Source organism: Carlito syrichta, unplaced genomic scaffold (genome assembly GCF_000164805.1).
Source record: "Carlito syrichta isolate Samal-C Ts95f unplaced genomic scaffold, Tarsius_syrichta-2.0.1 Scaffold314727, whole genome shotgun sequence".
Lineage (NCBI taxonomy): Eukaryota > Metazoa > Chordata > Mammalia > Primates > Tarsiidae > Carlito > Carlito syrichta.
In genome coordinates, this window is record NW_007258823.1 from 38,104 (window position 1) to 102,306 (window position 64,203).

The 64,203-nt window shown below is 41.6% G+C and overlaps 1 protein-coding gene across 3 annotated transcripts; it reads right to left on the minus strand.

Annotated features, from left to right (window-relative positions):
- Nucleotides 1–1,195: 1,195 nt before the first annotated feature.
- Nucleotides 1,196–47,973, minus strand: LOC103274344 (rho GTPase-activating protein 20-like). Of its 3 annotated transcripts, XM_008071808.2 has the most exons (13): nucleotides 47,940–47,973; nucleotides 47,321–47,489; nucleotides 46,682–46,870; nucleotides 43,446–43,533; nucleotides 29,750–29,922; nucleotides 22,690–22,839; nucleotides 20,796–20,837; nucleotides 20,056–20,140; nucleotides 14,945–15,022; nucleotides 14,345–14,482; nucleotides 12,301–12,367; nucleotides 4,578–4,751; nucleotides 1,196–1,399 (listed from the first exon to the last, which is right to left on the minus strand). In XM_008071808.2, exons 4-10 carry the CDS (start codon nucleotides 43,458–43,460, stop codon nucleotides 14,441–14,443), a joined length of 585 nt encoding a protein of 194 aa, XP_008069999.1. In that variant the 5' UTR covers nucleotides 43,461–43,533; nucleotides 46,682–46,870; nucleotides 47,321–47,489; nucleotides 47,940–47,973; the 3' UTR covers nucleotides 1,196–1,399; nucleotides 4,578–4,751; nucleotides 12,301–12,367; nucleotides 14,345–14,440. The 3 variants fall into 3 exon arrangements, with proteins under 3 accessions (XP_008069999.1, XP_008069997.1, XP_008069998.1); XM_008071806.2 differs by lacking the exons at nucleotides 29,750–29,922; nucleotides 43,446–43,533; nucleotides 46,682–46,870; nucleotides 47,321–47,489; nucleotides 47,940–47,973 and having other exon boundaries at nucleotides 22,690–23,601; XM_008071807.1 differs by lacking the exons at nucleotides 1,196–1,399; nucleotides 4,578–4,751; nucleotides 12,301–12,367; ... (3 more) ...; nucleotides 47,321–47,489; nucleotides 47,940–47,973 and having other exon boundaries at nucleotides 14,437–14,524; nucleotides 22,690–23,601.
- Between the last annotated feature and the right edge of the window lie 16,230 nt (nucleotides 47,974–64,203).

The window sequence follows — 64,203 nt, forward strand, 5'->3', positions numbered from 1 at the left end:
AAAAAAAAAAAAAAAAAAGATAGTGTTCAGACATTCTACTGCAGAACAAGCAGCCTATCCCATCCCATCCCCCCTCAACAAATCTCCTTCAGATGCAAGACCAGGACAGTCCAACCATTCATGGCTTAGCATAATAATCTCTAGTAAACTTTTGGGCTTCTAGTCAAGGTTTTTAGCCATACACTATACATCAGACACAACAACCGCATTCTCCTCCGTAACACACATCTGCCGAGACGTAAACTACGGATGAATTATCCGGTACTTACATGCAAACGGAGCATCTATATTTTTCCTCTGCTTATTTATACATGTAGGCCGAGGTCTATACTATGGCTCTTTCACTTTCCTAGAGACATGAAATATTGGAATCCTCCTATTATTTGCAGTCATAGCAACAGCATTTATAGGTTATGTCCTCCCATGAGGACAGATATCATTTTGAGGCGCCACCGTCATCACCAACCTCTTATCCGCCATTCCCTATATTGGTACCAACCTAGTTGAATGAATCTGAGGGGGTTTCTCAGTCGATAAAGCCACCCTCACACGATTTTTCGCCTTTCATTTTATCCTCCCATTCGTAGTAACAGCCCTCGTAATTGTTCATCTCCTATTTCTTCATGAAACCGGGTCTAACAATCCCTCAGGAATATCATCCGATACCGACAAAATCCCATTCCACCCATACTTTACAATCAAAGATATCCTAGGCTTAATAATCCTAATAATACTCCTTATGATCCTAGTCCTATTTATACCAGATCTCCTAGGAGACCCAGACAATTATACCCCAGCCAATCCTCTAAACACTCCACCCCATATTAAACCAGAGTGATATTTCTTATTCGCATATGCTATCCTACGATCTATTCCCAACAAACTAGGAGGTGTTTTAGCCCTAGTATTATCAATCCTAATTCTAGCCATCATCCCCATATTACACATATCTAAACAACGAAGTATGTGAGTCTCTGCTGAAACCAGAGTAGTTTTCTCTCTTGTGTGTGTCTTATGATCTTGCAGTACCTAAATCAGATTTTCATTACCCGAAGTTTCATTGACAAATTTCTGCCCAACTAGGATTGTCTAATGATTTCTCCCTTTAGTGATGAGATTTGGAGGAGACCACTCAACTCCCCAGAATTCTGTCTCCTTAAGAGGACTATGGAAGCCCAAGCAAAACCTACCTGAACAGGGGTTGGCAGGATGTCATTTTTGCAAACGTCACTGAGAGGAACACCAAAGAGCTGTTCAGGCTTTGGGGCTGGTGAAGCCTCTTCACCCTGGAGGCTGAGATGCCCAGTGCCCAGTTCATCATCCGCCAACCTCTTGCTAGTATTGGATTGCTGATGAAAGGCCCAGTTCAATACCGACCACCTCCTCACCGTCTTCTGATCTGATTGTGTAAAAATTGAGATTATTTCATGTGTCATTCAATTGACCTAACTTTATTTCCACTTCAATAAGTCTCTAAAAATGAATGCATTCTGTTCTGAGAGCACATTGGGAGTCCAAAGGTGCATAAAGGTAAAGGTAGCTTAGGTACCCAACTAACATAATCAGCTATTTAGTACTGTAAGGCAATAAATTATGGAACTTTTCACACAAAAAATACATAAAGCACTATCAAAAACACTATCATACAAAAGCACTGTCACTTGGAGAGGATTAATTTGCATGACCATGTACATCAGACACGTCAACTAACTTACAGGATTGGACATGTGAACACATATTTGCATCCTTGAAAGTCTGCAACTTGAAGGTTCATATGTAGGGGACTTACTGTATTTTCTTTTTATAGTATGTTTGTTGCAATGGCCAGGAGAGAGAGATATGGAATCATGTGTTGTGCAGAATTGCCCACATTATGACACTTGCTAATTGCATTCTTGTGGTATTCATGTGTTCTTGCCCATGTCCTGCAGACTGAAGCTAAACCTGGAGGTTTGGACCAACACATATTCCATTTTTCCAGTATAAATCTTTCCTCAACACTGGTGTTTACCACCTGTTCTATTCTACCATGAGGCACTTAACATCTAGCTGTATAAATTTCCTGATGCTAAGTACGATAGTGGATTCAGGAGTCATATAACATTTTAAGAGCTAAAAATATTCAAGTGTGGTGGTGCACATCAGTAATTCTAGATAGTTAGGAGCCTGAGGTGGGGAGACCCATTGAGATCAGGAGTTCTGGGATTTCAGTAAGCTAAATCAAACAGATTTTGGTAATTATCCAATTTTATAGTAAGTCTCCTGCCACTCAGATTTCCTGTTTGTCTTTCAAAGTGCCTAACCACGGTCAGCTTTCTCCCATCAAAGGAACCTTCAGCCTACAGTCCATCTGGCTTTACTTTTCAGTCAACCTTGGGCCTCTTTTTTCTGAAGGATGCAACTCTCAGGTAGCTCTGTGGATGATATGACTCCACTTTCTCTAGTCAGGCCTTGGTAGTATGGTAAGACCCCAGGTCGTTTTGTTCCTTGTGACACCCTGCCAACCTTCCCAGATTTGGTTTTTATCTATGCAACATCCTTGTCAAAGGAATGCTAAAGAAGAGCTTTTCACAGAATAACTAATCATCAATAAAAACTGAGCTCCCAGTTCCAGCTGTTCTGCTGTATTTTAATATTTCCTTTAAAAACCTACTTCTACTAAATTCTGAAAAATTCAATAATGGAACTGAGTTTAGAAATATAAACAGGTGCACAACATTAATCCACCTGGCTTCTCTGAGATGTTGAATGCATCTCCAAGTACACTCACATAGGGCCGATGCTCACTGTGCTGGATCAGAGAAGATTAATGGGCTCCTGGTTCTCCCTCTCGTTTGAACAAGTTACTCAAAACTCTGTGAGCGGGTTTGAGACCTGCGTGGGCAGCGAGACCTCATCTCTACAATAAATCAAAAAATCAGCCGGGCGTGGTAGCACATGCCTGTAATTCCGGTTACTCGGAAGGCTGAGGCGGAAGGGTCGCCGGAGCCCAGCAGGCGAGGCTGCGGTGGCCGGGAGTGGCCACTGCACTCCAGTCTGGGTGACCAAGTGAGACTCCAACTCAAAAAAACAAAACAAAACAAAACTCTGTGAGCTTCACTTTGCTCCACTCTGATGACTACTCATTAATGTGAGTAATATAATGTGCTATTCAGCAAAAAGAATTGTTGATAGGAGTACTGATAAAGTAATTATCCCTCACTCAGATGACCTAAGGTAGCCTAGATGTCAGTCTCATTCCCTCAGAACAGATCCTACTCCCCTCCAACAATGGTTTGGCATCCTCCAGGAGGTATGCAGTTCTTTCACCTATTTGAAAGGAGATAAGGAAGAAAGCAAATACATTCCTAAATCCAGCAGGACACTCTGTATGTCAGCATATACACATTAACAGATAAGTTGAGTCACCATACATTGCCTGATATCCCTACTCTTAACATGATTTTGTTTCTAACCTATCCAAATACATTCAGTTCTTTATCTTTAATAAGAGCATATAATTAAGAAGAATGGTCTATCCGTTTATATAAAGCTATACACCTAATAACAAAGTCAAATAGCAAAGTAGACATTGAGTCTTGTAGTTTCTTAAAAATAGTTTCATGCTTAGCTGCACATTTTGTCATGTGCATTATTTGTATGCGGTCGTGCTGCTTCTCTAAACAATAAAAACATATCTATTGTCATAAAAAATAGGGGGTGATGAAGCAAACTAACTTTATTGGAATCAAGCCTTTCTTAAACAGCTCTGAAATGATCTGTCGTGGTTTTCTTATGCTCAAATAAGGGCATGAACATTAAAAATAAAAATTTTGAAACTTTGCACTTATGAGACAGCATCATAACAATAAAAATAGTTTAAGTAGAAATTCCATTCTTGCCAAATCTTTCCCAAATTACAATAGTACATTTTCTTCGATGAAAGTAAAATTAATGGGAGAGTACAATAATGGTATTAGGAAATATAGTAAAGAAGGAAGATTCAAAACCTCTACCAAAAATGTTCAGTCCAGTTCTAGTCTAGACCCAGCTCTGAAGCAGACATGGAAAGAAAGCTTGGTGGGGGAATGAGTAGGATTGAGAGTTCAATCCAGGCTAGAACCCATGGGTGCTTCAGCCCCAGTCCAGAACAGATTTCAGCTCAATGCTATAACTCTGGTCTTCGCTAGATCTTTCATCCTGGTGTGTCTAAGTCATGCAGTCATTGGATCACTCTCTGCTTGATCCCAGATACTGAGCAAAGCCCTGGGAGAAGAAAGACAAGAGTTCCCAGGCCTTCAGAAGTCATAATCGAATGAGACACACAGAGTGCAAACACATAATTATATGTGTACAGTGTTCTGGGGATACAGAAAAGGGAGCATCTTCCAACTTCGAGGAATGCAAAAAATCTTCCTAAGACTGAGTTTGGTCTTGACTATGACCTTGAGGTTTCTCTGAAGCTGATTCTGGGCAGGCAGAGAATCCCTGTCTATACTGTCTGCCTCCCCACAGGTGAAAATCTCTCTGTCATGTATTTGTTCTTAGAAATGGAGACAAGTTGAGACAAGACACTTGCAGGAAGGAAAGGGACTCACCACTTTCCTGCTGGCCTTTAGGCAGGTGCCTGGGCTTCAGGTTGAACCGGCCTTGCATGTCTAGGGATGGCTGCTCCGGGATGGGCTCCTGGAGGGTAGGAGAGGTGGAGTTCTCTGGCAGAAGCCCAGGGGCTTGAAGGAGGCTCATGTGAATTTTATAGGGTTGTTCATGTCCTATGTGGAGAAAAATGTAAATATAGATTTAGGCTGATGGTGAGGCATGTGATCCAACCCACCTTACTATGAGTGAGCACACGCCACTGATTCATGCTGTAGTTCTTGGGGGCTTCTGGAATAAAGAAGGCTGTGTCTTCTTGAGTGAGGAACACGTGCACTCTCACTGGGGAGACCCCACATAAAACAAGCATTCAAGCAGAGACTTTAAACAGGAGAAAAAAACCGCAAACACGTTGCCTTGCTTGGAACGTACATACCCATTTTTGCATTGCACAATGGTGACTTTTGCTATGTTTCCCATCTGACAATATTTAAGATCTTCTCATTTATGTTTCACTAAAGTAGATTTTTACATATTAGGTAAATTACTTGGCCTCTCTAGCCTTACATTCCTCATTTTAAATACTCTTCCTAACACATAGACTTATTACAAGGATAAAGGTAAATACATTAATAAAAATTGGTAGTGATTGCTTGTTTTTCTTTATTTTTGGCTTCTTTTAAAATTTAATTTTTTAATCAATATTTTTTATTATAATGGTGTGGGGTACAGCTAAGGGTTAAGTATACAAATACGTTTCATTCAGGAACCCTGTTGATAAGAGGTGTTTCCCCGTCCCCAGACAGATATTTGCTACCGTTAATCCCATCTCCCTTCCCCTCCCTGCCATAGTTTCCCACCAATGTCAGTCATTTTCTTAGAGTATTACATTGGAAGTTCAAGGTCCATTATATGAGTGAGAACATGTGATACTTGGATCTTTATTTTTGTGAGAGGTCACTCAGTATTATAGACTCTAGTTCCATCCAGGTTGCTGCAAAATTCATGATTTTGTTCTATTTTATGGCTGCGTAGTATTCCATCGTGTATATGTACCATGTTTTTAAAATCCATTCCTCTTTTGATGGGCGGCATGGTTGCTTCCAGGTTCTTGCTATTGTGAACAACGCTGCGATAAAAATACATGTGCAGGTATCTTTTTTATAGAGTGATTTGAGTTCTTCAGTGTATATTTCCAGTAGGGGGATTGTGGGGTCATATGGGAGGTTGATATTTAGAGCTTTTAGGAATCACCACACTGCTTTCCACAGAGGTTGTACTAGTTTACACTCCCACCAACAGTGTAGAAGTGTTCCCTTTTCGCCACACCCTCTCCAGCAGCTGTTATTTTTTGAGTTGTTGATAATTGCCATTCTGACTGGAGTTTGGTGGTATCTCACTGTGGTTTTGATTTGCATCTCCCTGATGATTAGTGAGGTTGAACATTTCTTCATGTGTCTGTTGGTTGCTCAGATGTCTTCCTTTGTGAAGTGTCTGTTCATATCTTTTGCCCATTTTATAATGGGGTTGTTTGTTTTTTTCTTTTCAGCACGTTCGTGTTCCTTGTAGATCCAAGATGTTAAGCCTTTGTCAGACCTGGTGTTGGCAAAATACTTCTTCCCAATCTGTAGGCTATCTCCCTGCTCTCTTGATGGTTTCTCTGGCTTTGTAGAAGCTTGTCAGTTTAATAAGGTCCCACCTGTCTATCTTCTCTCTTATGACCTGTGGGTTTCGGGTTTTGTTCAGGAATTGGATGCCAGTTCCGATTTCCATGAGGGTATGTCCTTCATTTTCTAAGGTTCTTATGGTTTGAGGTTTTACATTTAGGTCTCTGATCCATTTGGAGTTAACCTTTGTGCTTGGGGATAGATAGAGGTCCTGTTTCAATCTTCTACATGTGGGCAGTCAGTTTTCCCAGCACCATTTACTGAATAGGTTCTCTTCTCCCCAGTGGTAGGTAGTGGAGGCTTTGTCAAAGATGAGTTGGTTGAGAAATTGAGGTTTTGCCTCTGGAATCTCAATTCTATTCCATTGATCTATATGCCTGTTCCTGTACCAATACCAAGCTGTTTTGATGATTGTAGCTTTATAGTAAAGTTGGAAGTCTGGTAATGTGATAGCACCTGCTTTGTTTTTTTTTGCTGAGGATTGTTCTGGCTATTCTTGGACTTTGTGTTTCCATATGAATTCCTGTGTTGCTTTTTTCTAGGTCTGAGAAGAATATTGCTGGTAATTTGATGGGTATTGCATTGAATTTGTAGATTGCCTTAGGTAAGATGGACATCTTCACAATGTTGATTCTTCCAATCCATGAGCATGAGATATTTCTCCACTTGTTTGTGCCATCTTTGATTTCTTTGAGCAGTGTTTTGTAGTTTTCATTGTGAGGGTCTTTCACGTCTCTGGTTAGGAAGATGCCAAGGCATTTCATTTTTTTGTGGCTATTGTGAATGGCATTGTGGTTTTTATTTGGGTTTCTGTGTGTTTATTATTGGTGTAAAGAAATGCGATTGTCTTTTGCACATTGATTTTGTATGCTGAGACTTTGCCAAAGGCCTTTATCAGTGTAAGGAGTTTTTGACAGATTCTCTTGGGTTTTCAAGGTACACAATCATATCATCTGCAAAGAGAGTTAACTTGACTTCCCTTTTCCTATTTGGATACCCCTGATTGCCTTCTCTTCTCTGATTGCTTGAGCCAGGACTTCCAATACTATGTTGAACAGGAGGGGTGAGAGTAGGCATCCTTGTCTTGTTACAGTTTTCAGGGGAAATGGTTCCAATTTTTGTCCGTTCAGGAGTATGCTGGCTATGGGGTTCTCGTAGATGGTTTTTATTATTTTGAGATATGTTCCCCGTATGCCTAGATGATTGAGGGTGTTTATCAAGAAGGGGTGCTGGATTTTATTAAAAGGTTTTTCTGTATCTAATGATATAATCATGTGGTTTTTGTTTTGACATGTGTTGATGTATTTAATTACATTTATGGTTTTGCGAATGTTGAACCAGCCTGGCATCCCAGGAATGAAGCTTACTTGGTCATGATGGATGATTTTCGAGAAATTTTGTTGAATCCGGTTTGCTAGGATCTTGTTGAGAATTTTAGCATCTATGTTCATCAAAGATATTGGCCTGTAGTTCTCTTTCTTTGTTGGATCTTTCACTGGCTTGGGTACCAATGTGATGTTGGCTTTGTAAAATGATTTGGGGAGAGTTCCATCTTTTTCAATCGCCTGGAATACCTTCAGTAGGACTGGTAGACATCTCCTCCTTAGATGTCTTGCAGAATTCTGCTGGAAAGTCATCTGAACCAGGGCTTTTTTTGTAAGTAGTTTTCTTATTATGTAGTTGATTTCCTTGATTGTTATTGGTCTATTTAGGGTCTAGATTTCGTCTTGTTCCAACCTAGGTAGGCTGTGTATGTCAGAAAGTCCTCCATTTCCTTAAGGTTTTCAAGTTTGTTTCCATACAAGTGTACGTAGTAGTCTCTAATGATCTTTTGTATTTCTTCAAGGTCAGAAGTGACTTCAACTTTTGTGTTTCTGATTGTGCTTATTTGGGTTTTTTCTCATTTTTTCTTGGGTCAGTGTAGCTAGGGACCATTGATCTTGTTTATCCTTTCGAAGAACCAGCTTTTTGTTTCATTGATTTTTTTGTATTATCTTTTTGTCTTCTATGTCCTGGATTTGGGCTTTTATTTTGGTGATCTGGATTCTTCTGCTGAAATTAGGATTTTTGAGTCTTGCTTTTCCAGTTTCCTTAGATGGCTTGTTAGGCTGTTAATTTGTGTTCCTTCCATTTTTTTCATGTGTGTTTGTAGGGATATAAATTCCCCTCATACTACAGCTTTTAAGGTGTCCCAGAGATTTTGGTAAGATGTTTCTTCATTTTCATTTGTTTCCAGGTATCTTTTGATCTCTGTTTTGATTTCATCATTGACCCAGGAGTTGTTTAGCATCATGCTGTTTAGTGTCCATGTTTTTGTGGGTTTTGGGGGGGACCTTGTTGGTGTCAATGTTTATTTTTATTCCACTGTGGTCCGAGAAAGTGCATGGTAGAATTTTGGTCCTTTTAAATTTGCTTATGCTTGATTTATGGCCAATTATGTGGTCGATCCTAGAATACGTTCCATGCGGTGATGAGTAGAATGTGTATTCTGTGGTCTTTGTTTAGAGTGTTCTGTAGGTATCAGTTAAGTCCATTCAGTCCAGAGTCACAGTGAGGCTCCGGATCTCCTTGCTGATTTTTTGTCCTGATGAACTGTCTAGGGTTGTGAGTGGGGTATTAAAGTCCCCAGTTATGGTGGTGTTAGAGTCAATATCTTTCTTTAGTTTTCCTAGAAGTTGCTTTATGAAAGTTGGCACACCTATGTTGGGTGCATATATGTTTAGGATAGATATTTCTTGTTGATGGAGTGAACCTTTTATCATTATGCAGTGGCCCTCTGTATCTTTTTTAATTTTTGATAGCTTAAATGGTATTTTGTCTGAAATTAGGGTCGCACCTCCTCCTTTCTTTGGTGTTCCATTCATCTGAAAATTTATTTCCCATCCTCTTACTTTGAGTCTGTTTATGTCCTTTCTAGTGAGATAGGTCTCTTGAAGGCAGTATATTGTTGCCTGGTGATGTTTTATCCATTTTGCAATTCTATGTCTTTTCAGTGGTGCGTTTAGTCCATTCACATTCAGGCTAATTATTGAAATTTGAGAGTTCGTCCCTATCATAGAGTTCTTATAGAGTTATTGTTCTTCCACTTGGGTTTTTTTTTTTTTTTTTTGTCTTTCTTTTGGTTTTGGGGTTGGTTCATGTATGTTTTATTCTTTCCCCTGTACTCTTGTGAAGACCGTTGTTCTTTTTTCCTTTTCTTCTGTGTTTAGTACTTTCTTAAGTGTTTCACATAGAGGTGGTTTGGTGGCAGCATTAAGTTCTTAGGGACTGGATATCTGGGAAAGATTTTAATTCGCTCTCACTGATGAAGCTTAGCTGAGCTGGGTATGTTATTCTTGGTTGAAATTGTTTATCTTTTAGAACTTTGAAGACAGGGCTCCAAACTCTCCTAGACTGCAGGGTTTCTGTAGATAAATCTGCTGCTATTCTGATAGATCTTCCATGGTAGGCGATCTGGCCTTTTTCTCTCACTGCCTTTAGGATTTTTTCTTTTATGCCTACTTTGTTTATGCGAACTATGTGTGTCTAGGAGTTGGTCTTCTTATTTGTTGTCTTGCGGGGGTTCTCTGAATCTCTTGTGTTTGAATTTTTGCATCACTGATTAGATAAGGGAAGTTTTCTTGAATGATCTCATGGAAAGTTTGTTCCAGTGTGGTCTCTGTCTCTCTTTCTGCCTCAGGAATGCCAATTACTCTTAGGTTTGGTCTCTTGAAGTAATCGCTCTTCTCTTGAAGGTTTTGTTCTGTCTTTGTGAGATTATTTTCTGTGTTTTTTTAAGAGTTTGGGTAGGTTCTATATTTTGGTCCTCAAGCTCTGAGATTCTTTCTTCTGCTTGGGTAATTCTGCTTTCCATGCTTATTAGTTTGTTATTTATTTCATTCACAGTATTCTTTATTACTGTTATCTCAGATATCAGTTCCTTCCGAGTTTCTTCTTGTGTCTCCTCAATTCTTTTTAATCTCTCCATTAATGTCTTGATATCTAGGTGTGTAGTTTGAGACCCTTCATTCTGGGGGCTCTTCATTGCTTGCATTCCAAAGTCAGTTTTCTCAGTGTCTGCCCTTCTAGGGTTCTTGCTTTTCCAGCTTCTTTTGGTTTTTCTTGGTTTTTGTGTAGATTTTTCTCTCTCTCCCCCTTTCCCTCCCCTTTCTAATTCGGTTTTTTAGGCAAGGTGAGGTTGCTTTTATTTCTCTTCTGCAATTTCCTGTTCTTCCTTAGGAGGGTCTTCTGGCTTTGTTCACTTTTCAGGTTAGAGTGTAGGCTGCAATCTGTACTTTTTGCAATTTTGAGGTTTACTTGAGAGGGAAGCTGTGGTTCAGAATGTATATGCTGATTCTAGCATCCACAAACAGGTGTATGAGCACACTGGAACCTATTTCCCTCTGCCTTACAATCTGTCTGTTCAGCAGTATGTAGTCTTGGTCCCTAGATTAAAAAGGGGGGTATAAAAGAGGAAAATAATGGAGGAAGGAGGGGTCAATAGGAAGTTAGAAAGAGAGAACAGCGAGAGGGAAAACAAGCATACATACAAACTATCAGGTGACAGAGAGACACAAGGCCGGAAAGAAGTGAAAAAAGACACATACGAAAGATTCCCTAAAGAATACTGATAGCTACACAGAGACAGACCAATAAAATCAAGAAACAGTGTAAGTCAGATCAAAACAAACAGTCCAAATGATAAAATCAGAAGTCAAAATAAGTGATCAGACTAACATCACTGCAGCTGTGATCTCTGACCTCTCCCCTTTGTTTTTCATTGCAGGCAGCTAGATTTACTTGCAGTTTGGGTTTGTATTTTTTGGTTTTTTTTTTTTTAGTCGGCTGCCTGGGTGTTGCTTTTGCCTGATTCAGCGTAGGGGTGGGGCTTTGTCTCCTGTTTCACGACGTTACCTTAGGAACTGAGGTAGGGTTTGTTGATAGGTGGGTGGGGCAATGGAAGTCTCTGCCTGGAGAATGGCTGAGACAGTTTTTGCAGATTCGTTTCTCTCCGCTTGTCTGGGATCCCCAACTTGGGGTCACATGCTGAGTACCTCAGCCAGGGTGGGCCCAGAGCTCCAGCGCTCCAAAGCTCCAAAGGGCAGGCACTGAGCGGCAAGATTGGCCCTGGGCCGCCCCCAGGGTACTTTAGCCAGTAATGGGACTGGTGTTTCTGAGGGGCAGGCGCCCGGAGTCTCCCTGAGTGACCAGCGGCTTGGTGCTGGGGGCCAGGCAGGAGACGATGCAGCCAGGGAGGGAGCTGGGACCCGAGACTCCCAAGTATGTGGTGGAACAGCAGCAGCAGGGGGCCGCAATATCCAGCCCTGCGTGTGACCGAAGGTCCCTGGGCCTCGGACCGGCACGACTGGTGGTAGGCAGAAAGCACCACCATCACTGTGCCACATGGTCTGCTATAGATCCTATCCCCTCCTCTTATTTTAATCACTCTGTCTCTATTAACCACATTGAGCAAAATTGCTGATCCAATAATTATTGTTACTTAGCTAAAATTGTTCTAATAATTATTTTAGGAGAAGTATAACCTATCAATAACCTCAAGAACAAATGCTAGAAAACTGTATCTAAGAAGTGACAAAGCATGTGTTGATCAGTCAGGGAAGACTTCAGGAGTCTGAATGTGATTATCTCATGATCTATCTTATGATCTTGAGAAAAATTCCTTAAGCAGGTGTTAAAATAATATTTAAACTTAGATTCAGAAGCATGACTGAATTTTAGAAGATCGTCACAAAATAAAGGTTGCCTAGTAGTTAGAAAATGGCACCGAAGCCTTCAAACTGAAATCACAATGCATTTTTTTCAAGAAAGCTGTTTGTCAAGGAAGAAATTCAACAGGAAAAATTCCTTTTGTTTTCCAAACTAGATCATGTCAGAGATAGTATAAGGTACCTGAGATACAGTGAGGACTTGGCAATTATTTATTAAGTATATGAATAAATATTGCATAAAATTTTAACTTTTAAGAGTGTTTAAGCTTAAAAACAGTCAATACTTTGAGACTTAAGAGGTAAAATTGTGAACCAAATCAATCCCACTTTGCAATTTTCTTGAGACTTACCAATGATAGGGAACGGGGCCTCTTTCTTGCCAGAACTGACCCACAGCTGGTAATATTTCTCAGAGCCCTTGGAAATAAAATAACTAAGTATTACAACCGATCTTTCACAGTAAATACTTTTAAGAATACATATCCTCAGTGTTTCTATGTTTTCAAAAGAATAAACAAAAGCATTAGGATCAATGGAAATGCTTTTTAATCCACTGTGGTCACCATTTTTGCATGGACAGTGCTAATTTCAGTAATCCCTGTTCTCCACCCAGCATCCAAGACTACCTCAGATCATGCCTTGTCCCTTCTGATAGGTCACAGATCTATGAAGCCACAGTGCAATCAGTCCCTTACTTCTGAATGACCCATGCAATAAGAAATCACACTTATGCTCCTTCACTAAAAAAGAAAAATCTAATCTATATAGTCCTGCTTCTGCTCTCTCCAGACATTTTGGAAAATAACCTTTGCTTTCACATGTCCCTACCCAGATGAGTCTGTTCTCCAGAGGGCCATATACCTGCATGACTATGCTTGAACAAAGGAAAACACTGTATGCTCGGCAACCCTGAGGAAAAGGACACAAGTGCCCAAGAGGCCTTGAGGTGATGCCAGAGTCGAGTCAGCCCACAGGCTTTCACTCAGAAAAACCCCACTGTGGGGAGAGAAGGGACAAGGCCTCGAACCTGGAGAACAGGCCAGATGCAGGAAATAATCATCTCTAGTTGAATTATTGCCCTGCAATACTGGGACTCCCACTTGAAACAAATCTAAATTTATATATAGACTCTGCTAAACTAGTTTTAAAAGTCCTTCAGCTCAGGCAAAAGCAAAAATATGTCTTAAATGGAGTTTTTGGTGACAAGTAATATGATTGCCCTTCATTCTTGATTAAAATCATGGCCTTGTCTTAATGGAGTTTCTCAGGTGTGAATACTGTCACTGTCACACATAGAGCTAATCAGTTCAAAATTGTATTTCAAATAGGAAGCAAGACCTAATTTAAAAAATGGTAAGATAAATGTTGAAAACTTATTTTGGAACCACCTAAATCACATATATATATAGCCAAATCACCTTAATTCTTCATTAAAATAGAAATTTGTTGTTGTCTGGTGAGACTAATCAACTTTTAAAAATTACAGATTTGAAATAAAAGTTGCTGCATTTTATTTCAATCACTCTCCCCATCCTATTAGTAAAATTACTCTCTCTCCTCCAATATTTAATTTTTATTCGGGGCAGTATATAGCTTTTTCTTTCTTAGTGTCTGCTTTTTTTAGTTCATTTCAATAAAATTTTTTTTTTAATGTTATTAAATTCCACTAATATAAAAATAATGGATTCCTTGTGCCAAATTCTGGTTGTGCTGAATTTTTAAAGGACTTTAATTGATTATTCAGTCAAACAACATTTAAATACAAAGCTTGGATGCCATGTCATAACAGCAAGAAAGTTTCACATTATTGGGAGTTTTAAGTTAAGGAGCCATGCTACACAAGTGATTCCCTTCCTTCAGGTGCTGTCCATCTGAATGTTACTTTCTTTTTTTTTTTTGAGTTGGAGTCTCACTCTGTCACCCACACTGGAGTGCAGTGGCCGCTCCCGGCCACCGCAGCCTCGACCTGCTGGGCTCCGGCAATCCTTCCGCCTCAGCCTTCCGAGTAGCCAGAATTACAAGCATGCGCTACCACGCCCGGCTGATTTTTTTTATTTATTGTAGAGATGAGGTCTCGCTGCTCAGGTGGGTCTCAAACCCGCGGGCTCAGGCAATCCACTCACCTCAGCCTCCCAAAGGTGCGGGATTACAGGCTGAGCCACTGAGCCCAGTTTGAATGTTACTTTAATAAAATTCTCACTTAAGTGGACTTCCCTCTTTTCTCTTATGCAACCCTCATCCTTATCCTCAAATATACCCACTTACTCCACCAAAAAAATAAACTCAACAATGTATTCAGCTCCTCCAAAACTTAAAGGAACAGATACTTAAAAGCAAATCAGGAAGAAAGCAATGTGCACACAAATGCCCCCCAATCCACTGACTCATTCAAACCTTGTCTTTTTCTTTACCAATTCATTAGATGCATGAGCTGTCTCGTTCCAGGGACCTTCATCAGGGGTAATGGCTTCGAGCCAGATGTTTTTTATGTCAAAATTTTTGAAAGATGTCCTTCAGGACTAAGATCGAGTCCTTGGTTGATCATCAGGGTAAGAACATATGAGAGGTGAGAAACTAGGAGATAAGATGTTTAAAGAACAGTGCAGTAGAAGAGATTGGAACTTTCTTGTTAGGAATTTTTCAAAACTGTTATTGTATATGTATATAATATATACAATGAAAATTCATGTTGTTATCAGTATTCTATAATGATAACCCACTTTTATTATGCTATCATTTTCACTTCACACAAAATGCGACGCGAGAATACAAGAAAGCACCTGCATATAAACTCATAACCCAAGTGTGGGGGGTAAATTATGAGTTTGATGTATCTCTGAACCAGCTTCTAACGATGGAAGGTGCAAGATACAAAACACGTGTGTGTGTACACCTGCGTATATCTGAATATACTGAATGAAAAAATTCAAGTTTTTTTTGTTTATTTTTTTCCCAAGTTAGTTTTTAACTGAAATTGGCTTGTAGGGAACTTACGGTTATTCCTAGCATTGATAATGCCTTGTGGATTATGTCATTTGCTGTGTCCGAATTTGATATGGTCACAGTTACAGACTAAAAGAGAAAAAAGAAATTTTGCTATAAATTAACAATTCCAATGCATATGATTACACAATTATTGTCAAATTATTATCCATCGTCTAAAGGCAAAGCTTGCTTCTAGGTCATGGCAAAGTAAAGCACAGATAGAACATGAATCCTTAATTCATTTTCATTCCTTTGTATTACATAAACCCAGTAAAAAGAACTTCAGTAAAACATATTTCTCTTAAAATAAAGGATTTCTGGTACTCAAAATTTAACTACTGAGGCAAGAAGAGAAAACCTGGGAATTCAGAGAGGGCACAGGACTGGCCAGTACTCAGCACCATGAGGCTAACTGCCGAAGAGGGGAACATAACATCAATAAGGGTACCCGATCTCAAACTGGGCAGAGTTGAGACCAAAGGGAGGCCCAAACTTTATCTGTACAGTGACCACATATGCACCTAATCCTGAATAGAAACACATTTTTTTAAAAAAGAAGTAGTTTTAAAAGGAGGAGATGGAGCCTTTCCCTTATTTCCTGGCTTTGTTTTTATCACATGGCTTTATTTTTTTGAAAATCACACACTCACTTCTAGTAAAATAAAAATAGAAACCGACTATGAAAAACATTTTTTCCTTTTTTTTGAGTTGGAGTCTCACTCTGTCGTCCAGACTGGAGTCAGTGGCCGCTCCCAGCCACTGCAGCCACGACCTGCTGGGCTCCGGTGATCCTTCCACCTCAGTCTTCCAAGTAACCAGAATTATAGGCATGTACTACCACGCCTGGCTGATTTTTGATTTACTGTAGAGATGAGGTCTCGCTGCCCAGGTGGGTCTCAAACCCTCGGGCTCAGGCAATCCACTCACCTCAGCCTCCCAAAGGTGCGGGATTACAGGCTGAGCCACCGAGCCCGGCTGAAAGACATTTTTTAAACCACTATGTAGTGAGTACTTCATGTCAGGCATCATGGCTACTAAGATCTATATTGTTGAAATCGATTGAGAGAATTAAATTAAAATGTTAGAAATTTAAATTTAATTCCCAACTCTTCCACTGAATAGGGTTTCTGTGATAGCTCTTTATACATCTCAGATTGAGAAACTGCAGTATAAAATTAGGAGGCAATTTTCAGAAAATAAACTGAAAGAACTAATAGAATACTGAGATGATAGCTATTAACTCTGAATTTCAAAAGACATTATTTTAAAATCAGACAATTTGTAACAAGAAGATTTGTGTTCTTTATGCTATGCATATAGGTCTTGTAATAAATCTACAGTGAGGGCTGTGTCTGCTGATAAACCTGCTTCAAAAGGACAAATAAACAGCACAAGTCAATACCCATGGACCTTAAAGATGAAGCAAAAAAACCTCTTAAAATGTATTACTTTCCCTTTCACTGTATTCTTTTTCTTGTTGACTGATTAGCATGACTCATGGCCCTGGAAGTTAATTTTATTTTTATAAATAAAGACAACTGAAATTTATTTCAAACTGTGCTGCTTGTAGCCCCAAGAATTGTGAAAAAGTTTCTCAGAACACAACAGTAGGGCTCAGAACAAACATACTCAGCATTGTTAGAGGCTTCTCATGTTCAAGCGTCTAGAAGGGTGCAAACACTGGGCTTTAACTAGGGATTTAATTAGAAGTCAGGATTCTGCTATTTTTAGAAAATCTCTGAAGGTCCTCCCATATAATTTAAAAACTCTACCATAAAGTCTTTTGTAAAGTTAAAAAAAAAAAATCTTTTGAAAGAATAGTATTCCTGCTTTTCTTTATGTGGTTTATAGGACAGTGGGGTTTCACTTAATATGTTCATGTATAAAGAACATATTAAGTTCAAAATAATAATTAAAAGGATATGTGTATTTCTCCCTGATGTTGTTCTCCTTGTAGACAAAACAGATAAACTTCTGTACATAGAGCTCTTTGTAAACAAGAAATTCTAAAATATAAAATTATCAAATAATTTTAAAAATGGAAATGTTACTTTTTTATGAGCCAAAGTGTTTCTTGATACATGAAGAACTAGGAAAATGTGACCAATTATCAGGTGCCAACTTTAAGACGCATCATCTAGATGTTCAAATTATGAGAAAAAAAGCAACTATTATAATTAGGTTCAATTATGTAAAGGAAAATAAGCTCCTAGGAAGCACACTCTCAGCATAGACATCAAAATATTTAAAATGTAAATTTTAGATCTGAGAAATAGCTGGAAAAAATTTGCTGGATGGGAAAAGTAGCATAATTGAGATGAAAAATGAAACAGTGAATTTGACTATAAGTTAATAGAAAGTATCCTGTCTGAACAAGAAGGAAAAAAAATGATTGAAAAAAGTAACACAACCCGAGGGACCCGTGAACAACATCAGGAAGTTTAATAACTGCATCTTATCACTCATATTTGGAAGCTAAAAAAAAAAAGTTAATCTTGCACAGGTAAAAAGGAGATCAGAGTTTGCTGGAGGCTGGTAAGGGTGAGAGGAATGGAGGGATAGGGAAAGATTTGTAAAAGAACACCAAATTACAGGTAGACAGGAGAAGTAAGTCCTGGTGCTTTATAGCACTGCAGAAGAACTATAGGTAGCAAAAACGTACATTTCCAAATAACTAAAAGTGAGGATGCTGAGTGTCCCCAGCACTGTTCAAGATGATGAATATGCTAATTACACTGATCTGATCATTATGGACTGTAGGTAACAAAACATTAGCGTGCACCCCATAAATATGTGCAATTATGTGCCAATTAAAAATAAACTTTAATAAGTTTGAAGGTACGTGTAACTGGAATCCTAGAATGTGAGAAAAGAGAAATGGGGATAAAAAGAAGTCTTGGATGGCTAAAATGTTCCCAAGTTTGACAAAAGAGAAAAATTTACAAATTCAAGAAGTTCAGAAAATGTCAAACAGAATAGATTCAATGAAAATCATGCTTTGACACATCATAGGCAAACTGCTAAAAGTCAAACATAAAGAGACAATCTCGGAAGCAGTCAAAATAAAAAATCACAGAGAGAGGATCAAGGTTGATTATCACAGACTACTCATCACAAAGTGCAGAGACAAAAACAAAAATAAAAAACAGTGAAATATCTTTGAAATGCTGAAAAGAAAACACTGTTAAACAAAATTCTATATTTGGTGATAATGTCTTTCAAGAGTATAGGTGAGATTAAAACATGTTTAGATAAAAGAGACTAAGAAAATGTGTTGATACCAGATCTACACTATAAGAAATAGTAAGAAAAGTTTCCATAGGATGAAATGAAACAGCATTTGAGGAAAACTTGGAGCATTCACAATATTAAGCAAGTGTCTTTCTTGTACACTATATCTAAGTAAAGTTGTTTCTTTAAATTTGGGGGAGGTCTGGGTGCTCATACCTGTAATCCCATTACCTTATGAGGATGAGGTGGGAGGAATGCTTGAGCCCAGCACCTCAAGACCAGTCTAGGAAATATAGTGAGAACTTGTCTCAACACCAAGTTCACTAGGCATGGTGGTGTGTGCCTGTGGTTCCAGCTACTCTGGAGCCTGAGGTGGAAGGATGGTTGCACCAAGGAGGTTGAGACTGCAGTGAGCCATGATTGTGATGCTGCGTTCCAGCCTGAGTGTCAGAGTGAGACCCTGACTCAAAAATAAATAACATTTCAGGAAAATTGCCCACGAAAAATTTGGAATGTAAGCCTTTGCCATAACTGAACTCAAAGCAGGCAGACAAGAGTGTGCTCTCCTACAGGAGAACTCTCTAGTCTTATCCTCCTCAAGAAATGAATACTTCCAGTACCTGAAAATACGTCGGAATATTTGCCTGACTTTGGCTATTGAACACGATTTCACTTTTAGAACTCTCCCCCCTTTTTTTTTAACTTTCTACAAATACTATTGTGTTTGACCTAGAACTGCTTTAAAAACAAGGTGCCATAAAAAAATATGTAGAATACATAGGTAGAATACATATGTAGAATACATATGTAGAATATGTTCACCATTATGAACACATGGCAACTGCACTACAATTCAGATATCAGTATTTGCACAATGAAAGCTGAAGGTTTGGGTTTTTTTCTCCAAAAGAAGCAATAAAGTAAACACATCACTTAAAAGTGTTATCCCTCTTAGCTCAATTCAATCCCAATATTCCTCAGAATGAAAAACCTTCAAAACTGCTCTGTATTTGATATGACAACTAAATGCAATATCTGACCCCAGAGTGAATCCTGTGCTGCAAAGGAAACATACTTGGGATCAACTGACAAAACTGGATCATGAATAGATTAAAATATGATATCAATGTTAAATTTACTTACGTTGATAACCAAGTGGTGGTTATAAAGAGAATAACTTGATTCTTAGGAAATGTGTGTTTAAAATAAAAAGCCATGGTGTATATAACTTCAAAAGTAGGTATATACATAACACATTCATAGAGGAAGAAAGACACAGAGCAGAATAAAAATAACTGATAAAGCAATGTGGTAATCTGTTATTGGGCAGGTAAATCTGGAAAATGGTATATAGTTGTGTTAATATTTTGTACTTTCTGTATGTTTGCAATTTTTTCCAAATAAATGAAAACATTTTAAAATAAAATAAATGAGCTTTCAAAAAAAACATTAGAAACCACCATAATCACTTTGTATGTAAGTAGCGGCAACTGGAAAAAAATAGTTTAATTCTAATGAGAAATACCAGCTTGTGCAAACCACTTTATTACAACAAATCACTAGAGTTGATGGACACTGAACATGCAATAGTCCCTTCAAGCTTAAGCACTGTAATTAACATGGATTCTTCTTTCTTCACATTGCCTAGAATATACTTTTATACTTACAAACACACACATACACATACATAAGCATACACTTTTCCACAGGATACTTTATTTTTTAAATTTTACACAGTACTTTCTAAATGCTCTTTCTCTCTCTTCTCCCTTATCTCTGCTACCCTCCCCCATCTCTATCATCTCTCCCTCTATTTCTATCTCTATATCTCTTTCTTTCTGCCTAAGTCAGAAACTCATAATTTAATTTTTGGTCTTAAAAACACTTACATAGGAACTTTTCTTGCAGTCCTTAGTGGAGATCTGAAGGGGAATGCTCTTTGAATGATCCTTTTCCACGGCTAAAGTGATGTACCTAATCAAATTCAGTAATAACCCAAAATGAAGTAGAAATAATTAGCCAGTGGCTTATTTTCACATGAATCTATGTTGCTAATATTTTAATATACTTTATATTATTTTAAAATATATATAGAGAGAGACCCAGCAAGATCAAATTTGGGGTTGGAAAAATATCCAAATTATTTCAGAAAAATAAGGCATGAACCAGAAAATAAGAGGTTTTTTGTAATGTAAGATTTGGATCACAGATCTGGTCCTCAAGCACTCCTGCCTGGATTGGAAGATGCAGCACATTCCTGGGTTTAAGAGTAGAAAGTAGCAGCTGCTTTGAGAATTGTTCGATAGAGCACAGTGGTTTGACCAGAGCTCACTGCAGCCTCTATAGTCTTGAACTCCTGGCTTCAAATAATCCTCCTTCCTCAGCCTTCCAAGTAGCTAGGATTACAGGTATGAGCTACCATGCTTGGCTTGGAAATTTTAATACACATCTCAAGAATAACGTTAGCTCCAATCCAAATGGTGGGGGTGGGAGAAGATGAATGGTTCTCAGAGCTTTCTCAAAAATAAACAAAGCATGCAAAAGAGAAATAGTTTGGAGGCACTGCTTTGCAAAGATTCGCATTCTTTTATCATAAATCAAATATTTCAATATGTATTCTGAAGAATACCTCTGAAGGGAAGAGCGCCATTGTTCCTTTACTTCTGAAGAACTGCAATTTTAAAAATGGGAGAAAAATTAAACTACACATAAAATATCTATACTAATGTTTTAAGACTGCTATTCCAGATCAAAATATCAGCAGTTAGCTGGTACTGATGGGGATGCGTGAGCCAACTGTCCCCTCTCCCTCCCCCAGACAAGGCCTTAAGGATGGGACCTGCTCTTTCACAGGCAGTATTACAACAATGGGAAGAAGATCTCAGAGTGGAAGAGGCTCGTTTAAAACCTAAACACTCGATCGCAACTGTGATACAAGCTATGTGATCACAGGCAACTCAAATCACTGCTCCAAGCTTCAGTTTCTACAACTGAAAAGGGTGTTACTTGCAGCTTGAAGTGCTATGCAAATGTAAAAAATATTATTGTTCAGACTGAAACATACTTAATAAATCTTACATTTGATGGAAATTTCCTGGTCCCCAAACAAGAATTTTCTTAGAGGAAAAAAACCCATGATATTTTATTTCATTATACAGATAGCAATATTACAATACACTAAATTAGTTCCTAGAAAACATATTCTTCATTGTTATAATCCTCTGATCAAAATAAATTCACCTACTGTATACTGATGAGTACTATTTTCTCCCCTATCTCAATGCAGCATTTAATATCCAAATTGAGAATGTCCTAAGGATCATTCACATATAAACTTATCACTGACTAGTTTTTTTTATGTAGCAAGTTACATGTAACATAAAATTGACCCTAGTAACAGTTTCATTACTTCCAATGCAAACCCTATGTCCGTTAAGCAAGACACCCCCTCCCCTCTCAACTCATCCCCAGCACTTAGACCGCATTTTGTTTATCTAGTCATCAGTTAAGAAAAATGGGAATTGCTTCCACTTCTCAGCTATTATAAACAATGCTGCCATAAACATCTGTGCAGCACACATGTGTGTGGCTGCATAGCTTTCTTTCCTTGGGTCTATACCTAGGAATGCAATTTCTGAGTCAAATGGTAATTCTTTGTTGAACTTATGAACCACCAAGTTTTCTGCAGGGGCTGCCACACTTTATAAATCTACCAGTAACATCTTCCTCACTCCCCAAGTCTACACCACCTCGGGATCTGAAGAGTGGGCCACCTGCTGGCCCCCAACCTGGATTGGAACATGGACACCAAGTCTGATGACTCATGCCAGTTTATAGAAGAGTAAGAGCAGCAAATAGCAAGAGAACTAAGTGTCAGGCATTCTCGCCAATCAAATCTTTGTTCTGGATTGTCACCTCCCTATAGATACAAAGTATGATAATCTGCTAGACAACAATTCAAGCAACCCAGTATGGGATGGTGTGATTGACCTCATTTGGATAATTAAACACTATTTATCGAGGTAATTAACTTGGGAGTATGAAAACAATTGTTTTCAAACTTACTTGGACTAGTGAGTAATACTAGCTGCAGTAAAGTCGTGTAAAGTCCAGGCGAGTCCTGGGCCCAGGGGTGGGTGCTGCCAAGGAGGTCTAGAGCCTTGCTCCCTCAGCCCCCAGGCACAGGCCCGAAACACCCACTCCCCAGTAGCTCCAAAAGCCCTGTTGAAAACCACTGCTCAAACCCAGAGGAAATGACTGCAGTCATCCCCAGGATTAATTATCCATTTGCACATATTTGCACACAAAAACCTATTTGGGGAAGGTACAAGGCATCCAATTGCCACCAGGGAGGACAAAAGGTGAGTTAATGGCTTCACAGACAACAAATGAAAACGTTTGCCTTTTCAAGAAAGTTCAGGGAAAAATTTAATTACATTTTTCAGTGTCCTAGAGAATTTGAGGTTAACTATGTCCTTTCATAGTTAACCTACATAAACAGAGGAACAAGCTGTAGATCTTACCAGAAGGTGGCCACAAAGTTCACCATGGGCCAGCCCAGGAGAAAGGACTTCCTGGCAGAGGTCTGAGGTTCTCCCTTCTTGTCCACACAGTCGGCTACCCACAAGTTGGTCAGTGGTATTTCATTTTTGATCTTAAATATTTTTTTATAACTGGAAAGATAATCAAGTAAGATCTCTGTTAGTCTCTGAAATATGAGAGCGACTGCGTTTACGGTAAGACACCAGTTCTCCCAGAGTGAAGCCTGCCTCATTCCTCTCCGTTGCCTGGAAGCACAGCACAGGGGACAGTCAGATGGGCCTTTATAGAGTGTGGCTGGGAAAAGCATGGCCCAGGAAGGCCCTGCGACACACTTTAGTGACAGCAGCAAATAGCTCCGGACTGACTGGTCTATTGAGTATGGACCAGATTGTATATTTTTAAAATATTGCTTTTTTAGAGAATTGTTAATCCATCTATTATCCATGTCTTGTTTACTTCAGATACTTTTTGAGGGACTGAACAAAGATTTAAAAGGGCATGATTTACCAAAAATGTTCCTAAAATTGTTACTTAAGAGAGACTAAAGAAAATCACCTTTGATTAGAGGGATGTAAATACATTTTAATTTTACTTTTTGTAAGATTTTGTAGCCTCTAATACATACACTATTTTAAGATTTTTCTTTATAAGATTTCTTTTTAAGATTTTCTTTTCTTTTAAGATTTTCTTTATGCCATCTTCCTATAGATTGCGGCTGAAACTGAAAAACTCTAGCCTTCAGATTGAACTCAACTTAGAAAACAAAACAAAGCACATCCAGAGCCAACAGGCCTTATACTTAAGGGATGCAAACTCTTCCCATTTATCTCGAGAGAGTCAGAGGGTAAATTATTTTCTGACCGTTTCTGCCTAGTCCCCCTTGGACCACTAACATACAAACCACCACCTTTCTTGGCTTAACTTACACATTTCGTGCTTAGGTGCACTGAGTTTTAGATAGCTGAAGGCCTTATGAAGGATTCTGAAGGAACTGGGGCACAATACTTATGGACTTCCTACTAGTCAGAACTACTTGTGGAAACACATAGATACTTCAGATGGAAATATCCTTCTGACTTCACTGATTCATGTGACAGTTAATGCGAAAACTCTTCAATGGTTTCAGTTTCAAGAGTTTGAAGGGAATAATTAAAATGAAAAAATTTCAGGAAGAACACAAGAAGAATAATGAGGATGCAGAGCTTAGGACACACAAGGTATAAATACAGTGAGAGAAAAGTGCCTTGTGATAGAGGATGGCTTCTTTGTACAATTTTTCAACTTATTTTAACCTGTGTCTGTGTATCTGAAGATTTTAATAAAATACAATCAATTATCAGATAAAATAACTTTCTAGATGGTAACTCTAAAACATTATCAAAGAAAAAATCATATGGCCTATTGAAAATATGAACACATTTTTTTTTAATAGGTTGTTAACTTTTCAAACATGGGCATCTGTGTGTACAAATACCTAAGATTCTGTATGGAAAGTTCCACAAACATTGAACAGGAAAATGTTACTTCAATAATGTTCTCCTTAGTTCAATAAAATGCTAAGATGATCCACTTCCATGAAACCAAACCAAGGAGTTGTCTAAAAGCCCAGAACATACTTTCCATTCTCTTGCAACATTTGTTGAGCACTTATCATGGGCAAAGCATTCTCTTAGATATTTTATGCACACTATTTTATTTAATCCTCAAATAACTACATCAGGTAGTCTTTATTTGCCCCATTTTATAGATGAGGAAATTCACAAACTCACAGAGTTAAATATTAAGTAAATTGCCCAAGCAACAAAGGCAAGATATTAACCCAGAAAGCCTAACTTGCAAACCTATGCTCAAAACCACTTGGCATGTACAGATATTGATCAACCGCCTAAAGCCCTTACATGGAAGAAAAGTTTTATGATTTACGCTCATCTTTCCTACCCTCAGCAGCCTTCTTACTTTCCCCAGAGCCATTAAGCACACTGATGATATTGGTGTTTTACCTTGTGAGTGAGGGGAGAAACCTCAGGACATTATATTAACACAGCTAGATGCCTCCTTGAAAATATTTAAAATGTATTGCCACCCGGCTTTATGCCTCATGGATTCTCCTGGGGATCTTCTGTGTTTTTTCACTATCAATACTGACACTATTTGACTATTTCGCAGAAGGGAGAAACTATGAATCTGATATAAACTGGCTCCTAGGAGGAGGGCCAGCAGAAGAGAGGAGGGAGAAGAAGGAGGAGCAGAAGAAGGAAGGACAGAGGAGGAAAAAGAGGAAGATGATATATACTTGTTTTTACACTGAAGAAAAACCCCAGTAAACAGTGGGAATTTACAGAATTTTAGGAATATTTCCCCAAGTCTAAGATAGAGACGTTCCTTTAGGCCCTGGGGAGTGGGGGTCACGGTTTATTCCACAAGCATCGGTTTGTAATTCCACTGATAATGACTTAACAGTCATCTTCATCTTTTGACAAACAAAATTCATTTGTGTTTCTCTAGTCTTTAGTAACTGAATATGGTGGCTGTCATGGCTGAAGTGGGTGGGAGCTACGTACAGCTTCGTCCTTTTTGTAAATTCTTCACGGGTCTGCACTAGTATTACTACCTTAAATCTATAATGAAGATTCTGTCTTAAAAAACAAAAGTAATGATTACTTGAAAAAATGCCGTATTTAGCATTCTAATGAACGTCAAGAGTAATCATGAAGGCTTCATCTAACTTTAATTCTTGAGAACAGAAGTTTCTAATGTAGTATAAAACATATGACTAGAACCTCAAAACAATGCTTACTATTCATATCCAGCAAAACTGGAGCAAATATAATGTCTCTGTGATGAAACAAACACTTGAATCCCCTTTATTATTATACATAACCTAAAATTCCCTATTCTGACAAACACAAATACGGCAATTGGTCGACTATTTACTCCACTTGAGCTGATTACTGCAGCATCAACCTACAAAGTGAGAGTTTCCAGCTGGAGCCTTAAGGTGAGCTGAGGCAAAATGGAAGCTGTCACCCTACTCCCTTTTAAGGTTAATAGCTGGAAAAACTAAGCACTCAATTCAGCATACTAATTTGAACAGGATAATTGACTCAAGGCATAACACAATGATCCATCTAATAGTAAGATGTGACAGGGAAGAAATAAGTTTGTTATGCAAAGGGCTATATATTTTTAGTAGGTGATCTTTATAGTTAAAAAAAAAACTCTCATATCTGATCAGGAACATACTCAAATGTTTACTATGGAAATGTCTGGTTTGACATGACGGCTCATGCCTGTAATTCTAGCACTTTGGAAGTCCAAAGTGGGAGGACTGCTTGAGTCCAGTTGTTCAAAACCAGCCTAAGCAACATAGCAAAAGTTGTCTCTACAAAAAATGAAAAAATTCAAGGGGCATGGTGACATGCACCTATAATCACAGCTACTCTGGAGTCTGAGGTGGGAGGATCGCCTGAGCCTAGGAGGTAGAGGCTGCAGAGAGCTGGGATTGTGCCATTGCACACTCCAGCCTGGGTGACAGAGTGAGACTCTGACTAAAAAAAAAAACAAACCCAAAAAACTACAGATGTAGTTTTTATGTTTATAGCCGATTTCCTAAAAACTGCTTATAGCTGATTTCCTAAAAATTATGGTGAAAACTTCTGCAAGGTGGCAGCACTCAGTATTGCTAGCCACCTTCTCAAAAAAAAAATCTATGTTTTCTTTATCTCAAGGGGCTTAAGATTATAAACACAAATATCTTAGATCACTTACACTTTCTAATATTCCCAATGGGCATAGATTTATATAAAGATAATCTTTCAGAAATGGAGTATCTTGGAAAAGGTCATTATTAAATAAATTGATATAAATTTTGTCACATCATAAAAACCCCCGTAAGTGAAGGCAAAGAACTACCTCCAAAGCAATATGCACCTAACTAACTAAATAAATAAAACCAAACCAAAAAACAAGTTGAACATCTCTTGTGATAATGGGCCAAGCAAAATAATAAAAATTCATCTCTTAAGTAGGCGCAGCTTTGTAGCAGAAAGGGAACATTTTCTTCAGACAAAGTGTTATTAGTAGAATTCTATAAAATCCACTAGGAGGTTAGCAGTATCCAGGACAGTCAATGGCTTCAGGGAGGAAAATAATGGTCTACCCTTCCTAAATACTGTCATAATTGCGAGAGATAAGTGAAAAAGAAGGGAAAGAACAATGTTCCCCTTATAAACCGAAAGTGAGTCTGCAAGGTCCCAAGAAGCAGAGAATGAGCACTGCTGCTTGTTTACTTCCCGGTGGGAGCACAACTGGGTACACTGAGGTGTGGGAGCAAGAGCACAGCCTTGGGATGAAGCCTGGCCTGGACTCAAGCCTCTCCCTGCAACTTCCCGGCGTGTGACCTTGAGTCGCTCACTGGGCCTTTATCTGCCTCCAGGTCTCAAATCTGGAGATGACGAAAATACCTGTCTTGAAGGCAACTGGGAAAATTGCATTGACAACTGTGATGTTCTTAGCGTGGTTCTGAGAATCTCTCCAATGAATTTAATTTCCTATATGTACTTACCTTGGTTAAGTGACTAGTCTAATTTTTTTAAAAAATGACTTGTCCTTTATCAGTGACCCTTTCAGGGCACTTTGCGTGGACCTCATACCAATGCCTAGAAAGGCCTCTTTCTGTTCTCTTTTTAACATCACCGCCCCTACAGCTACATTTGTAGGCAATTTCTACCATTCAAAACATCTTTAGTCAGCTTTCTTTCTCTCTTTTCTTTCTTTCTTTCTTCCTTCTTTACCTTCCTACTTTCCTTCTTTCTTTCTCTTTCTTTCTGAGTCAGGACCTCACTCTGTCACCCAGACTGGACTGCAATGGCCTGACCACAGTGATCACAGCTCACGGCAGCTTCCACCTCCTGGGTTCAGACAATTCTTTTCCTCAGTCTTTTTGTGAGAGATGATGCTTCATTATGTTCACCAGGCTGGTCTCAACCTCCTGGGTTCAAGCAATCCACCCACCTCAGCCTCCAAAAGTTCTGGGACTACAGGCATGAGTCACTGCACCTGGCCTGTGTGATCTTTTATCTTTGTCTCCGAGTTGTTTTTGGGGGATGGGAAGGATAGTTGGACTTCTCATTTACTTCTCTGTTCACCAAGGATTCGGTTTCATTTTTTTCTACTAGATACCAATCAGATGGGTGTTGATCTTTTACTTACCACCAAGGAAAGGTTGATTTTAGTCACAAGAGAAAAATGGTTGTGGTATCGTCTATGAAACTCAAAAGAAAAGAAACAAAGAATAGAGGCAGCAATACCACATGTTGGGTATTATCCTGTGTTTTGAAATAAACAAGTTGAGTTTTAAATATGAACTCCACTAACTACTAATATGGTGACCTGGGGAAGTCATTAGATTTCTGAGCACCAAGGCCCTCTGTAAAAGGAGGAAAATAATCCCAGCTCCATCTTGCCAGAGCCGTTGTAAAGGTAAGACAAAATTCGGTACATGAAGTCCTTAGCGTAAGACCTGACACATAGTACGCCCCTGATAAATCATACCTGCTATTGTCACTCAGATTGAATATAGCATTGTAAAAAATGAATATTCAGCCTTGCAAGTCTTATCTGTGTGACATGACATAGCTGGACACCAGGATGAGGACAGCGGAGAAGTTTTATTTTTCTCTAGCGAATAAAAAGCTCCTTGATAAGATTCTGTTTGGTAGAATAGTCTTTGTCTTTCATGATATTTCATAAATAATGAAAAGAGATATGTCGTGTGGCAGTCAAAGCGATGCCACACAAATAGATGCCACAGATACCAAAGAGTCAACTCCTCCCATCTCCCTGCCTTCAGACATTTATTAAGCAATCACCATTTTCTAGACTTGCTGTTGCCTTTGTTTCTGTGTGGAGAGGAACATGCACCCAGTTGTTCCATCTCCAAAATCTGTCTCTGCATTTTTGTCTCGATTGCCACTCCCAAGATGAAACCCTTACCATCCATCAGTTGTCAGGATTACTGCCTGCCCTAAGTAATGTCCCTGCTTCAGCTTTTCCCTGTCCTCCAATCGATGATCTACCAACAGCCACAGCAATATAGTAAAAATATTTACTGGATTCAGTCACTCCCCACCGACCCTGCAGGATAATATCCCAACCCTTACTGTGGCCTGAGTGACCAGGCCTCTGGCCATGTCTCCAGTCTCATAGCTGACATCACATCCCCATGCGTTTGTCTCCAGCACATCAGCCTTCCCGAAACCCCTTTCTCCAAAGAGTCAAGTTGCACATACAGCCTGTTTTTCTCTCAGCCTAGGCAGTGCTGCCACCTAGTCTAGGAATGGTGACGGCTCCTCATCCCTAGGTTGGGTTTCAATGTCATCACCTCAGATAGGCCCCGTTGGACAACTCCTTTCCAGCACTGCCCCATTTTCTCTCCATGTGGCACCCTATCTTCTCATCAGAAGCACTAATCGCAATCTGCAAAGTCTCTTATTTTTATCATCTGTCTGTAAACCCAGGCAAGAGGGACCCTGCTGGTCACATTTTCTTTTTTTTTTTTTTTTTGAGTTGGAGTCTTACTCTGTCACCCAGACTGGAGTGCAGTGGCCACTCCTGGCCACCACAGCCTCGACCTGCTGGGTTCCGGCGATCCTTCCACCTCAGCCTTCCAAGCAGCCGGAATTACAGGCATGCGCTACCACACCCGGCTGATTTTTTGATTTATTGTAGAGATGAGGTCTCGCTGCCCAGGTGGGTCTCAAACCCGCGGGCTCAGGCAATCCAGTCACCTCAGCCTCCCAAAGGCGCGGGATTACAGGCTGAGCCACCGAGCTCGGCTGGTCACATTTTCATTTGTAATCTCTACAGGGGCACAGCACAGAACCGGACCTCCATGAAACCTGTTATATAAATGAAGGATCAAATCATTTGCAAATGTAGAAGGAAAAATGCCTCATATTTTCATATAGTAACAGTGAAAACACAGTTTGTTAGTGAACATGCATTTCATGATCATCTGGAGCACATGTAGTGTATACATACTTGCTGTTAGATATAATTAACACATCACTGAAAAGAAAGAGGTGCCGCTTCTGCCTCCTCCAACCTCTTTTCAGTTTCACGGGTCCATGGATCAGGGGCGTATGGTCAGCATCCTCTGTTGATATGGTTGGACTGTCATCCTCGAGGAAAGGGCTACTGCAGCACATCCAACACTACAGAACAAATAGTGTCAAATATATGAGAGCATTTTATGCCAAATTTTAAGGGTGACACAATGCTAAAACTTATAGTCAATCTACCACTGCTGGTAGGAACCACATGGAAAGTATGGGAAGGAATACAGCCAACTTGCAGATGCAAACACCAGCTCCAGGTGACAGCTGGCAAGTAAAGGGGACCTCACGCCCTCAAGGAAACAAAATGTTCACCTCCAAATTTGATGATCTCAGTATCAGATTCTTTCCCAGAGTCCCCAGTAAGGAATGCAGCCCTGACAACACCCTGGTCAGCCTTATGGGGCCCTGAGTAGAGGACCCAGACAAGCTCACCTTCACATCTGACACACTAAACTGTAACATACTAAATTGTTGTTGCTAAGCCACTATGCTTGTGACAATGTATTATAGATGCCTTAACTGCACTCCAGTCTGGGTGACAGAGTGAGACTCCAACTCAAAAAACAAAACAAAACACAGATTTTAATACCTGGAATGTAGGGTGCTGAAAATGCAGGTACAGCTTTGGAATCAGCAGCGAGTGGATGATCAAAGAGATTTGAGAAGCAAGATAAGAAAAAAAAAAAAAACACAAAACACTCAGACTGTCTTCAACAGATTGTTAGTCAAAATATGGACATTTAAGATTCTGCTCATAAGGACTCAGAAGGTACCGAGGAATATTATAGAGAACATTTAACTTGCCTTGGAGAATACCTAAATCACCACAAACTGTTGACAGAAATATGTATTTTAAAGGGCTCAGAAGAAAAAAGTTTCTGAGAAATGGAGGAAGGGAGAGCCTTGTTATAAGTGGGCAAAAAGAAGCAACACTCCCCCTCCCCCGCAAAAAAACAGTAACATTGTTCTCTATTGTTTTTGTTGAAAGCAGACTTTTTAAATGGCAAACTTGGATATTTAGGTGAAGAAACTGTTAAGCAAATAGTTGAAATGAGTGACTTTTTCTCTTGTTGCTTATAGTAAACTGTGAAAATAGAACGATAAATTGAGTGAATTGTTCAATAAACAAGAATGAGAACTTGATAATCTGGGGCATTCTAAGCCTGTAGGAATACAAACCATGGCAAAAATAATAGGATACTTTATAAAACATGGTATAGAAAATTTTAAAAAGTAAGTGTATGGTTGTACAACCTGTTACTAAAAATTCACAAAGATTAAAGGATGACAGTAAGAAAAAAAAGGTTCTTTGAGGAGATTAAGGATGTGGCTCATAGATCCCTTTAAGATAACAAGAAGGACTCTTAAAAAACTTAAGAACATTTTTCCTCAGCCATCTTGGCAGAATACAAAAGCACAAGAGATTATCTCAGAAAAAGTGGTGGGTCTGACTTTTAGCTCATGAAATGAATACAAGTGACAACCATAGGAGACTCATAAGGTTTTTAAGAATTTCATATCAGCAGAAGCACTGCCAGGTTGTATTGAAAAAGACAGAAAGAGTACAGACTAGAGGGCGGTGTCGACATGCAAATCTACTGGCAGGAAACAGATTGATAAAACCGCTCAGCTCTAAACCTCGCTATTTTCCTTTAAAAGGTAAGGCTGACACATAAAGCACTTCCCAAAGTCTAGAGGGCAGAACCACAGGCCCAGAAAGAGGAGACAAAAGCCATAGAGAACTATGTTGGAAGTGTCCCTGGAGATATTCTTTTGAAGTTAGTAATATAATAAACAATATGCCTTACATACATGATATATGTCAAAAGACCTTTTAAAAATTTACAGTACCATATCTTCAATCTGGCAAAATGTCAATGATAATTATAATATGGAACATCTAGTAGGGAAAAGTAATAACTATTTATAAGGTTATAATGAAACAAAAGAAAGTAAGCAAAGTGATTCTAAAACTGAGAAGTTCTCCATAAATACTGAAGATGCCAAAAAATATATATACACACTTTAAGAGATGCTAAGAGATATTCGTCATAATCAGAAGAATCTGAACAATAATGGCAACCACTTTGAGGGTCTCTTGTAATAGCAGAAGTCAAACAGGACATACATTCACCTTATTAAGTATTACAAAGTAATACTGCTTTTTCATCTCTTAAATTTCTGTACTTTTTAAGGTACCCTCTGTATTTTCTGCTAGTTCATTCTGATTAAATGTCACAGATATGTCATCCCTAGAGAAAAGATTTCCCTACACTCTTGAAGAAAATATAAAATCACATTCCCCTGATGTTTTAAACCAATTTATATTTTTCAAGGTGTATTTCCATTGAATCACCTAGTATTTTCTCTACCTAAGCCATAATGTTGTACTATGCAAGAAGGACTCAGATAAATCTGATACTTTTTAGTCACCAAACATTTAAAATCTGGCACACAACAAAAGACAATTTGGGGCCCAACATGTATAAAACAAAATAACATGGAGATGTAAAAAGGAGTAATTATTTTGACTTCTCATTAGCATAAAAATTTAGATAATTGAAAATTCTGGAAAATTGACTTTGATCTTAGTTAAACAATGTTCAAATCTTGAGAGAAAAACTGCTAAAAGACTGCTAAATAATACTAAAACGTCAAAAAGTTTTTCAACACAAGAAAGTGCTAAAATATTATTTGGTTGTGCCATGAACAAGCTCCAACAGCACTCTGTGGCCATAATAAGCAAAATTGCCTAGATAGGACAGAACATAAAAACACCTTCAAAAATAGGGTAGATATTTTCTTAGACTGCCCATGAAATTGTCTCCCGTGAAGCTGAAAAATCAAGTCCTCTGAAAATACAAAGCCTGTCTTCACAAGCTCAGCAGCACTTAATCTTGCAAACATGAGTAGTATTTCAGGAAACCAGTGCTAAAGTTAAGAATTAGTTCATATGGTTTAGAGTAAACATGCCAGAACACCTCCTAACAGTCTGATTTGATGAAGAAAAGTTGTCTATTAAAAGACTACCTTGTCGGCAACCCTCTTAGATCCCCTTCCACTGTGGGAGCTTTTGTGTCCTCTCAATAAATCCTGCTTTTAAAAAAAAAAGACTACCTTTTTCAGTGCATTCTTGAATGGCCACTTAGCCCTGGAGAAGTTTTTGGATTGGTGTGAACACCTTGTTTTCTTCAGTTCTTGGGACTGAAAATCCATCATGTCTACAGCATTCAGCAGAGCACTGTAGGCAAGTCCTTGAAACCTAAGGATTGCTCAGTAGTCAAGGTCCCTCCAATTATGATGTCAAAATCCTAAGGCTCATGTCATAATTGACAAACTGCCATGCTTGTTTCCCTGACTTTGCTTTCATCTTTTACATTTAAAAATTAGCCTTTTAGGCAATCTACAGATTCATTAAGTTACCAACATCATGCTTCTCAGACATGGAAATGACAATAAAGAATTAATATAAAAACATAAACAACCATGAATAGCCAAAAGAATCCTTAGCAAAAGAAACAAAGCAGGAAGTATCACACTTCCAGACTTCAAACTTTACTATCAGGCTACAGTAATCAAAGCAGCCTGGTATTGGTACAAGAACAGGTACACAGACCAATGGAACAGGATAGAGATTCCGGAATCATAGCCTCAATTTCTCAACCAACTCATCTTTGACAAAACCTGCAACAACCACTGGGGAGAGGAGAACGCATTCAGTAAATGATGCTGGGAAAAGACTGACCACATGCAGAAGACTGAAACAGGACCCCTACCTATCACCATACACATTAACTCTAAATGGATCAAAGACCTACACTCAAACTATAAGAATCTTAGAGAATGCAGGAGACACCTTTATGAAAATTGGAACCGGGAACCAATTCCTATTCAGAACCCTAAATGCCCATACCTTAAGAAATAAGATAGACAAGTGGGACCTCACCAAATTAGCGAGCCTCTGCAAAACAAAAGAAACCATCAAAAGAGCATAATCCTCTGAGTATAATCGACATTTGTATACCTAACCCTGAGTTGTACCCCACATCTTTAAAAAAACAAAAAGATTTTTAAAAGAAACAAAAATAAAGCAGGATATGAGTGAGAGTGTGATGGGAGAGGACAAAGTGCTATATTCAATAAGGCCTCCAAGGCAGAAGGCAGCCCCTACATTTACCCTAGTCTGGCATTAACTAGTTGTTCCATGGGCACATTTTGCAACATTTGTTTCTATTTTGCCTTATTTTACTTGGCATAGCTTTTGTGTCTCACTCTAGTATCTGTAGTGTCTGCAAGTATGGGTTTAGCTTTAGATGAAAAGAAACTTAGTGCCTTTCACCACTACTATTTCTGGATAGAAAGTCAGTGAAATAGAACAACACACAGCCTGTAGTATGAGAATGTGGGTCATTTGACACTGTCATGTACATAAGGTCTTATTAGAGCCATTACACATTGAAAGGGCAAATCTTTTCAGATGCCGTATCAGAAATTCAAGTTCTTAGGCCATGACAGTTTCCTTCCAGCATGAAGCAAGATCCTGTCTTCCTTCAAGATCTATCGTGTTCAACAGGGTCAAGAGAATGCTCAATTAAGTCAGGAGAGTCAGCAAGATCTTGTCCGCAGATGAAGTTTTCTGCCATTCATCCTTATTTGGCATGAGCACCTTTGAGAAAATGTAGCCCGTTGTATCAGAGTGCTTGTCATACATTCCTTTGCTCCTGTCTTGCTGATTTGACATGATGCCTGACTGGGGGATCAAAAACCAGGCTTACAGAAGGAAGTGGACTCCCACAAAGCAGCATGACAGTTAAGTAAAAGTGGGACAGGAACTCAGATCCACTCTAAGTCCAAGTGTTCACCCCATTCACAGTTTGAAACTCTCTAGCGACAAGTATAGACAAGCTTTATTTTATCTACAATAAAATAAAATAAAAGTATGACAAGCTTTATTTTATCTACAATAGTGAAACTTTTCTTACACAAAATAATAGAATTCCAAGATTCCTATGAACTCCAAAATGAGTCTCTAGTATTATGGCACCTTGTTTGGATAATTGCTTAACCAAGGTATAACATTTTTATTTGTATGCATACTAATAGGATTAAAAGAGTTGGCAGTCTAGGTCTTTTGAACTTTAGACAGATGCTCAAACAAGTCCTTCACTTCAAAGAAGCATAAGTGAGCTTGGTTAAGCTCACAGAACACCTGATTTCCAGTGGAGGGTTAGTTCTAGGTGGGAGCAACCAAGATCTCCTTGAGAAGCAGCTGGCCTGGGGGCTGCACTCTTCATGGTGTGACAGCACTCTGGAAGGGAAGCCTCCAAGCACACCAAATGTTTCTGTATGCAATTGTTTTGGCACATGAGCCACAGAGGATCTGACCATGGTGCAGCACACATTCACACCAACTAGGAAGACTCCCCTTCAAAAAACAACAACAACAACAAAAAAAACAGAACCCTAGAGTCAAACTTCGTCTTTGAAAAATCCAAACTAAACCTGGCAGCTCTGTATATAATGAGAGAAAATACTCATACGACACACTGAAAACTGAAAGTTAGGAATCCCAAGAATAAAAGAACTTGGTATACAATTCTAGCCAAGTGTAGCTATTTTAGCTTCAGTTCCAGCCCTATCACACTTTGCTGAGCATTTCTGTTCATCATTAGCAAGAGACAGAAGTGGTACTCCCTGGGTTAACAACCTGGTAATTATGCTATGCCCCTTGAACCTGTCCAGTCCTAATTCTTCTTCTTCTTCTAGGCATCTAATATTTCCAGGTAGAGAGTCAGTGATATAGAACAACACACATCCTGTCGTATGAGAATGTGGGTCTTTTGAGACTGTGAACTTGGTAAAAGTTCACAGTCTAGCCTTGATGTATTGTTATTAGTTTACTGCAACCAGTAAATCTCCAATCCACCACCTGGAGTCACAAAATACTGCTGCCTGGTGATGTCAAGACAAAAGATATCAGAGATTTCTGTTCTCTACATCAAAGAATACAACTTCAAACATTCTCCTCAGCCTGAACTCCTCTCCAGGAGCTTCAAATGTACCCAGTTGCCCAGCCCTCAAGGCCATATTTGCCTATGAGTGTAGCCCCTTTCTGTCTGTGGAAAGTGGATAATAGATTTTGCTTTCTTTGTGTTGCAAATCTTCACCTCTTTCCCACAGCACCGGCCCATTTTGCCTCAGTTTACCCTCAAAATCATTTTGATTTGATTTTAAGTAGTAAGGAACATAATAGTTCTCTACCAAGAGAAGCAGGGTGCTAATACTAAGTGCACACAGAGACTCTCTGGAAGGAAAGCTGAGAAATGGTTTTCAATAGAAAAAGGAGATTGAGTCACTAAGGGTAAGGATAGGGAAGGAGACTACATTTTATCAACGGGTAATTCAACAACATAATGTATACTTCACAACATTCAGAGATACAAGAAGAGATACAGTAAAATTAAGAGTTCCAGGCAAATGCAAAGGAAAAAAAATGTGGTTCTAGACAGAGATCTCATATTGCTAATATTCAAAAAGCTCTCACAAATAAAATACTTAGCAGGTAAGGAGTAAAGGCCAGACATAGGTACACTGTCAAAAGCATAGCAGCCCCTAAGCATATAAAATGAGCTCCATACTTGAGTAACCAAAAGTTTGCTCTCTCATATTTCAACTTGAAGAATGGCACGAATTAAATGATTCTACTTACTCCCTACTACAATAAATGTATGGACACAAGTTGTGATAGAAAGTAAGTGAATGGCACACAGGGTGCAAAGCAAGGCATGAGCTGGAGGCACTTAGGCCGAGGCAGCACATGAAGCTGAAGTCGAAAAGATGATAAAATTTTTGTGGCATGTTGGGATAAAAACCCACCTGAAAAATACTTACAAATGCCCAAGTTGGCCAACAGCAACACAAGAAACATTGTGACAGGATTAAAGTGAGGAAGTTTAGCAAAACCAAGAGGCGTGCTGGGCATTTGTCAATGGATGCCTCAATGAAGGACAAAATAGGTGCAGGAAGTGAAATAAAACTGGGCCATGTTTATCTGTCCTGGCCTGTGAATGATCCAATACACAGAATTCCCCCAGAGACTAAGAATGAGAAGGGAGTAGAGATTGGACAGGAACCCAGGTATCCAAAACGTAAACTCCAGACTATGTTTTAGAAGGAACCAAAGTGATATCCTAAAAAAGATATGCAGACCAGACCCCTCATCCCGGTGGCTCACACCTACCATGAAGGAGGGAAGGAAAGGAGGTGCATGGGTGACGGCGACAGGTCCACTCAAGTCACTCTAGTTCAGTCCGTCATGAACTCTGAACTTTGGATGGGACCTCCTGATCTAGACTTCCTCCACTAAGGGGAGACAAAGTGGTGTCTTCTGGGTCATCTGGCAGTTTTCAGGCTGACGCTCTATGCCAAAGCCAAACACTTCCGAAGAATTCGCCATGAAGGAATAAGACTTCTTTGCATACACACTGCACAGACCTCGCCCATGGTACACTGGCACTTCATCATGGCAGACAGCTCTACCCTCATCAGGGAAGTGGCCACGTTGACTCTTCCCTAGGAGAGAGGTGGATAGCTGAGAACCTGCCCTCCCAGCGTCCTTCATACTGTGGGGACTGAATGTCTGCTCAGGTGTGACAGATGTCCCAGTCTGGCTATCAGAATGTCCCTCTTCTGATTCTCCTGCTGCCACACCTGATCCAGCCTGTTGTTTCCCCTAGACCATGTCTGGAGAAACTGGTTTCTTCCACCGGGTGGCGTAAGCATCAACAGCTAGTCTGAAAACAAAGATAACTTTTAGGAGCTCAAAACTTCTAAGCCATGAAAACTTAGAGTTGATTTTGCCTTTTAGAACTATTGCCAATTTCCCCAAGAGTCGGAAATTTTGAGGAAAGCATGGAGAGTTTGTCATCTGGTTCTCAGTGATCCCACAGCCTGGTTTTTCTTTGTCTGTTTTACCAGGAGGGAGGGACCTACTGCCCAGGCGGGAAGACTCTCAATTAGGATCAAAGCTACAACTAATAAGTAGGAATACTTGGGGCTTGCTTACGTCCCTAACTCAATCCAATAATTCCAAGGTTACTTTCACCTGATTTTCCTGGTTATTACAAAGTGGCCAGTAGAATGGATAAAATAACATATGTGGATCAAGTTCTTTACAGCGTGCTCCATAGCGCTGCCTCCTGGCTGTTAGGAGGTAGCACCCTGCGCTAAGGTTCCAGAGGATTTCCTGAGACTCAGGAGGAGAATCTCCAGGGGGACCCGAGAGGGACAGTCTCGGGCAGTGGATGCTCTCACAAGGGCTTGGCGTTCTGGTCTGACCTTGCTAGGATCTTAAGTCATACGGCTGCCTCTCTTCCCCCACCACTCATTTTCAGAGACAGCACAAAAAGTTCTTAGCTGATTCAGGGCCCCGTTCTATTTTGGTCCAGACACCCATAACCTGTTAATAGGCAAAAAGAAGAGTTAAGTACTTAAATGTAAAATGACAGAGTCAAAAAAGACAGGCTACCCCCCTTCAGTTACCTCATTTACTGAGGAAATATAATGCCTTCATTTTTTTTTTTTTTTTTTTTTTTGAGTTGGAGTCTCGCTCTGTCGCTCAGACTAGAGTGCAGTGGCCGCTCCCAGCCACCGTAGCCTCGACCTGCTGGGCTTCGGCGATCCTTCTGCCTCAGCCTTCCAAGTAGCTGGAATTACAGGCATGCGCTACACACCTGGCTGATTTTTTTATTTATTGTAGAGATGAGGTCTCGCTGCCCAGGCAGGTCTCGAACCCGCGGGCTTGGGCAATCCACTCACCTCAGCCTCCCAAAGGCGCAGGATTACAGGCTGAGCCACCGAGCCCAGCTTAATGCCTTCATTTTATGCCTAGGCTTACCATGATAGGTAGAAAAGTCCCCCCAAATAGAGAATCACTTAGCTAAAAATGTTGTACTGGTCAAACAAAGCATGTATGAAGATTGAACTGAACCTCCCAGCAGCATATGACTTCTGCCCTAAAATTTACGTTTTCATGCAATATCAAATGTCTGACTTTTCATTTATGTTATTATTGACTGAGCAATTCACCTAAAAATTATCAGCTTAATGGCAAACATTTATATCTCACAGTTCCAAATCAAAAAGATTCGAGGCAAAGTTTAGCTAGATGATCCTGTTTGAACGTCTCTCATGAGATCACAGTTAACCTGTGGTCTGGGGATGGACTCTCATTTCAAGGTTCAACTAGCAGGACAGGATCTGTTGTCACTTGTGCCATATCTCACAATGTCCTCTTCCAAGTTCACCCAGTTGAGGTGTAAGTTCCCATCGCCTGTCAAACTGAGGGATTCTCTTTTTGCAGCCATAAATGGGCTGCCCCAGGGGTTGGCTCATAACATAGCAGCCTGTTTCTCCAATGACATATGTTCATGGCAGAGAAAAAGGGCAATAGAGGGCCCACCAAGACTGAAGCCAGAGTTCCCACAGCCTCATATTTGAGGTGACGCCTGATCGTTTCTTTGTTTATTCACCAAGAAGCAAATCATGACATCTTTAAGGGAAGGGGCTTGCCACAGGCAGGAATGTCACAAAACAAGTATCCCTGAGGCCCATCTCACAGGCTCCCACTGCACATGTGCTCTGTCTTCTCCTGCTCACAGGGTCCCATCACTCATATTGTCTTGCACTTTGCCTTGTGGCTCAATTTCCCTGTGCCACATCTTTGGAGACGGCAGAGTTAGTTGACACTGCTATTGAGGGGCATGAAAGCATTCACCCCTGAGAAGGTCCCAATGTAATCTAGGTCCTGCTTGACATGAAGGGGTCTGACAGGAACAGAGATGTGTGCCAGGACTTGTTTCAGCATCATGTTAACATGCAACGTTGGAGAACTCCAGTTATTACAACCAAATTGTAAACTGAAGAATGGATCTCACTGTTTAGAGACTATAGTACTAAAAGATGAACTTCCCCCTCCGATCCTTCTGGTACCTACACAGGCACCAGTAATGTTAAACAGATACCTTAACCAAACTTGCTCTCTCCACACATAGCTTTCTGAGTGTCTTCCTATTTGACTTGCCCCCTTTTTTCTCCCTCTTTAGCAAAATTGGTCCACAGGTGTATAATTTTCCTCTGCTCATCCCTAAATTGGTGCACATTTAAGATATAACACATTGTATTAAAAGTGCTTTGTCATACATTCTTTTGCTCCTAACTATCTTGTAGTCATACCTGACTGAGGGATCAGTGACCAGATTCACAGAAGGAAAAGGACTCCCACAAAGTAACATGGCAGTTAAGTAAATGGGACCCGAACTCAGATCTACTGTAAGTCCAACTATCTACACCATTCAGTTTTAAGCTGTCCAATGACAAGCAGAGATTTTCTATTTTCTACAGATTCAGTGTATCTGTAATAGTGACACATTTCTTACATGAAATAACAGAACTCTAAAATTTATATTTATATATTTATTTCTATTTATATATTTTTTAAGAAAATGGGTTTAAATATAGAAACACAACTGTATATCTGACAAAGGCCTAACTTCTAGGATCTACAAGGAACTCAAATGTGCTGAAAGGAAAAAAAAAACAGTCCCTTTCAAAAGTAGGCAAAAGACATGAATAGACACTTCTCAAAAGAAGATATACGGGCAACCAACAGACACATGAAAAAGTGCTCAGCCTCACTCATCATCAGAGAAATGCAAATCAAAGCCACATTGAGATACCACCCAACCCCTGCAAGAATGGCTATCATTAATAAAACAAACAACAACAGATACTGGCAAGGATGTGGAGAAAAAGGAACGCTTCTACACTGCTGGTGGGAATGCAGACTAGTACAACCTCTTTGGAAGACAGTGTGGCGATTTTGAAAGAACTAGAAATTGACCTTCCATATGACTCAGCAGTTCCCCAACTGGGAATATACCCAGGAGGAATTCAAATTACTCTACGAAAAAGATACCTGCACACGTATGTTTGCTGCAGCTCTATTCACAGTAGCAAAAACATGGAACCAACCATGTTGCCCATTGAAGCTGGACTGGATTTTTAAAAATGCGGTACATTTATACAATGGAATATTATGCAGCCATAAAGAAGGAGAAATATATGGACTTTGCAGCAAATTGGATGGATTTGGAGTCAATCATACTCAGTGATTTATCACAGAAACAAAGAACTGAGTTCCATATGTTCTCACTCACAAGGTGAACTTGATCAATTATAATGCTATAAGAAAGTGATTGACAGTAGCAGAAAACTGTCAAGGGAAGGGAGTGGGGATGGCAGTTGAGGGAAACTGCTAGGGGAGGGAAGGACATACCTCATCAACAAGGGTACCTGCCTGATCAATGTTTGTATACCTAACACTGAATTGTACCCCACATCTTTATAATACAGAAATAAATTATTAAAAAATAAATAAAATAAATATAGAAACACAGAGACAGGCTGAAAGTAAGCGGTTCCGAATTCCAACAGCTGGGCTACAACTGAACTGGTGTTTGCAGATTGTGTCTGCTAACAGAATAAATAATTGTGTATTCAGTCAATGTGATGCGATCTACACTAACAGAATGCCCAACTCAGTATTACAGGATCACGCAGAGCCATGAAAGGAAAAACAAATGTCACTTCTATGTATGTCCCCAGGATGAGTAAGACCTTTGAAGGTGTACCCGAGACCGGGAAGCCCAGCTTTGACTCATGCTAGGGCCACAGACCACATCTGCATGTTGGACAAACATGTTGGCCCTGGGCCAGTCACCCCTTCCAGGCTGTCTCTTGCCTGCTCCGTGGTTCTAGCCCCTGCAAGTCTCCCCCGTAGGTCTTCTTGCCTTGGGCATGTTCAAGGACAAGCCTGCACTCGGGACAATTTTTAGGGGACTCAGGGAGAAAAGTGCAGGATCTTGGCCACATCAGGGAAACGAAAGCATCATTTTCATTACCAAATCGACCATTGAAACAACTTCTTCCTTTTGCAGGTCATGCCCTTCCTCTTCCATACCATTACACAAATACCTTACAATTCTAATATACCATTTCAGAGACAGATGCCAGTCCCGGAGCTGGTGACTCCTGGCTGGCTGTTTCATGGGCTCCTCTGTCTGGGAGAACCTTCTGGGCCCGAGATGGGAGCAGGGTCAGCCCCAGCATTGCCTGATCATCCGGCAGAAGTACAAGGGGGTTTCTGGAAGGTCATGTGATGACCTAGCACTGCTGAGGACTGGTCCTTCAGGACAGAAGTGTTGCTTTTCTGGAAGCCCCTGCTAAAACCCTGGAGCCATGTCAATGTGCAGGGAAGGGGTTGAGTTGTAGAACCAAGGGGGTTGCTATGAAATGGGGTGTGAGGGTCATGTTTCAATGAGTTGATCCCTGATGGCACTGCAGCAGTGCAAACCCAGTGGACAGCAGGATGCTGTGGTGCTCTTTCCTGTTCCGGGCCTGGTCAAAGCGTGGACCCTACCAACATTTCTCCTTCCCGAGGATGGAGTACGAACAGTCTCAGTCACCTTCAAGGTCATCCTCTCACTCAAAGGCCACGTTCCTCCATGTCTTCCTGAGGGGGCAACCATAGCTTAATGACCACTTCTGAGATGCCATTTGGGAAAAAAGCCAAACTTGTGTTTACAAGACTATTATAGATGCATCACTGTCCTGAGTGACATCGGCGAAGCTGCAAAACAGCTGAGGGCTTCCCACCACTCTCCTTTCTCCACTCATGACAGAAGAATTCATCGCGGAGACTCTTGAATGGGGTCATCATGACCTCGTACAGAGGAGACTAAGAAGTAGATTGTAGCCGGGCTCGGTGGTTCAGCCTGTAACCCCGCGCTTTGGGAGGCCGAGGTGAATGGATTGCCTGAGCCCACAGGTTCGAGACCCACCTGGGCAATGTGGCGAGACCTCATCTCTACAATAAACCAAAAAATTAGCTAGGCGTGGTAGTGCGCGCCTGTATTTCCAGCTACTTGGAAGGTTGAGGCAGAAGGATCACCGGAGCCCAGCAGGTCGAGGCTGCGGTGGCTGGGAGCGGCCACTGCACTCCAGTCTGGGTGACAGAGTGAGACTCCAATTCAAAAAAAAAAAAGAATCATCTTGTTTTATATGTAACTTTATCGCAAACTGCCTCACTTTCTTTTTGGAAGTAGTTTATAAGCTATGAGTATTAAGATTTAAAAATTTTTGAAATATTATAATACTGAATTCAAATGCATTTCATCTTTAAAGAAAAAATACACCAACAATCCACAACCATGAAATTCAATTTAAAAGAGACTCTCCCCCCTGCCTCTCCAAAATAAGCGATGGTTTGAAAAGTATTTGTACTGTAGCTGTAAACAGCATCCAGTAGGGAAGAGTGAGACTTTTCACTGGCTTGTGAATCATGCCTGGCCATGAAAAGTCTACAGATCACTAATATTGAATTTGTAAATTATTATTAGCCCCATCTTGATTTGTAAAATAATAATTACAAGACTATTTACATATGTACACATTTTTCATCCAAAAAAAGAATGTTAAAATTTTGTCAATAATGCAGAAATAGATATTCAGTTTAAATGAAAATTATAAAAATAATTATAATGATAAATCACTAGACTTACATTTTTCCATTCCATTCCACAATCTTTGTAAAGTTAAGGTAACTGTCTTCTCCAGTTAGAAACAGTCTCCATCATTAGTCCCATTTTTCTGAAAATAAGTGAATACGATCATTTAAAGTGTGACAGTTAAGTTTATGACAGCTTGGCTAAGCTATAGTGCCCAGTGGTTTGGTCAAACACTAGCCCAGATGTTGCTGTGCAGGTATTTTGTAGATGTCATTAACCTCTACAACCAGCTAACTTTAAAGGATATTACCCTCGTTAAAATGACTGAATGGGCTTTATCCAATCAGTTCCAAGCCTTGAAAGCAAAAGACTGAGGTTTCCTGGAGAAGACGAAATTCTCCTCAAGGTTGCAACAGAAATGCTGCCTGAGTTTCCGGTCCGTGGCCTGTCCTTCAGACTTCAAACTCAAGACCACACATAAACACGTGCCTACCTTTTCAGCCTTCTGGCCAGCCCTGTGTGTTTCAGACTTGCCAGCACCCTCAATTACATAAGTCAACTCCATAATATCAGTCTCTCTCCTCTCTCTCTTTTCGTATGTTTAATAATCCTTGATTCCATTTCTCTGGTGAATCTTCACCGATACAGTTCTATCAAGTATAATACTCACGAAACTATCCTACTTGGGCCTAACTGCTATTTGAGACTGAACCAGGTCTAGGAAACAATGACTATTTTGATAAATGCTATATTAATCATATTATTACTTTATGGTTTTAAAAAGCAGGAGCTCGATTTTAAAATGGGCAAAGAATTTGAAGAGACATTTCTTCAAATAAAATATACAAATGGCCAGAAAACACATGAAAAGGTGTTCGACATCCTTGGTTATTTGGGGAAGGCAAAGCCACAAGAAGATACCACTTCACACCCACTAGCATGATGATTCTAAATAGGAAAATAAAAAGTGTTGGTGAGAATGTAGAGGAATTGGAGCCTTTATACACAGCGAACGAAAATGTCAAATGTTACATTACAGCCCCTGTAGAAAATAGTTTGGCAGTTCCTTAAAAATTCAGACAGAATTCATAGTACTCCAAATCTCCACACCTATGTACATATCCAAGAGAATTCCAGTGCAGGTATATGTTCAATGTTCACACAAAAACCTGCACACAATGTTCCCAGTAATCCTGGTCATAGCAGCTTGGAAGTGGACAAAACCCAAATGCCCAGCAACTAAAAAAAGATAAACAATGGAATATTCATCATAAAAGGTTGACCCATCATGGGGGTACATACCTAAAATATCAGCTGCTCAGGAGGCTGAAGTGGGAGAATTGCTTGAGGCTAGGAGATTGGGGTCAGGGCTCCAAAGACTGGGCAACACAGAACACCCTGTCTTTTTAAAAAATGTTTAAACTAGCGGGGTATGGGGTCACACACCTAGAGTCCCAGTTGTTCTGGAGGTGGAAGGATCACTTGAGCCCAGGAGTTCGAGGCTGCAGTAAGCCACGACATTATCACTGCACTATAAAAAGGAACGAGTGCTAACACACACTACAATATGGAGGAACCCTGGAAACATGAAGCTCAATTTAAAATCCAGATGCAGAAGTCACAATGTGGGATTCTGTTTCTATGAAATCTCCAAAATCGGCCAATCCAGAGAGACAGAAGGAAGATTAATGACCGCTAGGGGCTGTGGGGAGGGGAACAGAAGTGACTGCCATGAAGGTATGCAGTTTCCTTTTGGGATAACGAAAACGTTCTGGAATTAGAATCAATGAGTGCACAACCTTGTGAATATACTAACAATGACTGAACAGTACATTATAAAATGGTAAGTTTTATGGAATTGTATTTCAATAATAACAAATTTAAAAGCCTAAGTTCAGGGCCAGGATACCAATTACACAAGAATAGTTGCCCTAGAAGAAAGTGGTGTGTTATTTTTAGTTGGGGTCTCACTCTGCTGCCCAGGCTGGAGTGCAGTGGCAAAATCATGGCTCAACCTCGCAGGCTCAGGCGATTTTCCTGCCTCAACCTTCCAACGAACAGCTGTAATGACAGGTGCCTGCTACCACATCTGGCTAACTTTTTAAATTTTTTTGTGGAGACAAGGTCTCACTATGTTGCTCAGACTGGCCTCCAACTCCTGGGCTCAAGTGATCCTTCTGCCTTGGCCTACCAAAGACCTGGGATGATAGGTATGAGCTACCATACCCAGAATAATATAGACCTATATTCAAATAAGATTTCCTCGGTTGCATATTCTCTTCAAGTTAATTTCTTACGAGCACATATAGATATGATACATTCCTACAAATTCTTTATTTGGGATGTGGCTGTAACTTCTGAGAAACAGCATAGGTACAAGTTCTTCTATAATAACAAAGTAGAAGGGGTAAACAAGTATTGAGTATTTATAATATTCCCTAGCACTGGCCTAAAATTTTGGCATAAATTGTCTCATGAAATCCTCACAACAACATATGATAATATGACTATGAGTCTAGTGAGGTCAATGAAGTAAAAACAACAAAAAAATGAGTTATACAATTAATTATTTCAGCAATACTTAAGATATTAGGAACAGGAAACACTTGGCTGATGGACTGATGGCACTGGGACCAAAAAGGCCTGGAGAAACCTTTGTACCTCTCAGTAGGAGGTTCTCCTGAAATTACTTATAGAAGGGAGTGCGGGTCATGGCTTAAAAAGAAATCTGTGCTTCCTTTGGACCTGTGAGACGGGACCTTTCTGGGAATACTTATCTGGTCCACTCCCCAAGAGTGAAGCGTTTAGAGTGGTGAGAGCTTACTTTTAGGATTCCTTGCATAGATAATGTTTAAAAACTTGCTTATAATTTTGTTTCAACAACTTCTAAGCTCTGTACACCCTAAAAGGCCTGGGGGCAGAATTACCAGTTTGCTGTAGAAGAACTGGGATGCCATAGTATCACATGATGAGGGTGAGACCGGCAGACCCGGAAAACAGTTACACACTGAAACTTGGGCACACTCGCCACAGACTCAAAGCCCACCCCCAATCGAACATTTTCTTCCTGAGGTGAATTTGGGGTTTTACCAACTTCCCAACTATTCATTTCGCTGAAGTGTTTTTTCCTTCTCAAAAAACACTGCCTTGTTTTCACATACTCTCCAAGACATCTTACCTCGGAGACTGTCTTCTCGAAGAAACCCAAAGTTAAAACGAAGTTTGGCTTGCGGTGCCCCCCCTACTGTCAGCTGAACAAATAGGTTCTGAAAAGAAAAATAAAAACTTACCCCACAGAACAGGCCAAAGTTGGGATGGACCTCAGATCTGAAGAAGTGGACGAGGTACAAGATCTCATCTCTGCAGCCCCAGAGCCACTCAGGCACCGTGTGAGTCACCAAGAGCTTCTGCTCACAGGCTTGTAGCCTGGCCTTGATGACCTCCCTGAGGAACTGGACCCGGGCCCACTCCATGACGGTCTGAGGAGCAGAGGGCAATTAGGACAGCACAGTCAGCATCCCCTCTAAAGCACCCCGCCCACTCTCTCCTGACACCCCTCAGCAAAACGAACTGCACCAGGATGAAATCAAGGACTGGGATTAAATCACTGAATGGTCAAGAAGGAGCTCATCTCTGACTATGTGGGGAAGAACAAGACCCTTCAGTGACTGTCCTTTCTCAGCAGTTCATTGTGTATGTGTAACCCCGGCAGACCTGCTCGCAGGCTCTGAGTTATTCAGACACTGCAGAAAGGGGAAAGCTCCTGTAAATGGCATCTTTGGCCCTGACCCCCACCTTCCTCCTGAGTGGCCTGAGGCTGGCATGCCTTAGAACCCTGGGCCACTAGGCAGCAGGCAGGGCCAGATCTGTGGTCTAATGCTCTAGAGATCCTGGCCACCATCAGGGCCCAGCTGCTATGATGTGATCACCTGAGAGCTAGCGCAGGAGCCGTAGAAGGAGCTGGCAGAGGAGAATGAAGCTTCCTGAGTCTCAGTCTAGCTTCGACGTGGGTGATGTGGCATCGTGAGGAGGACCTGCCATTAAGCCGGAGCCCAAGGAGTCATGGGAGGCTGTGATCAGGACCTGGCGTGTTGGTTTCTATTTGCAAAGGAGGTGGGGGTGTCCATTTATATATTTCGAGAATATAAAATCCAAGATAGAAATCTACACTAAGAAGAGGTATGTAAATTCCAGTGCTAAAAATTCTGAACTAAAACAAGAAGCAAGTAAATGTTTTTAAAAAATGATTAGCTACCTAAACATTCTTGGGGCAGTTTATTTGCACAAGTGCTAATCCTGAACACCCAGGAAGAAACTGTGAAAACACACCCTAGAATTTGTATCTTGTCACCATTTTAAACGACCTTGTTTGACAGACCTTAGAAAACAGTCCAAGATGAACTTTAAAGAAAAGAAGGGGGGGAAAGGTATTTTTCTTCATATATATGTATATTCTAAACATAACTTAATAGCTCCTAAATATAAAACCATAATAGTACTAACCTGGCTTCCTAGAGACACAGTAATGACACTCAAATACCCACTCACCAATGCTGGGATATTCAATGTTCTGGTCAAGTCCACTTCCGGGTCCCCAACAGACGGGTTCCGCTCAAATACATAAGCCTTGTTGCTAACAGCAGGGACTGTTGTCCCATTATCTCCACACTGAACATTTGCTTTGTTTCTTAGTTCCCTATAAAGAAGAAAGCGTTTTCATTTGATAATAGGCATACACTAATAAGCAAGACTTTTCCTTTCTTTCAGCATCTAAGTCGCATTCCCAATGTAACATTACATAGAGAGAGGCTACAGATACGAAACCCCTAAAAACCAGAGATTTAAGCTATAATATGGGCAGGGAATGAGGCCTGGGACAGTGTCGTCTCAAAAAACTGTTGCTTTCATTCTTTTCCCCCATAACTGGGGAAGTACAACGGTCAAAGGTCACCTTGACCAGGAAATCAAAGTCAATAGACTTTTTCCTGGGTTATGGTTTGGTCCTGACATAGTTGCAAAATTTTCAATTCAGTTTGAGTTTCCATTTTTAAAAACTGATGCCTAAGACTGAGTAAATTAGAGGAGTTTGCTCCCATTTCTGACATACAGTTGAGTCTGTGGTGTGAGTGTTCAGATGAGGTATTTAGGAGGCTCTCTGAAAGTGCCCGGTGCTGGGACTGGGCCCAGGGTGAGTGTGTGTGAGGACTCACCATGTAAGGGGCACCAAAACGGACAATACATCATGATAAACATTTTGATGCATCGTTTCCTCAGATTAAAATTAGTATCAAACATTCATGATGAACAAAATATGAAAATTTAAAATAAAAGCAGTATCTGATCTTCTCTTGTATCATCAAACACCTTACACTAGTTATGACCCCACCTGGGGCATAGTAAATCCCAGTGTCTATTCCTTCTCTCCCTCTGCTCACCCAGCCTTCCAATACCAACTAGGTTATTCTGTCTAACATGGCAGCCGCTAGTCACATGTGACCTTGGAGCACTTGAACTATGGCGGACCGAAAATGTAAGTAAGTATAAAATACACCACAGGATCTAAAAATAGTTCCAAATAAACAAAGAATGTAAGATATCTTTTTACCTTTTTATACTGATTCCATGTTGAAATGATGCTACTTTAGATATAACGAGTAAAATAAATTATTAAAATCAATTTCTTTTTTCTGGGGGGGGTGGAGTCTCACTCCTTCACCCAGGCTAGAGTGCAGTGGCACACACGTTCATGGCCATCCCAGTGTCGACCTGCTGGGCTCTAGCGATCCTTTCACATCAGCCTTTCTAGTAGCTAGAACTACAGATGCGTGCTATCGTGTCTGGCTAAATTTTTGTTATATTGCAGAGACAAGGTCTCGCCAAGTTGCTTGGGCTGGTCTCGAACCTGCGGGTTCAGGCAATCCACTTGCCTTGGCCTCCTAAAGTGCTGGGATTACAGGCTGAGCCACTGAGCCTGGCCTGCTTCTTTTTTTTTAATGTGACTACTAGAAAATCTTAAATTATATACATGGTTCATGTAGTGTTTCTACTGGATGGAGCTAACCTAAGCACTTATACATCAGATGAAGGTTAGAAAGGGCACCCTCCACCTCCTCTGAGGCCTTTGCCAACCACAGCAGCACGTGGGGATTTTGCTCACCCTGCTGTGGAGTTTGCTGTCTGTATGTGTCTTTGGCATTCAGGTATAAACCACTGAGTGCCGGCATCTAGATTGTGAAGCAATTTTCATGAAGTCCCAGGTAGACTGCAAGTGAGTTAAAAGGCAGAAACTCGCACGGAACGATGCTCCTCAGCTGATGGTGGGGTTACATCCCCTTAAGCCCACTGTAAGTTGCAAATATCATAATAATTCAATTTAGTATCATTTCAATGTACAGTGGATTTATCTGGATGAAACTCTATGGTCAGCCCAGGAGCATGCTGAATGCCTGTCACTTTTGTACCATCTTAAAGTCGAAAAATCCTAAGTTGACCCATCTTAAGTCATGGAACGTCTGTATATTATACTTCTTTATACCTCTTAAATTATCTCTAAATTTTAAAATAAAACTAGAAAATAAGATAAATGCATCACATAGATGCATAACATAGATGAGTCTTGTATCTTCTTCAGTAAAACAAACAAACGATTTTTTCTTGCTGTCATCCCACAACAATCAACACAGAAGACTTCTGTGACTTCTGGCTACCAAGGAGTGTGCAGGACTTCTCCCCACCAAAAACTAATCAGTTCTACAGTAGACGCCAGCTGGGTGTTCTCCAGGTCAATTCGGTTCTGACACTGTCTACCTGGAGATAGTGTCAGACCCCACAGGTTAAGGGCTGGGTCCCACAAGGCTGCCCTTACTTCCTAAGCCAAATGAAAGCCCCAGGTCCTTGTACCTGTGTAAACAGCTACAAATAGGGATTTCCATGCCCCTCTCCTTGGGTTCAATTAATTGGTTGGAGGTGTTCACAGAACACAGGGAAACACTTGTGTTTTATTATAAAGGATATTGCAAAGTATGCAGGAGAAGACATACACAGGGCAAAGCATGGGGGAGGGGCTTGGAGCTCCAAGCCGGCCCGAGGTGCACCACCCAGGTGTGGGTTTTGATGGATGTTTCATTACGTAGGCATGCATGAACACATCACCAGCCACTGGCGACCAACTCGACCCTCGGCCCCTCTTCCCTCCAGGATGCTGGAGGTGGAGCTGAAAGTCCCAACCCACTCATCCTGCCTTGGTCTTTCAGGTGACTGGCTGCATCCCGAAGCTACCTAGGGGCTGGCTGCCAGTCACAGTCAACTCACTAACATACCAAAAGAAAAAGACATACCACTTGGCAGATTCCAAGGACTTTAGGAGTTGCATGCCAGGAAGTGGGAGGAAGACCAAGTATATATTTCACAACATCACACTCCGTGGCACTAAGCACCAAGTTCTGTGCAAGAATCATAACCATCTGATGCCAGCATAGCTCTGTAAAGGTCGTAACCCACATGGTTTCATTTTATGTTATTTAATCCTTGCAACAAGCCCGTGGTGCAGAGAGAACAAGTAGGATTCTCCACCTTACAGATGGGGGACACAGGCACAGAGGCTATAGGAGACCGGGAATTTGATCCCAAGCCTTCTCAGCAGCACACAGTGTGCCCTCCTTGGGATCAGACAGCTGCTCACATCAGGTGTCTCATGTCTGTAAGATGAGGCCAACAAGTGCCTCTAACAAAGCCAAATCTGAATACCTATGATGGAGAAAAAAAGAACATGAAAAATCTGATGGAGAGCTTCATGTTAAAAAACCTACAGTTAGGAGGTGTTTGCAGTGGACTTTGGTTGTCAGGCAACCAGGCCCCTTTCTTCTGGAAACGTCCCTGATTTCCCTTCCTCTCTTGTGCTGTGCGGCTGTGCAAAACCCTCAGTCAAGGGGCTGTGGGACCCCAGTGCCACCTCTTCCTTCCCCGTGGCCTCTGAATCCTGAGCGTAGTGCCTCAGGAAGGAGACATGGTCAAAGGCAGGATTCCCCCTGGCGGCACACACATGAAGTGACCAACAATATACTCTCAAAACGTGCAGCGTAACAGCTGCATGGCATCCTGCTTCTGTCTCTCTAGCTGCTTTCTTTGACTCTGTTAACCTATGCTATAGCCCTCAATTAGATTCGCTTTTTTGCTTAAATTGGCCAGAGGTAGTTTCTCCTGCTTGCAACCAAAGATCCCTCACTTGGAAATCATTACCCGGGCCTTTTTTATATGAGACAACTGGAGATTTAAGACCAACTGGGGAGTGTCAAACCAGGTTTAAAATCCTGGTGGCCTGACCTCTCGTCCAAGGCTTTCCTTGACTCCCCACAGAAGCTAATTCACAGTGATTTGTTAGACTATGGAAGAGGAGAGGAAATTTCGCAGGCAGACCCCCACTTCAGCCAAGGGTGGTTTCTGAAGTGGGCGCCGTTGTCCCCATTCACTTCTCTAGTGGTGTTTCTAATCCCAGCTCAGCACCCCAAACTGGCCTAGCTCACCAAGAAGGAACTAGAACAAGTGACCCCGGGATGAATACCAATTTGTACTCAAAGAACCTGGAGCCAGAGAGCCAAGAGCTGAGATTCTCAGGTCCAGAAGCCCAGGGGCCGACTCTGCCAAGTTTTCCGACTGGTGTTGGAAATTAGTGACCTCACTGAGACTTTTTTGTTTTCTGCCCTTGAACCGAGAGGTCTGAAAAATCCCAACCCTAGTGCCTGCTTCACTTAGGTGTGTATATTTACTAGCTCAGAAGGTGACTTTTAAAATGTTTTCTTTATCGCTGACACTGTAAGAGCCTGATGTTTTCAAAGGAAATCGAGCACAAGTCTCCAATCACTGTAACCCTTGTAACCTCACTTGGTTTCTCAACAGGTTTCAAGCTGTCAAAGCCAAGGTTTCCCAAACCGCAAAAAATGCAATTCCCTCAGCAGGCTGCCACATCAGGTCACATACAGCTAACCCCATGACTTCCCTCGGTCATGTGGGGGCCGATGCCTAGACTTTAAGAAGGGGCTCTAACTGAAGGAAGACAGTCCCTGAGGGCTCTAAGAAGCAACCATCCACTCACAGAGGCTGAGAAAACCAAAGTGAGGGAGGTGAAGAACCTTTCTCTCTAAACATAGGATAGTCAGGGAAACCGGGATGTTTTCCTCCCAAGCACCTGCCACTCTGGCAACCCAAAGGCGACCACAGCACATGGAGAAGGGGCTTTAGTGATGACACCAACAAGTCTGGTTACCTAAGTACCTTCCACAGCTGATCAACAATAATCACCTAGAAGCATCTGGTTCTCTGGAGAAGAGCAGATTGAAAGCAGGAAATGATTGATCACCGCCCTACATTAAGGAAGACCAAAGACATACAAGCAAGAGTTTAAGAACAAAAGAATAACAAAAAAATCTTGGGCCGAGGCAATTAATCAAGGAACCACACTTGAAAGTGCCTGGTATGGTTCCTGGTATTTGGTAGATGCAAATAAGTCACAGGCTATTAACATGTGTACACCGTATGATGGTCCTAGTCATTAAGAAAAGGCTGAATTATGCCCCATGAACTGTTTAATCAGGTAGGAAAATGCATGATTGATTTTAGAAATAACCTTAGAATCAATAGACTGTGATAAAGAATGAAATAATTTTAATTAGCTGGAAGATTAACATCTCTGCATCTGCTTCCTAAAAGGCACTGGATAAGTTGAATACATACAATACTATCATAGTTTAAAAAAAACACCTTTCAGTCATCTTGGTTCCTTCATTCATCTAGTCCTCTGCTGAGAATTACCCTAGGAAGTGACTGTGCACACTGGATAGAAATTAAACTGAGCTCCGGCTGGCAGGTTTTACATTCAACCTTGGCTTCATCATTACTAAGGAGAAGTTACTCTCTGCTTCTGGGCCTGAGTTTCCTGGTCTGCAAAATGGACATCATAATAAGCCTACCTGGTAGGGCTGTTGTGAGAATTTAACCCAGTTAGAAGAGTACCTGGTGCACACCAAGGACTTGGGCGGCATTAGCTACTAATATCATGCACAAGGGCTTGTGCCAATCCTGAGTCCTGCCCTCAGAACATCCACAGCAGAGCATGGGAGACCACCCCTCAAGGCTCTCTCCTACTTGGCAAGTGCTCTGGTGACTGACAGGTGGAGGAGGAGGGAGGGTTGCCAATGGAATGGGAGTCCTGAGGAAAATGCCACCTGCAGGAGACACATTTGGCTTGTTCTGAAAGGCATAGGTTTCCTGGGGGGGGGGACTTTCCAGCAGACACAGAAGGAGGGTCAGGGCAGGTGACACAGCATGAAAGCCCTTCCCCCAGTGGGGAGGGGATACGAACTGGAGGTGGCCAGGGGACCATCAGGGACTCTAAAAGAGCAACAGCAACCCGGGTGAGGCAGCGCTGAACAAACATGACAGGCTGAAGTTCCGAGCATGTGGGATGACCAGGGAGAAGGGGACTGAGAGGGAGACTGGCCAAGGTTAAGCAGCTGTAGGAGGGACTGCTGATCTCCAGCCCACAGTAGGATTCCAGGAGAGTGTAAGAGCAGGGGTGGGGCCAGACTTGCCTGTCCCCAGGCTGGCACCCTGACCCCAAGCCCATGACCCCAGGCCCATGACCCCAGACGACTCACCTAGGGCACCACATGAATTTGAAACTCACAGGCACCTAGTCACTACCTTTTGTCCATGATAAGAAGGGGCAGATAATCTTTTTCTGTTTTTCTCACTTTTGAGCTGCTCAAAGATTTTTTTTTTAAACTAATTTATCAAAGACATTTCTATTTTAAAAAAACAAATACATTTTAAACTACCAACTTAAAGACAATACCAGAGGAAAGTGAATTGGGTTTAGCAAAAAGGAAAAGGCATTCTATTATAATAATGGAAAGAATGATCATGGTGTTTCTGATTTTTTTAAATAATCTTGGATAGTTTAAAAAATTTGGGGCCAGGCTCAGTGGCTCAGCCTGTAATCCCGTGCTTTGGGAGGCCAAGGTGAGTGGATTGCCTGAGCCCGCGGGTTCGAGACCCGCCTGGGCAACTTGGTGAAACCTCATCTCTACAATAAATCAAAAATTAGCCGGGCGTGGTAGCGCGTGCCTGTAGTTCCAGCTACTTGGAAGGCTGAGGCGGAAGGATCGCCGGGCCCAGAAGGTTAAGGCTGCCATGGCCGGGAGGGACACTGTACTCCAGTCTGAGCAACAGTGTGAGACTCCAACTCAAAAAAAAAAAAATTTGATTCAAAAATGATTAAAGAACTAAAAGGCTAACAAGACAGATTAGATGATTTAATCAAAGTTCCTAACCAAAGAGTGAAATTCAATGAAATAATCTTAGCCAAAGAACAGTCATTTTAACAATGCTTAACTTAGTCATTTTTTTCTAGCAGTTCGCTTTAATTTACCCTCTAGTCATTAGCCAATGACAGAACCATTTTCCCAGAGATAGCTATGGATAATTTACAACCCCTTTCCCCAAGCCTGCTTTGAATTGCTTATTTTTCTACTCTAAGTTTTCCTTTTAACCATAAAGAAGCAGGCGGACCTAGTTGCCTAAGCAGCCCTAGGTGACCTAAGTGATACAGAGGGGCCCCCATCACCATGACAACATTCATGTGACTGGCCCACCCATCTGCCTGCAGTCCACAGTGCCTGTGCTTGCCTGTCCCTCTGTGATGGCCTAAAACAAGCCACCACCCAATCACCTCAGCGACCTCCCCCCGCACCAAAGGGAAAGTTTAAAAGGCTTCAGCCTCAAGCAGCTAAGGCCATGCTTTTGCCTCCCTAAGCTTTGGTGCCTCGCCTACCTTGGGGAGGTAAATCTCCTCTCTCATGCTAATCTTTCTAAATAACTGTATTTCTAATCTAATTTCTGTGCAATACTTTGCATCTTACCCACAGCACTGGCTTAGCACACAATCCTCCCAGACCTAATATTTTTGGAAACCTAATACTACCTCAGCTAAATTGTAAAGAAGACTGTCAGATCCTGAAGAAATTAAAGAGGAAAGAAATAAAACTACAAGAAAATAGACTTCAATATTAAACCATTGAAGGGAGTAGGACTTTTTAAGCTCAGAAATGATAGAAAAATTTATAAAAGACTAGACTTGACTACGTATAAATGTTGATTTTATTTAGTTATTATTTTAGTAGAAACGATGTCTCACTGTGTTGTCCAGGTTGGTCTTGAACTCCTGGGATCAAGTGATCATCCTGCCAAGTGTTGGGATTACAGGCATGGACCAATGCACCCACCCTTGACTACGTATAAACGTACAATTAATCAGGCAAACAATGGAAAAACAGTTGCCCCAAATGTGACAAATGGTTAACATCATTATTATATAAAAAGTTCACAGAGTGGCATGAACACTTCAGAACCCAGATAGGCAAAAGGGCCAAGGACAAGACGCCAAGCGTGGAAACAACTGGTCAACAAACATGAAGAGAACAGTCAGTCCTGTGGGAACCCCAAGATGGGATGCAACTGGTCCACGCATCCAGGAGGGGACTGGGTAGGAAAAGGGCAGTAGTACGTTCACTCGATTAAAAAGCATCATCATTAAAATCCACTTGTACAAAGACCAACCTATCACATGGGAAAATTCCAAGACATAACATTAAGTGAATAAATAGCACATATATCGTGCATATGTGTATTAGGGATTTATGGATCCTGGGTTAAGAAGCCCTGTAAGATGTTCCTGGACCTCCCCCTCTGGACTAAGTTGCCTAAGGTCCCGGTAAAACAGGAACAAGGAGGGGGATGGTGACACAGGCAGACATGGTCTTCCTTTGAGGATTTATTCCCATGACCACATCTACAAGAGCACACCTGAGCCGACATACACAATGACCAGAAGATGTCTTGGTGGGAGAATAGTGAGTTTTCTGAAGGTTATGATTAGAACCCATGTCTTTCTTAGGAGACAAGGGTAAGGACCGCCAGGGCAGGTCAGGAAACCCAGAAGAAACATTCTGTTAGATTTTTCTTTAGTTCTCAAGTGAAGTTCATTCCTTCAAGGAGGCAGAGTCTGCCTCTCGCTTTAAGGAATTTAGTTTAAAACAACAACAAACAAATAACAGGACACTTAGATCCTATTCCTGACTCAACTTCTTGTTGTCTCCAGAAGGAGAGCCTCAGATACAGATTTGCTCTATCCAGTACACTATGTTTCATCAGGCATGACACACATACAAAAATGCTTTTTAAAATGAAAACCTGGCTGGGCACCATGGCTTTCATCTGTAATCCCAGCACTTTGGGAAGCTAAGACAGGAGGATTGTTTGAGACCAGGAGTTCAAGACCAGCCTAGGCAACAAAGTGACACCCCATTTCTACAAAAAATAGAAAAACATGCTGGGCTTGGTGGCATGCACCTGTAGTCCTAGCTACTTGGGAATCTGAAACAAGAGGATCCTTGAGCCCAGGAATTTGAGGCTGTGGTGAACCATGATCATGCCCACTATCCTGCAGACTGGGTGACAAAATGAGACTCTGATTTTTTTTTTTTAAAAAGAGGGAACCAGTGTTTTCTTAAAGTTCCTTCATATAACAACAGGATTCACCTTTACAGTCCTGCATATAGATTTCTACAGACTAACACAATTAATCGACTAAGACTAACAGTAAGAGAAAACACTTAAGTGTCAGAAATTATGTGCTGGAGTCTAGTCGAAGCACTTTATAAATACTGACTCAATGGCTCATTGAATCCTCACAACACTCTCATGGAGGAGGGTTCTATTTTTATCTCCATTTTATAGATAAGGAAACCCAGCCACAGAGAACTACTAAGTTGCAGAGGCAGATTCGAAATGGGTCATCTGACACCACAGCCAAATGATGGACACCTGAGGCATGGATCAGGATCTTTATCTCTGAATTCCCACCACTGAGAATAGGACTGATTCATAACAAATGAAGCAGCCAGCAATTATTTATTGAGCCATCGATTACAACAGAATTGTGAGGCATTTTTACCATTCAGCAGTTCTGAAGAAGACCTTGCTGTCTTCTTCCTCTATTAATCTTTTTCTAACATGGTAAGAAGAGGCTTTATTGGAAAGATTATTGTGGGGGGAGGGAGGGAGAACCTACTGTAATGGGGGGGTGGAAAATATTGCAACAGGAAAATGCTCTGGCCCAAGCATCTCCCTCTACTAATCTTCTAAAAAATGATTAAAACAATCCCAACTCCCCAGTGTGTGGAGTCAGTGGTCACCGCCAAAGCCTCTAACAACCCCTGCCACCTGATTACTGCTCGTGCCCGTGAAGGTGGGGACAAGGAGAAGATAAACAGAAAAGCCTACCTCAGACCAACAGTGAATTCTGGAAACAGGTGTAAAGCCAAGTGCGTGGGGAAGAGAAGTGGGAGGAGGCCCTAGAAGCCACAAAGAAAATCAAGAGGTGACCTTAAAAGGGCCAAGGGTGGGCGATGGATGGCTCGATGACCACATTCTGCCAACTCGGGAGGGAGTCCCTGGATTTCTCAACACAACCCTGAGGCTCAGCCAGTCCACAAAGCCATGCTTCGTTGAGGCATCATACATGCATGCAAAACACCAGCAGTGTTTCAGACGGAATGGGCCAGAAACCTGCACCCCTCCACGCACAGCCCTGGAGCAGTGCTGGCAGCTGGAGTGGCAACATGTTTCCAGCAGGGCAGCGAGGCGGTCAAGACTCACCTGTAGGTACGCGGCCCCACTTCTTCCGCCTGAGGAGTCTCCCCTCTGAGGAGCTCCTCTGGGCTGCTGACACTGAGGAAAGAGAACTGGGTGTGCACGGGCAGAGGGGGCTTCTCCCAGGACTTGAAGACTGTGGTGCCATTTCTCAACACAATATTCTAGGGAAGAAAACCAAAAGGAGATTCACCAAAATGCAAGACAGCCATTGTCAACACAAGAGGCAGCGGGAAAGACACCCCCAGCTCTCACCCCCAGCTCCCTTATTTTCATCATTTCCAGGCACTCCACTGCAGTCTCCTGAGAAGAGGGCCAAAGCCCTGTTAAGTCATAGAAGGCCTCCAATAAATATGTGAAAAGGAAGACTGCCAGAGACATAGCTCAATGGAGAAAGCATGGTGTTACCACAGCCCAGGCTGTAAGTTGAGTTCCTGAAGCCCTACTGGGCTAGTTTGAAGATCCCATTGATGGTACATTTTCTGTACAACTTAGGCTCTTCTGAAAAGCACCAATTTGTCCAGGGGAAGGAAGAGCAAGGAGACAGGCCCAAGAAGGCCAGTTTCTGTCCTTCTGCTTGAAGTAGAACCACGCCCATCCCCACGACCTCCATCCCCCAGGCTTCTGAAACATTTTCTTATTCAGTCCTCAAAACGCTAACATGCAGATGCCTGTCCCTGTTTCAAAGACAAGGAAGTCGAGCCTCACTGAGGTTAAGTGACTGTGGCAGACTTGAGTTTTCTGTCCACAATCCTTCCTTCACTTTCTCCCTTTTGTTGTTTCACAGGCTGAATTATGGACCCCCATGGCAAATTCATCTGTTGATTTTGAACCCCCGGTACCTCAGAATGTGTATTTGGAGAAGGGTCTTAAAAAACGTTAAATGAGGCCAGGGAGGTGGGCCCTAATCCAACATGACTGGTGTCCTGAAGAGGAAGACACTGGGACACAGACATGCACAGGGGGAAGGCGATGTGGAGACACAGGGAGAAGACAGTCATCCACACGCCACGGAGGGGGTCTCGGAAGAAAGTGCAGCCAGTGCCTTGATCTCACACCCCAGCATCCAGAGCCACGAGTCAAACTTCTGCTGCTGAAGCCACCCAGTCCATGGGATTACCTCTGGCAGCCCTAGCAAACTCGGGTACCATGGCTCCCTCACGGTGGGAGTATTCTTTCCCAACCCTTGACTTCAGGCTTGGCCAGCTGACTAGATTTGCCCAATAGAATATGGGTGGACCAGCAAGGCATCTAGCTGGAGAGAAGGCCTGCAGGCACATGGCAGTTTCCATCGCCATCTTGGAGTAGAGCAGAGCAGGTCGCAGGCAGCTGTAGGTCCTTCAGCCTAGGTCCTAAATAGGATGTGTAGACCAGACCTGAAGCCGACCAGAAGCCTGGAGTCCAGCCTTGTCCAGCTGAGCCAGCCAAGCTTGCACTGCAGGCAGCCTGCACACGCATGAGTGTTATAAGCCAAGGAGACTGGGGGGTTGTTTGTTACTCAGCATTGCAGAAGAGACCTGTGCAATACGGTACCCAGGACTGATGGGCAGAAACCCAGTACCTGGTAGTCCCAATGGTCCTCAGGCTGTTCATGGAGAAAAACCTTGTACTTTTACAGCAAAAACCACTGATGTGCCCAAGAAAGATGAAAGCACAGGCTGAAAAAAGCAAACCAAAATGTGGGCAGGAGTTAACCTGGGGTGTTGAAAATATGAACCACTGCTATAATCAGGTCAGGATTTGGAGGGGTCTTCTATTGCCTGCTGTTTTTCGTTTGGATTTTTGCAACAGAAATAAATTACTTATGAAAGCAGGAAAAAATGGTTCCCTTGTCTTCTTTGTTCTACAGTGTTTGTCGACAGTGTTTCTGTTGGGCCCTGATGCAGGGAGGGATGGGTGCAAGGAGCCCCACCTCCCCCTGAGCCAGCCTCTGCTCCTGCAGGGCGAGGTCAACTTGCTGCTGCACAATCCGCGCTCAGTTCTGCTGCAAGAGTCGGGAGCAGCCAACACTCAGCTGCCCTGAGCTTCTCTTCCTGGTACTGTCAGGATGGCGACAGCACTCTGGGCTCTGGCTAATCTTTCCGGACAGCATCCGAGTGTGTGCAGGATTTCAGAGTGAGAAAAGACCTGAGATCTTATTTCTTTGTTCATGTAAAGAAAATCATCCCAGAATTAGGAACCCTGAAGGAATCAGAAGTGCAAATGGACAGACAGCTCACCCCTGAATAAGATGTCACCTGGTTTGCAATGGATGGACGGCTCACCCCTGAGTGGATGTTACCAGGTTTGCAATGGAAAGATGGCTCACCCCTGAGTAGATGTCACCTGGTTTGCAATGGACAGACAGTTCCCCCTGAGTGGATGTTGTCTAGTTTGCAATGCACGGACAGCTCACCCAAGAGTGGATGGCGCCTGGTTTGCAATGAATGGACAGCTCACCCCTGAGTAGATGTCACCTGGTTTGCAATGGATGGACAGCTCACCCCTGAGTGGATGTTGCCTGGTTTGAGATGGATAGATAGCTCACCCCTGAGAAGATGTTACCTCTTAGTCAACCAAAAGTCCAAAGACAAGTGGAAGAGCTTCCAGAAAGAAGGAGGGCCCTTTTCAGAAGGCGGGTTCAACCCAGCTGTTCTGACACAGGCAAATAGACTGCCTTGAACTTATTGCTCTGACCTTCAGGCTAGAAACATTTATACACTTATCTCCTTAGCAAAACAAAACAAATGAATAGACTAACAATAATAAATAAAACTTTGCCTAGAGGCAACTTAGGAGATGAAGCAGATGTTCAAAAGAAGAGCCCTTTAAGATTTTATATAGTTGATTGTCTTGACATGCACAGCAGTGAAGGTGTTTACTGAGGTGACTTTAAAAGAGAAGATCCCAAATAGGCACCAATCAAAGCTATTTGGTTATCTGTGCTGCTGTCCTATCTCTTGAGACATCAACAGAATGGCTCCCAAGTTGCCATGGCTCCCAAAAGAAACCAGCTGGTACTCTCTTGCCCAGAGTCTCAGGTGCCGGCGGAGGTAAGAGTAGTTGTCCTGTTTGCCTCATTCCTGAGCCCTAATGCTACAGTCCTGCCTTGGCTGGTGGAGAGGAAGCAACAGGAATAAACGGTCCCCTGCCCCCTCACGGGTTCCCTCGCCAGCCCAACTCCTGTTGGCCAGTCCTGACTTTGGCCAGCTCTGCATCCCTGTTACTGGGAGATGGTTGAACTGTCACCGAGTCTGTAGGGATCAGGAGGACACATTTAATATAGAGATGCACCGCTGTTCTTAAATAAAGGTCACTGTGCCGGTGTCATAGGATCTCAGAAGGCTGGAGCTAGAAGAAAGCTTAGCTTCTGTATAAGCTTCTATTCACAGATGAAAACACAGTAGCTAAAAACAATAACACATGTTACCATTCAGGCATTGGTGAGGCTCTGTGCTGTGTGCTTGACAGCAATCATTTCCTTTCCTTCTTGTGCTGACCCTAGGAAGTAGGCATTCTTATCATCCCCATTTTCCAAATGAGGAACCTGAGGCTTGGAGGGATTAAATAATGTGCTGCTCTGTGTGTTCAGCTTAATTCTTAGGGATGGAAAGGAAATTTTAACCCAGTTCTGCTGGTTCTCAGGACACTCTTCTTTCCATTAAAACGATCACAAGTGAGCCAACAGGCATATAGCATGTACCAGACCCTGTGCTAGGTGCCAAGACCATTAGCTGGCCTACCACAGAAATGTAACTTCAAGTCCTCCCTTCCAGTCCCTCGGAGGAAAACAGACTGCTGGCCGGAGAAGGCCTCACTAATGCTCATAATATACCCCCGGGGTGAGTGTGGCAGTACCACTATGGTCTCCTGCAAATGAGAAAACCGAAGCAGAAATCATTACAGGGCATGCCAACGCCAGGCAGGCACCATGAGGCCACGAACGGAACCAAACTGTCTTGTTCCATCTACCATATTCACTGGCCAAAATAAAGTCTCTCTTACCTCTGGTCACTGCAGGGTTCAAGGACAATTATCACTTGAAACACTCTTCCGAAAGAAATTATCTTGCTAAGCTTCCCACAAGTAGCCAAACCTACTCACTTGAAATTTATCCCTTTTGATGTAGACAAGCCAGGGCACTGACAATTTTCAAATTAAAAAACTAAGAACTGTCAGCATCAGAGTGGATATTACAACCACCTTAAAATTATGAATGAATCGGTCCACAGCCTTTTATATTGATTCCATATTCCATGCCATACACTGTACTACAAGGCTTTACACCTAGTCCCACAATCACACAGGCAGAGGCAGATCAGGTTTTGTGAGTCTTGAAGCTGACACCATTTGAGGGGCCCTTGTTAAGAACAAGCTAGTGTTGGCTACAGGATCAGGCTCTGGAAGGGTGAGTGAGAGACCCAAAGTCTTAGCTTTGCGAGCTTCACGGCATCTGTGCGGCTGTGCCCAAGACAGCTAATATCCCACATCTTCACTTTAACAAGTAATGAAATTGAGACACAGAGAAGTGAAGTAAATTGCCCAAAGCCAAAAAGCTTGCAAACGGCGAGGCCAGGATTTGAACATAGGGAGTCTGATTCCAACTTTCATGAATTTTCTTTGTGTGGCTTCTAATAAAAACAAAATTGCTATCATTTATTAAGCACTAACTATAGTGTATCCCAGAAAAATCATTCCCGTTTTCTCAAACAATCCTTATAACCTTTCTATATGCATTGGTCGTCATTATCTGTGTGAAATCAAGACGGATTAAACAACTAGCCCATGAAATCAAGAAGGATTAAACAACTAGCCCATGGTCACCCAGTTGGTCCATGGTGGAACCAGGATTCACACCCAGGAGTGCTTACCATTATCCCATGCCACCTGCCACCCTACAGGTACTCCAGGAAAGAGCACAATAGCAATGCTTGACTTCTGTGGACGTAACAACATTCCCAGATCTGTCCACTGAAACTAGCCCCTCCTCTACTTTCCTACACACTGTGCAGTGCTTTTTAGCTGAGGCCAGGCAGTTCTGAAAATCCACTTTCCCTGTACTGTTACTTAGGACTTAGAACAGAGTCCATCCCTCATCGAGAAAACCACTTGGAAATATCTACACAAGCTCAGGCCCCTGCCAATTGCCTTACAGCCACCCTCCCCCAGTGAAATGGAGACCTACAAAGAATCCGAGGCCCCCAGGGAAACTGAGGCACTGGGACGATCACTCATTCCATAGGGCATCCCTGAAACAGCTTTTCAAAGCCACACGAGAAAATCACATCTTGACTACAACTGGATTGCTTAACCCTAGCCACCCAAAGCAAAACTTACATCCTCAAACACATCTCGCCATGGATTTGGATGTGGACAGGAGTGGAGAAAGGATTCCATTTCTTTTCCCTCAAACATGAGTGCTCGGGGGATACAGTGGTCTTTGAGGAGCTCAGATCGTAGGCCTTTTCCTCCCTTGGCAATGGGAACTTTTAACAAATTAAATTATGCCTTGCCATCATTTTGTTGTTGTTGTTGTTAAAGTTGCCTTTAACTGCCAGATTTCAAGTAATCGATTACTTCTGGAAAGAACATATCCAGTGTCACCTGGAATAAGACAGCTTTACTAACCCGGGAGTGACTCAAGCTGGACTAGGCCTGAGCTTTGATTTTTTTGTCTGGCCAGAGCAAGTGCAGACCCGTGGGAGAAATTAAGCTCGCAGTTATGGTGGTAACAAGAAACGTTGCTCCAATGATCTTTTTTTTTTTTCCTTTTTTAAGGAAAAAGTGATCCCAGAAACTCTCTCTTGTTCCTCTTTGGACACAGCTTGGTGGATGTGGGGGAAAGGGCAGAAGAAATGACCGGGGAAGTCAAAAGATGGAGAAGTCTCCAGCCCCATCATCTGGGGAAGAAGCTTCGGGTTCTGCAGGGACCTCACTGCATCCAGTGCCTGAAAAGGACGGCTGGCCGAAATCAAGACTCCACAGGGAGACAAGCAAACAGCCTGCCTGGAGGAGACTCGAAGCCGCAGAGTCGGAGCGCAGGCCGCGACCGCCGCCACAGCCCCGGCCCCAAGGCCCGGCCCGCCTTCCCCTGCCCCGCCAGCCCGGAAAGCGAGAGCCCCGCAGG

What these genes read in the sequence shown, in the direction of transcription:
- LOC103274344 (XM_008071806.2), bottom strand. Translation starts at nt 23,153, where the DNA reads ATGGATAATAGATGGATTAACAATTCTCTAAAAAAGCAATATTTTAAA. An exon ending in ACTGCAAGAAAAGTTCCTAT is followed by an intron (nt 15,023 to 20,055) that starts GTAAGTGTTTTT and finishes TTTCTCTTTTAG; the next exon opens with TCTGTAACTGTGACCATATC. An exon ending in TATCAATGCTAGGAATAACC is followed by an intron (nt 14,483 to 14,944) that starts GTAAGTTCCCTA and finishes TGATCAACCAAG; the next exon opens with GACTCGATCTTAGTCCTGAA.